General features: G+C 38.5%; 2 protein-coding genes, 1 long non-coding RNA gene and 3 pseudogenes across 3 annotated transcripts; all 6 read right to left on the bottom strand.

The window, feature by feature from the left end:
• Positions 1 to 273, bottom strand: part of LOC142612383 (G-type lectin S-receptor-like serine/threonine-protein kinase LECRK2) — a 2,715-nt pseudogene extending 2,442 nt beyond the window's left edge.
• A 4,602-nt stretch (positions 274 to 4,875) lies between these two features.
• On the bottom strand, positions 4,876 to 7,617 carry LOC142612805 (G-type lectin S-receptor-like serine/threonine-protein kinase LECRK1). Its single transcript, XM_075784963.1, has one exon. The coding sequence runs from the start codon at positions 7,430 to 7,432 to the stop codon at positions 5,105 to 5,107; it is 2,328 nt and encodes a 775-aa protein (XP_075641078.1). The 5' UTR covers positions 7,433 to 7,617; the 3' UTR covers positions 4,876 to 5,104.
• Positions 7,618 to 35,728: 28,111 nt separating this feature from the next.
• On the bottom strand, positions 35,729 to 50,352 carry LOC142611825 (G-type lectin S-receptor-like serine/threonine-protein kinase LECRK2; annotated as a pseudogene).
• Positions 50,353 to 51,921: 1,569 nt separating this feature from the next.
• LOC142612382 (G-type lectin S-receptor-like serine/threonine-protein kinase LECRK1) lies at positions 51,922 to 53,204 on the bottom strand (annotated as a pseudogene).
• Positions 53,205 to 56,320: 3,116 nt separating this feature from the next.
• Positions 56,321 to 60,933, bottom strand: LOC142613136 (uncharacterized). Its single transcript, XR_012840237.1, has 3 exons — positions 56,951 to 60,933; positions 56,765 to 56,851; positions 56,321 to 56,646 (listed from the first exon to the last, which is right to left on the bottom strand). It is a non-coding gene; the product is annotated as an uncharacterized LOC142613136 (long non-coding RNA).
• Positions 60,934 to 61,790: 857 nt separating this feature from the next.
• LOC142613135 (putative CoA ligase CCL9) lies at positions 61,791 to 64,605 on the bottom strand. Its single transcript, XM_075785349.1, has 4 exons — positions 64,179 to 64,605; positions 63,013 to 64,063; positions 62,366 to 62,469; positions 61,791 to 62,269 (listed from the first exon to the last, which is right to left on the bottom strand). The coding sequence occupies exons 1-4, from the start codon at positions 64,377 to 64,379 to the stop codon at positions 62,051 to 62,053; spliced, it is 1,575 nt and encodes a 524-aa protein (XP_075641464.1). The 5' UTR covers positions 64,380 to 64,605; the 3' UTR covers positions 61,791 to 62,050.
• Positions 64,606 to 72,089: the final 7,484 nt, after the last annotated feature.

Below are 72,089 nucleotides of genomic sequence, written 5' to 3'. Positions count from 1 at the left end.
TTTTCCCTGATAATAGTGAAATCTCTACAATTTCGTGGACGTAGGCAAATTGCCGAATCACGTAAATACTGTTTTGTGGATGTGATTACTTTTTCTTTGGCGTGTGTTTTTCTCTATATTTTGTTCTCACAGGTTGGGAATTTCGTGGTAATTTTCCTACAGAAGAATTGGTGGTAGGTGTTAAAAAAGAGCCTATCTTTTCAATTCTCCTTGTTGAGCTTCAGCAGTGAAAATTGCTGAGATAAGAAGAAAAAGCAAGATAAATGCCATCATTGGACAATAGCTAGCTCTATCTCTTTGGCTTCCTTTCAGTCCGGTTTCAAATGGAAAATCAATAATAGTAACATTTAGGAATTAATCTTTCAATCCACCTCCAAATATAGTAAATAAATGGCTATCTCAATCTACATACCTTGTCCTGCACAAAGTGCCGAGTTACGGTGTTGTAAAGGGAAAAAATTGGAACTCTTTAAAATGAAAGAGAATTATTCACTTGAGTGAATATTTTTCTGTGAATTAAAAGTCACCGCTTTTGTATATTCAGATAATCTGCATAGTAATTGTTATAGAACAGACAGTAATGGTCTTCCTAGAAGGACAAGAGCGCCTGAAATCACGGCGTAAAGCAAAGAGGTAGCAGTAGACATCATCGGGCTTATGCTCTGTTTGGATCTTAGGGAAAGGAGGAGGAGTAGTGTAAAGGGAAGAAGAGTAATTAAATTACCTTGTTTGGAAGTTTTTTAAGAAATAAGGGAGAGGAGTTTGGAGGGGTTTTAACTGCCTTTAACCCCTCATTTTTAATTCTCTTAAATTGGAGAGATTAGGAGGGAGAGTAGAGTACATAAATTATTGTCCAAATGAATTATCTAATTTAACCTTTCTATATTAACAAAACTAGCATGTAACTCCATGCAAATGCATGGATGCATTTAAAATTAATCAGAATTTTTATTATAAAAATATAAATTATTAGTCAAATTAAATTTTTTTAAAGCATGTAACACATGCATTCATGCATACATATAGATACATTTAAAATTAAACACAATTTTTATCATAAAATATTAATTAATTTCTTTTTAAGTAAACATAATTAGTCACATATTAAAATTCTTATCTAAATTTAATACTACTTACGATCATTTTTTTCTAATTTTTAATAAGATAGAACGTGTGGTGATTTTTATTATGTAGTGATTTTTATATAATTTCTTTTTTGAGAAACATGTGGTGATTTTTATTGAGAACATGTGATTGTTTTTTTTTTTTTTTTTAATTTTATAGTTCATTAATATTAGATTTTTAGTATTTTGGCACTCATTAACTCATTTGACATAAAGATTTAAAAACTTAAGTAGACACATGGCACAAGTTTAAGTGGATAATTATGGTGTAGCTCCCACATAAATTTAGACACAAAATTGGATTATAATTTCAAATTCTAATTCAATTTTCTCTAAGATTTACCTATTAATATATATATATATATATATGACTTATAAATTTGACTTTTTTTTAGTTATATGATGATGCTTTTTATAGTTTATTATATTAAACTCCTCGTTTTCTACACTAAATTAACTAATTTGGCACAAAAATTTAAAAATTTAGATTAGATGGGACACGTGGCACAAAATTAAACTCTAATTGAAATTCAATTTTTACATTAAATTAACTCACTTGACACAAAATTCTAAAATTTAGATTAGATGAGATACATGGCGCAAAATTATACTCTAATTGAATTCCGGTTTAAAATTAAATTATATTTTCTCTCAGTTTTACCTATTATATATATATAGATTACAAACCGATTATATAATTATTTAATCTAACAAATTAATCATAGACCAATGTTGCAAGTCCATTTTCAAATAGGGGTAAATTTGTCTATTTAAAAATATTTAATTATTTCCTATCATTTCCATCCTAATTTTTAAAACATCTAAACAAGAGGAAGGGTAATTACTCCCCTCCCCCTTACTTAATTTTAAAAACATCCAAATAAGGTAGAGAATAACCATTCCCCACTACTCTCCTTTCCTCTACTCTCCTCCCTCTCTAAACTTCCAAACAGGCCTAAGAGTTGGAATTGCATGAAATTTGGTAGGCTGGAAGCAGTCTTTTAATCAAGAGTACTCTTTTTTTTACAATGAGGTGTGCCTTAATTTTAGCAAATTCCTTTGTTTAGGTTTTGAAAATAGTGATTTTGTTGTTTTTAGTAATTTTTATTTCTTTAATAATTTTTTGTTGAAATGTCAGAATGAGGTTTCACTTGTTTTGGAATGACCTTTAAGGTCAATAGTTTATGATTTTACATTTAACTCAATTTTTTCATTTTTGATAAAATTTGGTATTTTGCCACATAATCTTGTAATTAGTGCAAATCAAGGTTTTGGAAGCTTTTCCAGTCGTTCTAGGGTTTTGCCTTTTCAATATTTATATGTTTTGTAGCATTTAGAGACAAGGTAGATTATTAGTAATAAAATACAAATTTTGTCTATTGTTTCCTCTAGTGGTTTTTAGACCTATTATCTTGTGAATTTAAGGGATCTCTTGTGGATTCAAGGTTTTCTACCAGATACTAAGGGTATGTTTGGTACATTGAATGTGGATTATGATAAGAATTGTAATATTTATTACTAGTAATAAAGTGTGTTGTAATGTAATAATTAAACCTATTCATTAGTTTGTTTGTGAGTTATAACCTTAGAATGAAACTTAACGTTTATTTTAGGAAATATTTTACTCATTCAATTATATATTCTTAAAAATTGTTATTTTTAAATTTAGGAGAGAGATGTGTGTTATTTTTTATAATTTTTTTATTGTTATAATTGTTAGATGTATATGAAAAGTTTGTTTATTTGAAAATATATTAAGTTTTGAAATTATTGCATTTACTAAGGAATAACTAATACAACCTTTTAAAGAGGAATAATTATTCGTCATTTTGAAAAATAGTTATTCATAAGGAATGATTATTCCTTGTAATAAAAATATAACCAAACTAAAGAATAACTGAATCGTAGAAATAACTATTACATTACGTTTATTACAGTCTACTAAACATGTCATAATAGTTTAGTTTCTATTCCATCCAAGATAATATGATGTGTGCTTTCTTCTGGGAAGCACGGGTGTGGCATTTGGGCCGCTGTACTCGCGTCCGACGCGGGGACGCGCAGGCGACGCCGCTGCCTGAGTGTCCGTGCCGCGTCGGGCATTAAAAAATTAATTTTTTTGGCGCGATTCGTGCCGATTCGAGCCGACGCGCTCAAAATTGGGCCGAATCGGTCCGTATCGGTCGAAAACCGATACCGGAGAAATCAGCCGATACCGGCGAAATTGGTCGATATCGGCCGAAATCTGCAGATACTGGCCGAAATCGGCCAATACCGGCCGAAATTCAAAAAAAAAAACAACAACAACAACAGGTGCGTATGCCCAAAAAAAAAAAAAAAAAGGTGCAAATGCACCGTTTGGAAAAAAACCATGACCCAGCCCTCTTCCTCTTCATTTTTCTTGCGCCTCTCTCCCACTCTCTGCCTTCACTCTTCAGCTAGGCTCTCTTCCATTCTCTGTATTCTAGTTATTATTTATTATTGCTCTTAAATTTGGTATCCATATGTTTAGCAATATATTAAAAATATAAATAAAAATATTTTTAATAATTTTTTAATTGCCGCACCCGTACCCTACTTTTTCAAAAATTACCAAATTTCACACCCGCTCGCTCTTATACCCGTACCCAAATTTCAAAACACACCCGTGCTTCATAGGCTTTTTGTGGAAGAATGACAAAAGTTATTCACTTCAGTCTCTTTCTTTCTTAGTAGACTAGAAAGTCTTCGCATGTTTATATTCAAAGTCTCTCGATTAGTCTGTCAACGAATAATCAATGTTCGATAGGACCACACGGGTCAACTCCAGCAACACGGTAGATTTATAATTTCAGAGTCAGTGCCAACTACCATGCTGGCCAACTCTAGCAACACAGCTGTCATGATGTTTAAGACCACCCACCAATAATTCAGATTCAACATGGTTGCCTTGGTCGTGTAGGAAACTGTAGAATTTTCTTATATTGTTGAAGACCAAATCAAGGCATATCTTGTCGGAGAAAATCATTGGATTGGAATAAACCAAGAAATTGTTTGATATCCCACCATATTAAATATAGTTGATAGTTAGATATATTATATATTGATAATGATTTATAAAAGCGATTAAGAGGAATTTGTAGAATTTAAGGAATCAACTCAAAATTCAAAATTTTAATTGATATGTGTATGTAACTCCCATTATAAAGTAGGTTATATAATAATATATCATCATTAAAGTGAATAAAAAACATATAAATAGCCTTTTAAGCTCTTGCTCGATGAATATAAGCCAAGTGAATGAACCAGGTGAACTCTCATGATCTATCTTATTTAGAAATGAAGATATATTATTGTCTATAGGATAATAATAAAATGTTGTCAAATTAATATTATTATATTCACTTTTATAGTAAGTCTTTTATAGCTGTAAATAATTCTTTTTGGTAATAAGTAGTTCTATTTGATATAGACCAAACACTCTCGCTTCCTATATTCAGAGTAGCCCATAACAAAAGCTAGAGACTGCAAATACTTTTAACTAACAAATTATAGTTTTGTGACTCCCATAAACAAAATTTGGGTTCAAATGCCCCATTTGGCCCTCCCCTACTTGTATCTTAAGGGAAGAAAAAAAAAAAACATTTGATTTTTATCTTTTTAGGAACATTTTTTTTTTCTCCTCTCTCAATGGAAGTATGCGGAGTCATTTTCTCGCTCAAGCCAAGGGCCATTGACATATACATATATTTGATAGCATTTGAAGTAGAGATAGTCCGATATCCAATAATACTGTGGGCGTGTAGCACAAAGAATCTTAACAATATTGTTGTGTCAATTATTCTTGCAAACCATCCCATATTTGGGTTTGAAGTACAACCACATTTTGCCATTGGCCTTAAAGACTAGCTGAGTACTAACACTTGTTTTTATGAACGACCATATCCAGCTCAAATCCCCTCTATAACATTTCCTAAGAATAAAAAAATTACAAACACATTTTATATGGTACTAAGAAAAGAAGTCGGACTTGGAGGGATTGGGATATCTACAGTCCCTTCCAGCATTAACAGAACCTTTTTCATCGAAGGACGAAGAGATGGCTCATCAAGAATGCACCAAAGTCCTACTTTAAAAATTCTCTCCAATTGCTTTTTGTCAACATCCTTATCACTCACTAGTTTATCTAGCTCACAAGCCTCAAAGCAAGAGTATGCCCATTCTTCTAGAATAGCTTCTTCTTCAGGATAACTCCAATCCACACTCTTTCTACAACATATAAGCTCCAATAGAACAATTCCAAAGCTGTATACATCTGCTTTGACTGTCACTGGTTGCTTTCGATGCCATTCTGGTGCAACATACCCCTTTGTTCCTCGGATACCTGTAAAGGTATTGGTTTGGTCTGGCTTTAGTAGCTTTGCCAATCCAAAATCAGAGATTTTTGGGCATCTATATTCATCCATGAGTATGTTTTGGGGCTTTATGTCACAATGAATGATTTGTGACTCGCACTCTTCATGGAGATAAAGAATTCCCTTTGCTATGTTGCGAGCAATTTCTATTCTTTCATCCCAACAAAGTTTTTCTTCAGGTTTGAAGAGTATATCAGCAAGTGAGCCATTGCTCATGTAATCATATACCAAAAGCCTATTCTCTCCATCATGACAATACCCGAGCAGACGGACAAGGTTCTTGTGGTGTGTTCTTCCAATAACTTTCATCTCGGTTTGAAACTCTTTCTCCCCCTCAGTCAACACTTTCTCTAGTCTTTTGACGGCAACAATCTTCTGACCATTCCACATTGTTCCCTTGTAAACAGTCCCGAATGATCCTCTACCCAGCTCTTCCTTGAAACCATTAGTCATTTTCTCAAGATCGGAGTAAGTAAATGATCTTAGAGAAACATCCATGCTTAAATCAACACTTCCACCATTAGAGAGCCTTCTATATGCTTGGACTCGATTTTTATAAACTGCAATTGCAGAAATCACTGACATAATGAGTCCAAAAGCACCAAATGAGATGCCCAGAATCATTAATACGTCCTTTCGAGAATATCTTTCACGTCCCAAGGGCTCAATTTTATTTGTGGTGGAAGTAGATATAGCTACCTTGATGAATGCAATGTTTGCATCACTTAGATCCCTTCTTCCAAATCTCAATGGAAGCCTTTGCTTATAACAATATTTATCTCTGTAAGAAGCGGCTTCACAATTACAATCCTTCAAACATGCTGCTGCACAATCGTCTTTGGTCAATAATATTAGGTAAGAATAATCACTAGATTCCCATACAGTATTAGGTAATGCTTGCATGATATATTTCGTACTTCCATCTTTGCTCTTGCAACTTTCTGCAGTGAAATTCCTTACACAACCTGAGCTCCAATTTCCCGGGTTAACACTTACAAAACCTGGAAGACATAAGCAATTAGCAACCTGATCATTCAGAGTGCAAAATCCATTGAGACCACACAGGCCCATAGGGGCACACTTATTATAAGAAGACGGCCATAGGACTGAGAAATTCCCCTTCTTATCCAAATTGTGTGAGAATAGCCTGAATATACCGTCGGCATCAATTCGCACAAAATACACTACATCTTTTGTTGGATATCCGCCTACAGTCAGATTTTTTATGTTTGTGCCAGTGGAATTGAGCAAGTAAAGATGACCGTCATCATCCAGACATAGTGAAACATTACTGCCTTTTCCATCTGTCCAAGAAGACCAATAGGCATATTGACTCGTATCTGTGGTTTGCACTGGGTACTGCACAAGGTTTCCATCCGTCTGCATTTTCAGACGAAATATTCCTGTCGATTGATCAGATTCTGAAGCACTCGAAAACAACTCCTTTCCATCTGTGAGACGCTGGCCCTGTAAGAGGGTATTTGTTGGGTAGTCGAAACTTTGCCATACAATCTTCTTATCGGAATTATAGAGAACAAAGTTTCCCGAATCAAGCATTGATGTTGATGCTGCACGTTCAGGAGGATTGGCAATGGCCGTCTCTTCGCCTTGTGCCGATTGCATGATGAGTCTACCATCACTAGTGAAATTCAATGTAACACTAGCGAGAGCTGGAGGTTCGTCTCGGTTGAATGTCCAGACTACTGTCTTCTCAGGAATCCCAGCAAAAAAAACTCCAACAGCATAGCCATTGCCTTGTTGGTAGAAGCCAAAGGCATAGACACCAGATTGTGACTGCCATGAAGACTTGGAGGTAGGTGTTAAAGAAGAGCCAAGGTTTACAATGGATTCCCCTTGTTGAGCTTCTGTAGTGATAATTGCTGAAAGAAAAATAATAAACAAGAGACTTGCCATTACTAGAAAATAGCTAGTTCTCTCTGTTATTCTTTCACTCTGTTTGCAAATGAAATGTGACTAACACAGCTCCATATATAGTCAATAAAATACAAGAGAATTGCTATTACCGAGCTGTGATGTTGTCTTGAGTATCACTATTCAATAATTTTTTTGGAAGGTGTTTGGAATGAAATAGTAAAAAAATAAACTTTGCATAGAATAAGAGTCATTCACTTTAGTATATTCAATAATTTTTTTGGAAGGAGTATATATCTTTCCTGAGGATGAAAAGTCACAACTTGTGTATATTCAAAGAACATTGCATAGAATAAGAGTCATTCACTTTAGTCTCTTTCTTAGCTGGAATGAGAAGTCTTTGTACGCGTTAATTATATTCAAAGTCTTTCAGCTGGTCATCCATTGAATTATTTATTAGTTATACAAGAGACTTGCTAGTACCGAGCTATGATGTCTTGAGTATCACTATTCAATAATTTTTTTTGGAAGGTGTTTGGAATGAAATAGTAAAAAAATAAACTTTGCATAGAATAAGAGTCATTCACTTTAGTGATGATGCCTAAAAGATCAACAGTAAGCTGCTAGTACTTTCCCGATTTGAAGCAACACCTGCGAAGGAAAAAGGTAGGTGATCGACAGAGAGCACCGGTGTGGTGCCGGCCAAAGACCCTCCGACGATCAAGTTAGAATCTTTTAAACAACCCTAGAGTGCCAGAGTTGAGGTAATTGTGCGTACCTTTGGGTCATGAGGGCCTTGGGGTATATATAGTGGTGTGTGGCCGAAATTTGCGCCCAGGTGAAGATGTACTTTCCTTTTTAAAAGAGTAATTCACGGATCTTTGTCTATTGTATTGAGCCCTTTCCTTATGGGAATCTCCTTAACTAAGTCGAACGCGTAGCGCAAGGACTTTCCTTATATTCACATAAGCGAGAGGTCCGGATAGGCTAAAAATGAAAGTTGGATTATTCCTTCGGCCTTCACCGCCAAGGTCGTCGGCCACGCGTAACTCCTATACCGTCGTCGGCTTACGTACGTCAACGTGGTCCGTCGGCCAAGGACATCACCGGCCGGAACCTCACGGTCGAAGGTCGTCACCCACGACTCGTCCACGTGATCCGTCACCCTAACGTTGTTGCGTAAGGGGCATGGCTATGAATGCTAAAGAGGTGTTAGTGACGGTAGTTGACGGACGGCGTATTGTCGTCGGCTTCTTTGACGCGCATTCAATATGTAAGTGAACTTCCGTCACCTTCTTCATGTATCGTCACCTTGTAATAACGTCACTATCAGCCTGCCCCCCCATTATCCCGTCGGCCATGGGCGACGGGTCATGGAGTTGGTGTCACCGGGGAAATGGTGTTTGCATGGTGGTTTGTGCCATGTTCATTAAATGGTGGGACACATGTCACAAGCGAGATTGGCTCCGCGTACGGACGAGTGTGTCGCTTCGTCTTTCGCGCCTCCTCTCCCCTATATATATCTCACTATTTACCTTTTTTCCACTTTTTTCGCCTTGTTCATCTTGAGAGAAAAAATTCGTCAATCGCCGGTTTACCATACCGTCGATCGTGCAACCGTCACCTTCTTGAGACCGTCCTCCTACACGTAAGTTTTCTTTACTTTACCTTTTTACCTTTTCTAGTGACGCCCTTTAGTGAAGTCGTACGCCTAGGATCTTAGAAAAACCCGTCGTTTGTAGGTCATTTGTAGGTAGTCGGATGTCTAGGAGACGCCGAGTGATCCATCGTCAATCCGCGACGGAGCGGGTTACGACGAAGTTTTTCCATCGGGTCGTGAGCCCGCGGAGGGCCTATCTTGGTCGTCGAAGAGACTCGTCAACTCCTTCGACGGTGAAGTAGAGAGTTCTAGAGGAAGTGAGGTGTACGGTGATGAAGAAGGGGTATCCGACGAAGCCCGGGGTTCGTGGAAGGGAAAGTTGCGGTGACGGGGGTCGAGTGACGGTGACGAGGAAGCCTCGAGTGAGCACCTCGGGATCCTGCGGTGATGACCGTCCCTTCATCTTACCCTCCGAGTGGTCCGTCAACAATTTTCTCCCGACGATGTCGGAGAATGTTTTCAAAACTTTGCGGTCCCGTTACCAAATACCCGACGACATTCCCATCCGTACGCACGAGGAGGGTGAGAGGTGTTACTCGGGACGAACCGCGGACGTCGGCATGTATGATGCCATGTTCGCGGCGGGGTGAGATTGCCGCTACGACGGCATTACACCGTCGGCCTCGGCTAACTTTCTAGGGATTACAATTTCGGCCAGATTGCCCCCGTGCTTGGCGAACCTTCATTGGTGCCGAGGTCTTGTGGGGTAGTCTAAAGTGGTGGGAACCGTCGGTGACCTTGGACGAGTTCTTTTGGTGTTATCGTCCTCGGCACATTTCCTCGTCCAAAGGAGTGTACCATTTTGCGGTGAGGGATAAGGAGTTGAAGTTAGTGTCGATATGCCCGACTCCAATAGGAAGTGGAAGGGCGAGGTACTTCTTTGTAGAAGGGACAAATTGGGTATGTCGTCAAGAGGAGTTGGGGATCAATGCCCAATGGTTTTGATAACACATGGGCTTACGTTAGAGATTCGGGTTAATCCGTCGACTCTTCTTGCCTCGTCTACTCTTTTGCTATCCTAACCCGTCACTTTTCATTGCGGCTAATAACCGTCCACGTATTACCGAGGAGCGAGGAGGATTTCATTCGTCGAGTGACGGCCATTCCATTGGACGAGAGGAAGTGTCGGATCTAATCACGTTAGATACTCTTCACTTGTATTGTGGAGGTCCTGAACCGACGGAGGAAGCTTGCAAATTGAACGCTTATTCACGTCGTCGTAAGTGCCTTTTACCTTCTTGCCTTTATCCTGACGTTGTCTCTTTCTAACCTTTATTCTTCGCAGAAATGGAGTCAGCTAAACAACGGATTCGAGCTGCTGCTGCGGCCAAGAAGAGACAGCAGGAGAAGGTTGGGGACGAGTCAACCCCACCGTCAGCCCACAGGCCCGTCGGGAAGGTCGCGGCCAAGAGGAAGCCTGACGGTAGAGAAGACCGTCAGGGGAAGAAAGCTGCCCCAACCCCTGGGGACAAGTCTTCACGAAGGCCGTCGCCTCCCAGGCCCGTTCATGGGGCAGGTAAGGGGCCTATGACCTCATCAGGCCCTGTCTCCCAGGGGTCTGCTCGTCGCCTTCTGACCCACAAAGATTACGCTGTAGAGATGACGGAGTCCATTTTGAAGGATGAGGAAATGGACCTTTGTGCCGAGCAGACCATTGACGAGATAAAGGCGTCAGGCCTTTTTGACCTTACCAGGGTGAGTCTCGCTTTCTATTTTGATGCCCGTCCAACTTTTTATGCCCTGACGTTGTCCTGCCCCCCTTTTTTTTTTTTTTTTTTTTTTTTTTTTTTTTTTTTTTCAGGCTATGGTTCGCATGAAGGCACTGTCAAGCAGGTGCTCTGCCAAGGAAGGGGTGATCACCCGTCTGAACGAGCGCGTCAAGTACCTAGCTGACGGTCAGGCGCAGTTCAAGGAGGCGAACAAAATCTTGGGCACGGAGCTGAGGGACTATAAGGAAAAGCTGACGGAGGAGACCCGCAGACGGGAGATGGAAACGGAGGCCAAGGTGACGGTGGAGAAGGAGTTGAGATCCATCCTAGTCCAGGTGGAGACGGCTAGGAACGACGCCGTGACGGAGTTCAAAGATTCGTCGGCCTTTATAGACGCTTGCGCTGCCTACTACGGTGATGGGTTTGAGGACTGCTTGAAGCAAGTAAAATCCGTCTATCCGGACTTGGATCTGTCAAGGATTTCAATGGATGAGTACAACCCGTCAACCCCTGAGGCGACGTCGTCCATGAAGATGCTGACGACAATAATCAGAGAGACAACAGCGTCGTCCTTGCCCAGCCAGCTGCGGATAACTCCGTCACCCTGACTCCAAATCCTCACAATGGCGACCCAAATGCCGTCAGCCCTTCTCTCTCTTGTGCCTAGCCTTTCAATGTTGAAGATGATGGACAACACTGACGCCCTCTCATGAGATAGAAGCCTTTTTTTTTTTTTTTTTTTTTATTATATTTTTTGAAGAACTGTAGACGAAATTGTAGTACTTGGCGCCCATTTTTCTGGGCTTTTGTAAAGACATTGCCTATTTTAATTTTAATGCCATTTTATGCTTCAAGCATGTGTGTTTTTTTTTCTTTATAAAGTCAAAATTGTCCGTGATGAACTCGTCAGCTTAAGGGTGACGGTATTTTTCTTCAATTCAATTTTTTGAATTGATGACGGCGTCAGCTTCTTTTTCCTAAAAACGGGGTCGTTTTTATCATTCCGTCACTTACATGGGGAGTTTCCTAACGGCGTCAGCTAACTTTGAACATAACACCGTTATTATGAACTTAACGCCGTCACTTTGAACATGATACCGTCACCTTGTTGCATCATGGCAAGGTGACGAGCTCAAGAGGGAACACATCAGCATTTTATTGCCCTCGTACATCTTATGCGCTTGGTGGTAAGGCCTTATAGCAATGAGGTCATCCACCTTGTTGTCTTTAGATTGGGATCGTCCACTTTGTGGATTTTAGGTGTAAGATTGTCCACTTTGTGGACTTATTATTTACGCCGTCCACTTTGTGGACTTAGATGTAGATCGTCCACCTTGTGGACTTAGAGGCAGACCGTCCACTTTGTGGACTTATAAGCAGGTCGTCCACTTTGTGGACTTAGATGTAGGTCGTCCGCTTTGTGGACTTATACGTAGGCCGTCCACTTTGTGGACTTAGATGTAGGTCGTCCACTTTGTGGACCTATACGTAGGCCGTCCACTTTGTGGACTTAGATGTAGGTCGTCCGCTTTGTGGACTTATACGTAGGCCGTCCACTTTGTGGACTTAGATGTAGGCCGTCCACTTTGTGGATTTAGATGTAGGCCGTCCACTTTGTGGACTTAGATGTAGGCCGTCCACTTTGTGGACTTAGATGTAGGCCGTCCACTTTGTGGACTTAGATGTAGAGGACCTGTTGTTTTCTTCAAGACAAAAAAAAAAAAATTCACTAGTCGTTTCTGAATGAACCTCCTCTTATTACGATGAATGCATAAGTAAAATTTTGTTCAAAAATAGGAAAGATAAGTTTTCAGCCCTTTGGGCTTAAAATATACTGTAGACAAGAATAAGCTAAGACAAATAATTAAGGATCGTAAACTGGTTAGGAGGAGTAACGTTCTGCTTGCTATCTTCTACTGGTAGTACTTTCTGAGGTGCTCGGCGTTCCATGGGTGTCGCAGTTTCTGCCCGTCAAGAGTCTCTAGGTGATAGGTGCCCTTTCTTCGCCATGATACGATCTTGTAGGGTCCTTCCCAGTTCGGGCCAAGCTTTCCTTGTGTGGGATCTCTGGCTGCGCCCATTACTTTCCTTAAAACAAGATCTCCGACTTTGAAGTCTCGGTGCTTGACTCGGGAGTTGTAGTGCTTGCTTACGAGGTCACTGGTATCGTGCGAGTCTCTGCTCGGCCACCGCCTTACTTCGTCAATTAGATCCACGTTGTAAACGAAGCTCTTGATCATTTCTTCCCCTCGTCGTGATTGGCCACCCTATAACTTGTGAGTCCTATCTCGGTGGAATGACCGCTTCATTTCCGTATGTCGAGTTGGAAAGGGGTTTCTCCTGTAGGGGTTCGCACGTCGTTCTGTATGCCCATAACACGCCGGGTAGCATCTCGGCCATACGCCCGCCTTTGCCCCACTCGAGCCGAGTCTTGATGATTCGAAGCAAGGATCGGTTGGTGACTTCTACTTGTCCGTTTGCTCGAGGACGGGTCGGGAGGAATAATGGTTCTTGATTCCTAACTCGAACGAGAAGGCTCGGAAGGAGTCGTTGTCAAATTGTTTACCGTTGTCCGAGATTAAGACTCTTGGAATCCCATACCACCAAACAATGTTTCTCCATACAAAACCCCTTATGTTCTTTTCGGTAATTGTGGCTAGGGCTTGACTTCAACCCATTTGGTGAAGTAATCGATGCGACGACGAGGAACTTCGGTACTTCTTTGCCATCGGGAATGGTCCCATGATGTCCAACCCCCATTGGGCGAATGGCCATGGGGCGCTATGGGGGTCAATTCTTCCGCCGGTTGCCGAATGATGTTGCTGAACCTTTGACACTTGTCGCAAGCTCTCACATAAACACCAGGCGTCATTTTGCATTGTTGGCCAATAGTACCCGGCCCGGATCAGCCCTTTTGTACCAACGACCGTGATCCGTAGAAGTGGTTGCCGCATATCCCCTCGTGTACTTCTCTCATCACATAGTTACGCTTCTTCGGGGCCTACGCACCTTAGATATGGTCGAGAAAAGCCCGCTTTTGTAGAGAACGTCCTTTATCAAGACAAACCGTGCGACCGGACCTTCAACTTCGGCGGCATCCTTTTCATCAGGTAACGTGCCATCTTTTAGGTAGGAGATCAAGGGCGTGGTCCAATTGTTTTCGGAACCAATTTCACACACGACGACGTCAATTAATGGTGAGGACGAATGAAAGAAAGTACCTTGTCGATGGGGGTCATGGTTTCCGCAGATGCGGCTTTGGAAAGCTCGGTCGGCATGTTCGTTTTCTCTCTTGGAATTTGGACTATTTTGGCTTGCGGTCCGTCCACCCTCTTTTTGCTTGCTCCCGCACCTCTTCATTCTTTCCCCTTGCACTCGTACTCGCCATTTACTCGTGGTGACGACTTGGGAGTCGCGATGAACAACCACATTCGTGGCCCTGCAACTTGAGCAAGGTCTAGACCCTGCTATCGGGCTTCATACTCGACTTCATTGTTAGTTGTAGGAAAGTCGAGGCGAATCATGCATTTTAGCTCGTCGCCTTCCCAGGAGAGTTAAGCACGACCCCTACCCCGCCACCTTCTTGTTGGATGATCCGTCGGTGAAAATGCCCCATTGGGGAGTCTTTTCCTCTTCGCCTTGCGTTGGTGAACTCGGCAATGAAGTCAGCCACCGCTTGTCCCTTGATGGCGACGCGGGGGGCGATATTGTATATCAAATTCACTTAGCTCTACGGACCACGGCGCCGTCCGGCAGCCGCGCGGGGCTGCCCATTGCCCGCCGCAAAGGCTTGTCGATTAGGACGACAATTGTATGGGCTTGAAAATATGGCTTGAGCTTACGGGCCGGCCGTAACCAAAGCGGCGAGTTTCTCCATGGGGGGATATCTCTCTTCTGCGCCGTGCAATGCCTTGCTCGCATAGTACACGGTCGGCCGGACCTTATCGTCTTCTCTAATTAGGGCCGCCCGACGGCCGCCGGGGAAACGGCCGGATAGAGGAACGAGTTCTTCTCTGGTTGCGAGGGGCTTAGCAATGGTGGGGAAGAGAGGTAGGCCTTTAAATCTTCGAATGCTTGTTGACACTCGGCGGTCCATTCAAAGGACTTTTTCAATGTTCGGAAAAAGGGTAGACATCCGTCCGCAGCTCTTCGACACGAAACCCGCGAGCGCGGCGACCCTACCATTGAGGCTTTGTACTTCCTTGATATTTTTAGGAGGGGCCATCCCCATTATGGCCTGAATCTTGTCCGGGTTGGCCTCGATCCCTCTTTGGGATACCATGTATCCCAAGAACTTTCCCCGCCGTCACTCCAAAGGCACACTTGCTTGGGTTGAGCTTCATGTTGTAGGAGCGAAGAGTATCGAATGTTTCCTTGAGATCCTCCCGATGAGCTTCTTCTTCTTGGCTTTTGACTAGCATGTCGTCGACATACACCGGACGTTCCTTCCAATCTGCCGCGCAAACATCTTGTTCATGAGCCTCTGATAGGTAGCGCCCGCGTTTTTCAGGCCGAAGGGCATGACCTTGTAGCAAAAAAGGCCTTGGCTTGTTACGAACGAAGTCTTCTCTTGATCAGCCTCATCCATTCGGATCTGGTTATACCCGGAGAACGCGTCCATGAAGCTTAGCAACTGATGCTTGGCCGTAGAATCCACCAGGACGTCGACCCGCGGGAGGGGGTAGCTATCTTTGGGGCATGCTTTGTTCAAGTCTGTGAAGTCAACGCACATCCTCCATTTCCCGTTGTTCTTTTTGACCATTACGACGTTCGCCAACCAATCGGGGTAATACACTTCCCTGATAAATCCGGCTTCTTGCAGTTTGCGGACTTCTTCCGCTATTGCTTGATCTCTTTCTTGGGCAAAGGTTCTTTTCTTCTGTCGGACGGGCGGAAAAGATGGCGATACGTTCAACCTGTGCACCATGACCGACGGGTCGATTCCCGGCATGTCTTCGTGGCTCCATGCAAACACATCTTTGTTTTCTTTCAAGAAAGTTGCGAGCTTCTGGCGTACCGCCGGGTCGGCCAGGGTTCCGACCTTTGTTGTTCGCTCCGGGTAGGCTTCGTCGAGATGTACGTCTTCGAGCCTCTCGACGGGCTCTGTCGCCACCCGACGTTCTTCTATGTTCATGGCTTGGATGTGATTGTCCATCTCCATCATGGCTACGTAACATTCCCGTGCGGATTCCTGATCTCCTCTCAATTCTCCAATTCCATGATCAGTAGGGAATTTTATCATCAAATGGTATGTCGAGGTTACGGCTTTCCATGAGTTAAGGTGGTTCAGACGTCCTATGATGGCATTGTAGGCTGACGAGCAATCGACTACCAGGAATGTTATGTTCCGGGTGACCTGCTGTGGGTAGTCTCCAACGGTTACCGCTAGAGTGACAGTGCCAAGTGGATGTACTCTCGCCCCTCCAAAGCCAATGAGTGGGGCATTAACCGGAATTAGTCGCTCCCTTTCAATTCGCATCTGTTGAAAAGCAGGATAGTAAAGGATGTCTGCTGAACTACCGTTGTCTACGAGAACTCGGTGTATGTTGTAGTCTCCTGCCCGTATGGTGACGACCAAAGCGTCGTCGTGGGGATGGTGAAGGCGCTGGGCGTCTACTTCCGAGAATTCAATGGGGGGATTTCCAATCCGTGACCTTCCAAGCGCGCAGACTTGCCGACCGGACGTTACGGATCGTTCGATGTATGCCTTTCGGGCTTTCTTGGAAGATCCGGCCCTCGCGGTGCCTCCTACAATCATCCTTATGTCTCTTATTGGTTGCACAGGGGCGATCATTATCTTGCCGAGGGGCTTGATTTTGTGGCGGGTTCGCCCTCTCTTTGGTGACGAACCTTTGTAACCTCCCTCGCCTAATGAGGGCTTCTATTTGCCGTTTCGGGTCGTAGCAATCGGCGGTGTCATGGCCGTGGTCTTGATGAAATCGGCGGTATTTATCCCTTGGTCTCCCTGTTGGGATCTCCCTCGAGTTTTCCAGGGGAAGGCCAAGTTTTCCTCGTCTTTAATGCATCAATACCGGTCGATGGGCGTATTCGGGGGGAGTGAAGTTCGTGTACCTTCCCGTAGGCGGCTTAGGTCGTCGATCATCTCGTCCTCTCGGTTCTCCCCTCTTTTGTCCATTATCGGGTTTCGTATCTTCCTGTCTCCCTTTTCTGGGTTTGTAGTCATCCACGGCCGCGCAAGGCATCCTCCGCGTTCATATACTTTGTCGCCCTGTAGTATACGTCGGACATAGTCTTTGGGTCGTTCTTGCATAGAGAGAACAAGAACTTACCCTCTTGTAACCCGTTCATGAACGCTGCCACAAGTGTCTTGTCGTCTGCCTCGTCTATCGAGAGGGATTCCTTGTTAAAGTGGGCTATATAAGACCTTAATGTCTCACCTTCTCGTTGTTTAATTCCCAATATACATGCAATAGACCTCTTGCGTCGGTGACTTCCAATGAAGTGCGATACAAACTGTGCACCTAATTCCTTAAAAGTGCCGATGGAATTAGGCGTCAACCTGCTGTACCAATCCCTCGCAGGCCCTTTCAAGGTGGTGAGGAAAGCCCTGCACATGATTTCGTCCGGTACACCCTGAAGATGCGTTAGTGTTCTGAAAGACTCCGGGTGGTCCACGGGTCCTTGGATCCGTCATAGTTTTCCACACGGGGCATTTTAAACTTTGAAGGGACGGGGTATGAGTTCACCAACGCCGTGAATGGTGAATCCGTTCTATGGACTAGGTCGTCCGTATTGCCGGATACCCGTCCGCCGGGCGTTCATCATTGCATCCATGCGCTCCCTCATCTGCTCATCTCGGTTGTGATATGAGGTGGCAGGGAGTCCGAGGCGGATGGCGGGTTTGTCTCCGGCCGCTCCGGCCTTGTCGGTGCGGTACTACCTTCAGCCTCGACGGCATTCCTCCCCTCCGGGCTCGCTACTTCCCCTGGTCCTCCCCGGCGCACTTTGGTGCGCCGTCATCCGCCGTAGTTGCTCTTCTAAGTCGTGGTTCTCGTTTAGTAAGGCGCTCGACAGCGGCAGCCAGCGTCCGAACTTGCCTTTCTAGCGCTGTGGCATGCGGTTCGTCGCCGTGGTTGTTGGATTGCCATCGATCGAGTGAGTACCATACAACTTTTTGTCTCGGGAATAGAGCAAGGCTAAATGCTTGACGATTCTTCCCACAGACGGCGCCAACTGATGATGCCTCCAAGATCAACAGTAAGCTGCTAGTACTTTCCCGATTTGAAGCAACACCTGCGAAGGAAAAAGGTAGGTGATCGACAGAGAGCACCGGTGTGGTGCCGGCCAAAGACCCTCCGACGATCAAGTTAGAATCTTTTAAACAACCCTAGAGTGCCAGAGTTGAGGTAATTGTGCGTACCTTTGGGGTCATGAGGCCTTGGGGTATATATAGTGGTGTGTGGCCGAAATTTGCGCCCGAGTGAAGATGTACTTTCCTTTTTAAAAGAGTAATTCACGGATCTTTGTCTATTGTATTGAGCCCTTTCCTTATGGGAATCTCCTTAACTAAGTCGAACGCGTAGCGCAAGGACTTTCCTTATATTCACGTAAGCGAGAGGTCCGGATAGGCTAAAAATGAAAGTTGGATTATTCCTTCGGCCTTCACCTGCCAAGGTCGTCGGCCCACGCGTAACTCCTATACCGTCGTCGGCTTACGTGCGTCAACGTGGTCCGTCGGCCAAGGACATCGGCCAACCTCACAAGGTCGTCGTCACCCCCCGACTCGTCCACGTGATCCGTCACCCTAACGTTGTTGCGTAAGGGGCATGGCTATGAATGCTAAAGAGGTGTTAGTGACAGTAGTTGACGGACAGCGTATTGTCGTCAGCTTCTTGACGCGCATTCAATATGTAAGTGAACTTCCGTCACCTTCTTCATGTATCGTCACCTTGTAATAACGTCACTATCATTTAGTATATTCAATAATTTTTTTGGAAGGAGTATATATCTTTCCTGAGGATGAAAAGTCACAACTTGTGTATATTCAAAGAACATTGCATAGAATAAGAGTCATTCACTTTAGTCTCTTTCTTAGCTGGAATGAGAAGTCTTTGTACGCGTTTAATTATATTCAAAGTCTTTCAGCTGGTCATCCATTGAATTATTTATTAGTTATAACCCAAGCAACACGGGGTGTTTAATTTCAAAGTCTCAATGCAGTGCTAAGTTTAAACCAATAACCTTGTAGTTCCATGACAATTTTTTTAATGATGAAAACTAGGATTCAAATTCCCCGTTACTATCGAATTAAAAAAAAAATCATAAATATTTTGGGGACTAAAACAGATGTTTGGCAACACAAAAACTTAACTCTGTGTTATGATTTGCATTGAAAATGTACCCTTTGATAGTAGCTCAAGGGAGCGAGCTTGAAATCTAAGAAGCTGAATGGAATCAATCCAGGTAGAGCAGATGAACCACTTTTGGCAAAGTTAGCTCCAATTGTGAAATTTGGCCCCCACAAATTCAAAATACGGAGTCAATTGGGTTACAATCAAATAAGAAAATAACTAATTTATGAATGCTTTCAGGGATGTACCTATTATACCTTTATAATTTTTTTTTTTTTTTTAATTTTTAGAATCAGTTTTTTTTTTTTTATAAATATTTTTAGAATCAGTTGGATTACAATCAATGACTCAAAAAAAGATAAATTCTAAGTGTAAGTTACTCTCTCTCTCTCCCTCAAACAAATGGTACTAATATAGACATTTGCTTGGTGTGGCAGGAAATATTTACTGGGGATTGAAATATAGCATGAAAGGATGAATTTAATTGATGATGAACGAGAATCCACCAGTTGTCATGTGGTACTCACCTTACTCGAAACAACACCTGCACAACAACAGACAAGACCAACAAAGGACATCGGTGTGGTGCCGGCCAAAAACCCTTCGAATGTCAAGTTAGAGTCTGTTTACAACCCTAGAATGCCAGAGTCGAGTTAATTATGTGTACCTTGCTTTGTGAGGGTTTTGGGGTATATATAGTAGCGTAGGGTCGAAATTCACGCCTTGGTCAAGAAGTTCTTTCCTTCTAGGAGAGTAACTCGTGGAATTTCGTATCTCTTAGAGTTCTTTTCCTTATAGGAATCTTTTGGACTAAGGCCAAACGTGTAGCACAAGAACTTTCCTCATATGCACATACATGGTGGACAAAACAAGCTATGGATGAAGGTTGGGTTACCCCTTCAGCTTTTGCTTCCTAAGGTCGTCAGCCTACGCGTGTCTCCGGTAAGGTCGTCAGCCTACGCATGTCTCCGGTAAGGTCGTCAGCTTAGGACCTTTAGCTTTGACTCTGTCATCTATTCTTCCTTCAGTTTAACGCCGTCAGACATGAGGTGTAGCTACGGATGTCAAAAGGAGACGTTTTATTGACCAGAGCTGACGGACTTGCTACTCCCGTCAACCTTTTTAAGGTATTTGGTAACTTGTAAAATCACCCTCATCAGCTGCCCCTACTCCATGACCCCGTCAGCTGTAGCTGACGGGTTATGGAGTTGACGTTATTGGGGGAACCATTCATGCGTGGTAATTCGTGCCATTTTCATTAAATGGTGGGACACATGGCTTGGACTGATTGGCCCCGTGTTTGGACGAACGTGTCGCTTCATCTTTCATGCCCCCTTTCGCCTATATATATTTCATGTTTCCACTTGTTTCCAACTTTTCACACCCTGTTGATTTCGAGAGAAAGAGAACGTCACTGCTGATCTTTTCACTCCGTCAACCAGATTGCCATCAGCTTCTTGAGACCGTCCTTTTACTCGTAAGTTCCCTTTACTTTACCTTTTTATTTTTCTAGTAATGCCCTTCAGTGAAGTCGTCTGCCTAGGATCTTAGAATAAAAACCCATCGTTTGTAGGTAGTCAGATGTCTAGGGAGACGACGAGTGATCAATCGTCGATCCACGATTGAGCGGGTTACGACAAAGTCTTCTAATCAGGCCGTGAGCCCGCGGAGGGCCTATCCTGGTCGTCAGAAATGGAAACATCAACTCCTTCTAACGGGGAAGTAGGGAGTTCTAGAGAAAGTGAGGTGAGCGAGGACGGTGGAGAAGAGAGGGTAGATGACGGAGACCAGAGGATCAATGAAAAAGGAAGTACCAGTGACGGGGGTGATAGTGACGACGACGAGGAAACCTTAGAGAGTACCTTGAGAGCCTCTGGTGATGATGAGGGTGATTTTACAAGTTACCAAATACCTTAAGAAGGTTGACGGGAGTAGAAAGCCTGTCAGCTCTGGTCAAAACGTCTCCTTTTGACATCCGTGGCTACACCTCATGTCTGATGGCATTAGGCTAAAGGAAGAATAGATGACAGAGTCAAAGCTGAAGGTCCTAAGCTGACGACCTTACCGGAGACATGCATAGGCTGAAGACCTTACCGGAGACATGCGTAGGCTGACGACCTTACCGAAGACACGCGTAGGCTGACGACCTTAGGAAGCAAAAGTTGAAGGGGTAACCCAACCTTTATCCATAGCTTGTTTTGTCCACCATGTATGTGCATATGAGGAAAGTTCTTGCGCTACACGTTTGGCCTTATTCCAGAAGATTCCTATAAGGAAAAGAACTCTAAGAGATACGAAATTCCACGAGTTACTCTCCTAGAAGGAAAGAACTTCTTGACCAAGGCGTGAATTTCGACCCTACGCTACTATATATACCCCAAAACCCTCACAAAGCAAGGTACGCATAATTAACTCAACTCTGGCATTCTAAAGTTGTAAATAGACTCTAACTTAACATTCGGAGGGTTTTTGGCCGGCACCACACCGGTGCCCTATGTTGGTCTTGTCTTTTGTTGTGCAGGTGTTGTTTCGAGTAAGGTGAGGACCACGTGACAACTGGTGGATTCTCATTCATCATCAGTTGGCGCCGTCTGTGGGAAAAAGAGAAGATCGTTTAGCCTTTGCTCTATTCTTGAGACAAAAGTTGCATGGTACTCACTCAATCAATGGCAATAACCAACAATCAAGGCGACGAACCGCACGCCACAGCCTTGGAAAGGTAAGTCCAAATGCTTGCGGCGGCGGTTGAGCGCCTCACCAAGCAGAATCATGATTTAGAAGAGCAACTGCGACAAAGGAATGCACACCAAAGTGCGTCGGAGGAGGACCAGGAAGGTGCTAGTTTGGAGGGGAGGAACGCGGAAAGGCCTGAGGGTAGCAACACCCCGACTAGACCGGAAGGGCAGGAGACCAACCGGCCATCCGTCTCGGACACCATGCCGACTCACATCGCAGCTAAGATGCAGGAGATGAGGGAACGTATGGACGTGATGATGAACGCCCTTAGAGGGCGAATCTCCAACGACCTAGATGACCTAGTCCATAGAACAGATTTGCCTTTCACCGCGCTCGTGAATTCATGCCCTTTTCCTCCATAGTTCCGCATGCCTCACGTGGAGAATTATGATGGATCCAAGGACCCATTGGATCACTTGGAATCTTTCAAGACCCTAATGCATCTTCAAGGTGTATCGGATGAAATCATGTGTAGGGCTTTTCTCACCACGTTGAAAGGGCCTACAAGGGATTGGTACAGTAGGCTGACACCTAATTCCATCAGCACTTTTAAGGAATTAGGTGCACAGTTTGTATCACACTTTATTGGGAGTCACTGGCATAAGAAGTCTACTGCGTGTCTGTTGAACATCAGGCAACGAGAAGACAAGACCTTGAGATCATACATAGCCCGCTTTAACAAGGAAGCCCTCTCGATAGACGAGGCAGATGATAAGATACTTGTGGCAGCGTTCACAAACGGGCTACGAAAGGGTAAGTTCCTGTTTTATCTGTACAAGAATGACCCAAAGACTATGTCCGACGTGTTTTACAGGGCAACGAAGTATATGAACGCAGAAGACGCCTTGATGGCTCGAGAGGACAAACCCAGAAAAAGGGAAAGACAGGAAGATACACAACCAGACAAAGGACGAAAAATGGGTAGAACCAGAGAGCGACGGGAAGATCGACGACCCAAACTGCCTACGGGAAGATTCACAAATTTCACTCCCCTAAACGCTCCTATCGACCAGGTGCTAATGCAGATCAAAGATGAAGAAACTTTGGCCTTTCCTGGCAAACTGAAGGGAGATCCCAACAGGAGACCAAGGGACAAATACTGCAGGTTTCATCAAGATCATGGCCATGACACCGCTGATTGCTACGACTTGAAACAACAAATAGAAGCTCTTATTAGACGAGGAAGGCTACAGAGATTCGTCAACAAGGAGAGGGCAGACCCACCATAAAATCAAGCCCCTCGACAAGACAATGATCGTCCCAGGCAACCTATAGGAGATATAAGGATGATTGTAGGGGGCACCATGACCGTTGGATCGTCCAAGAAAGCCCGAAAGACATACCTCAGAACGGTTCAGAACATCCAGATGACAAGCTCCGTGTCCAAAATGTCACGGATTGACGATCCCCCCATTGGATTCTCAGAAGAAGACGCCCGGCGTCTTCACCATCCCCATGACAACGCGCTGGTCGTCACCATACAGGCAGGAGACTATAACATACACCGAGTCCTCGTCGATAACGGTAGTTCAACAGACATCCTCTACTACCCCGCTTTCCAACAAATGGGAATTGAAAGGGAACGACTAGTTCCAACTAACGCCCCGCTTGTTGGCTTTGGAGGAGCAAGGGTATTTCCACTTGGTGTTGTCACTTTGGCAGTAACGTTGGAGACTATCCACATCGGATCACCAAGAATGTAGCATTCCTTGTAGTCGATTGCTCATCAGCCTATAATGCCATCATAGGACGTCCAACCCTCAACCCATGGAAAGCCGTAACATCAACATACCATTTGATGATAAAATTCCCAACTGATTATGGAATTGGAGAATTAAGAGGAGATCAAGTATCTGCACGCGAATGTTACGTAGCCATAATAGAGATGGACAACCACATTCAGGCCATGAACATAGAGGAACGTCGGGTGGCAATAGAGCCCGTCGAGAGGCTTGAAGACGTACCTTTTGACGAATCTCACCAGGAGCGGACGACCAAAATCGGCACCCTGGCAGACCCGACGATACGTCAAGAACTCGCGACCTTTTTGAAAGAAAACCGGGACGTGTTCGCATGGAGCCACGAAGACATGCCGGGAATCGACCCGTCAGTCATGGTACACAAGTTGAACATGTCGCCATCTTTCCCGCCCGTTCGACAAAAGAAAAGAACCTTTGCCCAAGAAAGAGATCAGGCAGTAGCAGAAGAAGTCCGCAAACTACAAGAGGCGGGATTTATCAGGGAAGTGTACTACCCTGATTGGTTGGCAAACGTTGTAATGGTCAAAAAGAACAACGGAAAATGGAGGATGTGTGTCGACTTCACGGACTTAAATAAAACATGCCCCAAAGATAGCTACCCCCTCCCGCGGGTTGACATCCTGGTGGACTCTACGGCCCAACATCAGCTGCTGAGCTTCATGGATGCATTTTTCGGATATAACCAAATCCGAATGGACGAAACTGATCAAGAAAAGACTTCGTTCGTAACAAGCCAAGGCCTTTTTTGCTACAAAGTCATGCCCTTTGGCTTGAAAAACGCTGGTGCAACCTATTAGAGGCTCATGAACAAAATGTTTGCACGACAGATTGGAAGAAACGTCCAGGTATATGTCGATGACATGCTGGTCAAAAGTCAAAGGGAAGAAGACCATTTGGAGGATCTCAAGGAAACCTTTGATACTCTTTGCTCCTACAACATGAAGCTCAATCCAAGCAAGTGTGCCTTTGGAGTAACGGCGGGAAAGTTCTTGGGGTACATGGTATCCCAAAGAGGCATCGAGGCCAACCCGGACAAGATTCAAGCCATAATGGGAATGGTACCTCCTAAAAATATGAAGGAAGTACAAAGCCTTAATGGTAGGGTCGCCGCACTTAATAGATTCGTATCGAGGGCAACAGATAGATGTCGACCATTCTTCCGTACACTGAAAAAATCCTTTGAATGGATGGCCGAATCTTAACAAGCATTCGAGGACTTGAAGGTATACCTCTCTTCGCCGCCGTTACTAAGTCCATCGCAACCAGGAGAAGAGCTATTCCTTTATTTGGCTGTCTCCCCGGCTGCCGTCAGTGCAGCCTTAGTTAGAGAAGACGACGAGGTCCAAAGGCTCGTATACTATGCGAGCAAGGCACTGCATGGTGCAGAAGAGAGATATCCCCCATGGAAAAACTCGCCTTCACTCTGGTCACAGCGGCCCAAAAACTCAAGCCATACTTCCAAGCCCATACGATAGTCGTCCTAACTGACAAACCTTTACGGCGAGCAATGGGCAGCCCTGGAGCCACCGGACGAATGGCATTGTGGTCAATAGAGTTGAGCGAATATGACATACAATATCGCCCCCGCACCGCCATCAAGGGACAAGCGGTTTTTGACTTCATTGTAGAACTTACCAGCGCGGAACGCGAGGAGGCAGAAAATCCATAATGGAATGTTTTTACATATGGGTCGTCCAACAAGAAGGCTGGTGGAGCAGGGATCGTGCTTAAATCTCCAGAAGGCAACGAGATTGAATGTATGATTCGTCTCGATTTTCCTACAACTAATAATGAAGCTGAGTACGAAGCCCTGATAGCAGGTTTAAACCTTGCCAAAGCTGTAGAGGCCGCGAATGTAGCTATTCACTGCGACTCCCAGGTCATTACAAGCCAAGTGAATGGTGAGTACGAGTGCAAGGGCGAAAAAATGAAGAAGTACTGGGAGCAAGCGAAGAGGAGGATGGATGGACTACAAGCCAAGATAGTCTAAATTCCAAGAGGAGAAAACGAGCAGGCTGACCATCTTGCCAAAACCGCGTCTGCGGAGTCTATGGTAAATATCGACAAGGTGCTCTCTTTTATACAGCCTTCACCGCTAATAGACGTTCTCAATATACTGGAAATTGGTTCCGAAAACAATTGGACCACCCCCCTGATCTCCTACCTAAAAGATGGTACGCTACCTAACGGGAAGGATGCCGCAAGGAAGCTGAAGGTCCAGTCAGCGCGATTCGTTCTGATAAAGGACGTCCTGTATAAGAGGGGCTTCTCTCGACCGTACTTAAGATGTTTAGGCCCCAAAGAAGCAGACTACGTTATGAGAGAAGTACACGAGGGGATATGCAGCAACCATTCAGGGTCACGGTCATTAGTACATAAGTTGATTCAAGCCGGATACTATTGGCCGACAATGCAAAATGACGCTCAAGTTTATGTAAAAACATGCGACAAATGTCAAAGGTTCAGCAATATCATTAGACAACTGGCGGAAGAATTGACCCCCATAACCACCCCATGGCCATTCGCCCAGTGGGGATTGGATATCATGGGACCATTCCCAATAGCAGTAAAGCAGCTGAAGTTTCTCGTCGTCGGCATCGGCATCGATTACTTCACAAAATGGGTCGAAGCTGAAGCCCTAGCCACGATCACTGAAAAGAATGTACGAAATTTCGTGTGGAAAAACATTGTTTGCAAGCACGGAATTCCAAGAGTCTTGATCTCGGACAACGGTAAACAATTTGACAACAACTCCTTCCGGACCTTCTGCTCAGAGCTAGGAATCAAGAACCACTATTCCTCCCCAGCCCATCCTCAAGCAAACGGGCAGGTTGAAGTCACGAACCGATCCTTGCTTCGAATCATCAAGACTCGACTCGAAGGGGCAAAGGGCATATGGCCTGAGGAGCTGCCCAGCGTACTATGGGCGTACATAACGATAGTAAGGACTCCCACGAGGGAAACTCCGTTCCAGCTAACATACGGGAGTGAAGCGGTCATCCTGGCCGAGATAGGACTCACGAGTTACAGGGTGGACAATCATGACGAGGGAAGAAATGACCAAGAGCTATGTTTACGGTTGGATCTAGTTGACGAGGTAAGGGCGATGGCTGAGCAGAGACTCGCACGATACTAGGACCTCATGGCCAAGCACTACAACTCTCGAGTCAAGCGCCGAGATTTCAAAGTCGGAGACCTCGTTTTAAGGAAAGTGATGGGCGCTGCCAGAGATCCCGCACAAGAAAAGCTTGGCCCAAACTGGGAAGGACCCTACAAGATTACATCATGGCTAAGAAAGGGCACCTATCACTTAAAAACGCTTGACGGACAGAGGCTACGACACCCATGGAACGCCGAGCATCTCAGAAAGTACTACTAGTAAAGGATAGCAAGCAGAGCACTACTCCTCATTGCCAGTTTACTTTTTTTTTAATTAATTATCTGTCCTAGTTTATTCCTGTCTACTATATGTTTTAAACTCAAAGAGCTGAAAGTTTATTCTTTTTCGAACAAAGTTCTACTCATGCATTCATCATAATAAGAGGAGTTTTATTCAGAAATGACTAGTAAACTCATTATGTCTTCAAGGAAATAGTAAGTCCACAAAGTGGATGACCTTATGGCCAAGTCCACAAAGTGGACGACCCTATGGCCAAGTCCACAAAGTGGACGACCCTATTGCCAAGTCCACAAAATGGACGACCTCCTGGCTAAGTCCACAAAGTGGACGGCCTCACGCCTAAGTCCACAAAGTGGACGGCCTCACGCCTAAGTCCACAAAATGGACGACCTCCTGGCTAAGTCCACAAAGTGGACGACCTCATGCCTAAGTCCACAAAATGGACGACCTTATGTCTACGACCACAAAAGTGGACGACCTCACGGCTAAGTCCACAAAGTGGACGGCCCCATGGCTAAGTCCACAAGGTGGACGACCTTACGCCTAAGTCCGCAAGGTGGACGACCCTATTCCTAAGTCCACAAAGTGGACGACCTTATTGCTAAGTCCACCAAGTGGACGACCTTATTACTAAGTACACAAAGTGCACAGGGGCAACAAAGAACTGATTTGTCCTCTTTATTGAACGTTATACTGAACCCATCACCTACCTGTGTCAGCCGATGAAGCTGACGCCGCCATATATACAGTAACGGGTATATGACAAACATCTTAAAATAAGTTATTAATCGGCTAAAAGAAAAGCTGACGACATTGTTCGTAAAAGAGACGAATATATGGCAAATAGATAAGTCGAATTGAATCAGCTAAGAAAGCTGACGCCATTAAAAATTGACAGGCATACAACAAAGTTTTGATCCAACAACGTCGCCTATAAGGCTGACGGAATCATAAAAACAATTCGAAGTCTCAGCCGAAAAGGAGCTGACGCCGTTACTATCTCAAACAACAGAGAAACAACGCCGTCACCCCTATGCTGACGGGCTCGTCACGAGCAAGTGGTTTTAACTTGGAATATAACAAGAAAGAAACATACTTCGAATATAAAACAACACATTAAGATTAATACAAACAATGTCTTTACAAAAGCCCAGAAAAAATGGGCGTCAAGCATTAAAAGTCGTCTACACCTTTAAAAAAAAAAAAAAAAAAGAATAAGAAAAAGTGCTAAGGTTCATGAAGTTGGATCTTGAGGCCTTCCGTCATCTTCGGCGAGAAAGGGCTGGGCGCAAGGAAGAGAAGGGCTGACGACGCTTGGATCGTTGCCATGAGAACTTGCTAGAGTCAAAGTGACGGGCTGGTCCACGGCCGGCTGGGCAAGAACGACGCTGTTATCTCTCTGGTTAGCATCGTCACATTCCTCATTGACGGTGTCGCCTGCAGGGATTGACAGGATAGACTCATCCATGGAAATCTTGGATAAATCCAAGTCAGGATAAACGGATTTTACTTGTTTCAAGTAGTCCTCAAACCCGTCACCGTAGTAGGCGGCACAAGCATCTATGAAGGATGACGAGTCCTTAAACTCCGTCACTGCGTCGCTTCTAGCCATTTCCACCTGGACTAGGATGGACTTCAGCTCCTTTTCCACCGTCAGCTTGCCTTCTTCTTCCAGCTTCTGTCGACGGCTTTCCTCCGCCAATTTCTCCTTTAAATCCTTCAGCTCCGAACCTAAGATACGGTTTGCATCCTTGTATTGCACTTGACTATCAACCAGATACTTGATGGGCAATCACCCCCTCCTTGGCAGAGCACCTATCTGACAAAGCCTTCATGCGAACCATAGCCTACATAGAAAAAGATAAAACAACGTCAGAATGTTAAGATTGGTCGAGCACCAAAGTAAAGAGAGAGGCATACCCTAGTAAGATCGAAAAGGCCTGACGCCCCTATCTTGTCAGTGGCCTGCTTAGCACAAGGATCCATCTCTTCATCCTTTAAGATGGATTTCGTCACCTCCACAGCATAGTCTTTGTGGGTTAACAGGCGGTGTACGGATCCCTGGGTGATGGGGCCTGACGAGGTCATCGGCCCTTTACCTGCCCCATGGACAGACCTGGGAGGTGACGGCCTCTTTCAAGACTTGTCCCCAGGAGTCATGGCAGCCTTCTTCCCGGGACGGTCATCCTTGTCGTCGGGTTTCCTCTTGGCTGCTGTCCTCCCGGCAGGCTTCGGGACAGACGGCGGGGTCAACTCACCCCTAGCCTTCTCTTGTTCCTTCTTCTTAGCAGCAGCGGCAGCTCGTACTCTTTGCCTAGCTGACTCCATTTCTGCAAAAGATAAAAAAAGTTTAAAAAAAAAAAAAGAAACAGCGTCAAGATGCAGACAAAAGAAATTGATAAGATACTCACGCCGACGAGAATAAGCGTTTAGTTTGTAAGCTTCCTCCGTCGGCTCGGGACCGCCGCAATACAAGTGCAAAGTATCTAGCGTGATTAAGTCCCGACACTTTCGCTCATCCAAGGGGATGGCCGTCACTCGACAAATAAAATCCTCTTGTTCCGCTGTAATGCGCGGACGATTATTAGCTGCAATAAAAAAGGACGGGTTAGATGACCGAATAGGCAGACGAAGCAAGAAAGCCGACGGGACTAACCTGAATTTCTAACATATGCCCAGGTGTTGTCAAAACCATTAGGCATTGACTCCCATTCCTCCTGACGGCATACCCAGTTCGTCCCCTCTACAAAGAAATATCTGCCCTTCCCTTTCCTATTGGAATCGGGCATGTCTGACACCAATTTTAACTCTTTTTCCCTCACTGCAAAATGATACACCCCCTTTGACGAGGAGATATGCTGAGGGCGATAGCACCAAAAGAACTCGTCCAGGGTTAACTAACGGTTCCCACCACTCAAACGACCCCATAGGATCTTGGCACCAATAAAGGTTTGCCAGGCATTAGGGGCAATCTGACTGACGGATATCCCCAGAAAATTTGCCAGCTGACGATGCAACGCCGTCAGTGGTAGCCTTAATCTGGCAGTGAACATGGCATCATACAGGCTGACGTCCGCGGTTCGTCCCGAATAACACCTCTCACCTTCCTCGGGAAGGCGGATGGGGATGTCGTCTGGTATTTGGTAACGGGACCGCAAACTTTTGAAAACGTTTTCCGACATCGTCGGAAGGAACTTGTTGACGGACCATTCTGAGGGTAGGATGAAGGGACGATCATCACCAGAGGCTCCTGAGGTACATTCTAAGGTTTCCTCGTCGCCGTCACTCTCACCCCCGTCACTGGTACTTCCTTTTTCATTGATCCTCTGGTCTCCGTCATCTACCCTCTCTTCTCCACCGTCCTCGCTCACCTCACTTTCTCTAGAACTCCCTACTTCCCCGTCAGAATGAGTTGATGTTTCCCTTTCTGATGACCAGGATAGGCCCTCCGCGGGCTCACGGCCTAATTGGAAGACTTCGTCGTAACCCGCTCCGTTGCGGATCGACGATTGATCACTCGTCGTCTCCCTAGACATCTGACTACCTACAAACGATGGGTTTTTATTCTAAGATCCTAGGCAGACGACTTCACTAAAGGGCATTACTAGAAAAATAAAAAGGTAAAGTAAAGGGAACTTACGAGTAAAAGGACAGTCTTAAGAAGCTGACGGCCATCTGGTTGACGGAGTGAAAAGATCAGCAGTGACGTTCTCTTTCTCTTGAAATCAACAGGGTGTGAAAAGTTGGAAACAAGTGGACAAATGAAATATATATAGGCGAAAGGGGGCATGAAAGACGAAGTGACACGCTCGTCCAGACACGGGGCCAATCAGTCCAAGCCATGTGTCCCACCATTTAATGAAAATGGCACGAATTACCACGCATGAATGGTTCCCCCAATAACGTCAACTCCATAACCCGTCAGCTACAGCTGACGGGGTCATGGAGTAGGGGCAGCTGATGAGGGTGATTTTACAAGTTACCAAATACCTTAAAAAGGTTGACGGGAGTAGCAAGCCCGTCAGCTCTGGTCAATAAAACGTCTCCTTTTGACATCCGTGGCTACACCTCATGTCTGACGGCGTTAGGCTGAAGGAAGAATAGATGACAGAGTCAAAGCTGAAGGTCCTAAGCTGACGACCTTACTGGAGACATGCGTAGGCTGACGACCTTACCGGAGACATACGTAGGCTAACGACCTTACCAGAGACACGCGTAGGCTGACGACGTTAGGAAGCAAAAGCTGAAGGGGTAACCCAACCTTCATCCGTAGCTTGTTTTGTCCACCATGTATGTGCATATGAGGAAAGTTCTTGCGCTACACGTTTGGCCTTAGTCCAGAAGATTCCTATAAGGAAAAGAACTCTAAGAGATACGAAATTCCACGAGTTACTCTCCTAGAAGGAAAGAACTTCTTGACCAAGGCGTGAATTTCGACCCTACGCTACTATATATACCCCAAAACCCTCACAAAGCAAGGTACGCATAATTAACTCGACTCTGGCATTCTAGGGTTGTAAACAGACTCTAACTTGACCTTCGGAAGGTTTTTGGCCAACACCACACTGGTGCCCTTTGTTGGTCTTGTCTGTTGTTGTGCAGGTGTTGTTTCGAGTAAGGTGAGGACCACGTGACAACTGGTGAATTCTCATTCATCATCACTAATTATTATTAAAACACTAATATCATCTATGGATTAAAATTTTCCCTAAATAAGTGGATCTTAATACATGACATTTTTATGAGAGACAGTGCAGAGACATGTTTAAAATCATGATCATATATTCTAATACCGTCAAACCGTGATAAATTGAAGAGGGAAATGATTAAACCTCACTTTCTTTTGTTCCATTTCTCTCTCAACTTGATTTGATTAGGTTCACTAGTAACTCTTCATTAGAAAAATGTACCATACATGAGAGCACTATTTACTAAAGAATTTGGGTTCTAGTTATGGAAAATCATAAAGAATAAGTAATTTATAGGGAATAGTTGTCCTAGATGTGCTGAATCTGATTATTAGTGATTGTGAATTGGCACATTTGCCAAGTATGACAATGCAATCTTGATCACTAAGCCTGAATGAATTAAACTAATAGAAAATTTAGACTCCTGTTGATAGAATTAATAAGTTTTAAACTCAAATTGTTAATTAAATCTATTATGAATAATCATTGTTCAAACAAACAAACATCAATATCATGCACAGCGGAATAGTAAATTAAACAAGATATGATGACTCAGGAAAACCAATGAAACAAACTAATTATACAGTAAAAAACTTGGGAGGAAACATTCCCAAAAAGAAATCCACTATAATGAAGAGAAGTTTCAGATCTAGTACAAAAACTTTTGTCGCCAGACTCTACAATCCCAGTAGATGAACTTACAGCAGAAACCTTCTACTACTTCAGAATCTCTGAACTCTTCAATATATGAACTCTCCACCCACAATCACAATTGGAACCTCCATCTGGCTTCAAGAACCCCTTGAAGATTTTCCTCACAGTAGCAAGTCTGTGGTGGTTGCTATGACTTCAGCTTCTTCACCAATGGAATCTTCAGTTCTACTTTGAAACTCTTTGGTTTGGTAAAATAGAGAAAACTTGGTTATAAAACCCTAGCCGCATAAACGGAGTGTTTCTCTTAACACCCCATAATTTTGATACCAATAATTATTATACGTAAATTATAAAGGATGCCTACAATTAAATGGATTAAATTGATTTGGGCCTAAGATATTAAAAATGAGATATATACTATGGAATATGAAGCCCAAGTGAGGTGGCATAAGTAAATATATGGGCCTTGATAAGCTTTAAAAAATATATAATAAAACCCTAGCCTTCTTCCTCGTTAATCACACGTGTATTTTACTAATGAGACTTCCTTTTGCTTCAGTCGACTATTGAACTTTGCCTTTCTTCACTGTGGTGTTGAGTTGGAGTCTACAGGTATGATTTTCTCATGCCCTAGATTTAAGAAGTTTGAATAGTCAATAGCTAACAATTGTCATGAACCTAGACTATCATTATACTAATAGAAAAGGGCTCCTATAATTGTATTATATTAGATAAGGAATGGTCAATATGTCAGGAAAGGGCCACAAACTTTGAAATTGAATCAAATAGAGTAATAGGCTTGGACTTTGTCACCATGTTAAAGGAAAATAAAGTTGCTTTGTGGTTTATATATCATTGTTTATAGTCTCACTCTATTCACCACCATTGTCATTGTCCAAATAAGTGTCCAGCAATGTCCTTATGCTTTACGGCATCAAGAGGATTACGGGTCATTGGGTGAATGAACTATGATATATATAATATACGGCTTCTATTATTAGATGGATCAGACATACGTCTTTCGGCCTAAATGGAAGTCTTATTTTACTTGAATCTATCCCATACATGTGACCCTGCCATTAGGTTCGGCCTATGTTGAAGTTTATTGATATATATTAATTTCCTACTTATTAAAAGAAAAAATGGAGAATGATCAAATATGAATATTAGATTGATCAATCAAGGTTATATTATGTGTATTTTAAGAATTGTCGTAGTCTGTATAATGGCTAGACATGTAATAAAATCCTAGAGTTGCATAGAGTAGTAGTACAAACAGACCAATTAATAGATAGTGAGAATATGTGAAATAGAACAAGTTGATCAAAGACTGAAAGTGACTTGGATAGTTAAGTGAATAACTGAAATTTTTTGGATATATCAATATTGTCTAGGACAAAACTGTTTAAGCGTAAAAACATATTTTTAAGTAGGAAATTGTGTATTGATGGACCTATCTTTGGTGTTGCTAGGTTCTAATTCTACTGATTTTTTGTGATTCAAGGGAGGTTAATTTCCTTTATTTTTGCAACTAAGACGCAAGTGGTGTTTACTAATTTTGAAGGTTTTCCCAAACAGTGTTGATTATTAAACTATTTTATATCAAAGAAATATGTTGTTATTCAAAAATATATATATATATATATTTATAAATTGATATTTTATAATTTCTTGATGTGCACATTAATTATTTGTTTTATGAAAAATTTGTGGGACAACCTAAATTTATTTAAATTTGCATGTGTGAATATATCCTTATATTTTTGAGAATTATGAATGGATTATTTTTGTGAGCATCTTGAATGGATTATTTTTGTGAGCATCTTGAATATGTTTTGAAAACCTATGGTAAGTCGTGATTAAAAGCTCAGTATTGTATTTGTTCTTAGTAAGGGACAATCATACTGCAGCTAATCCTTAGCAAGGGATGGTCCTAGAAAAGGGGACAGTGCACATTTGATAGCTCCTTAGCAAGGGAGTATACTATTGAGGATCCAAAAAGGAAGCTCCTTAGCAAGAGAGTGCACCATTAGGTTCCAAAGGAGCCATCCTAAAGAAAGGGGATGAAAAGGAGGTTTCAGTCCCAAAAAAGGGGACAGCACAACCTTGTCAACGGGGCGTAAACGTTGACCACGAGTAAAGCTTAGGAAATTGTGTATGTGATGATATTGATATATATATATACACACACACACACATATATATTATGATGGCTCACAATATAAATATATTTTTTTTATATGAAATATTTGATGATAAAATGTTGATGAGTTATAAGTTATGAATTTGTTGTAAGAATTAATTATTTGAAAGGTTAGTTCCCACTCCACAATGTTAGTGAATTCCACTTATTGAGTTATCTCACCCCCCCCTCCCCTTTATTTTCCCTTACAGATACATTAGAGGGATTATTGGAGTAGAGATTCTTGGAAGGCAATAGTTATAAATTATTTTGTGGAACTGAGGATATTTTTATTATTTTATGGCATTTAACATTGTACGGGAGAATTATTTTGAGGATGTTTTGTCTTTGGTGGATTAGAGCTCTGACATTGTGATGAGATTTTAGGTTGTTGATTACTTTTATTTATTATTTTTTATGGATTATTCAGATTGAATATACTTTTATTGCTTATGATTTTGGGGAATCACATTCTCTCTCTAAAAATCCTTTTAATAGATGGCTTATGATGTCCTTTAAATACCGGTTCAAACGGATCTCAATTCGAGCTTCAAACAAATAAGTTATGGGCTTTTTTGTGTTGTTGATTTTTGCTGATTCGCGAAGCTCGATCTATCAAGCTTCTATCAAGAACAAAATCTCGATCTATAAAGCTGCTATCGAGCTTCTATCGAGAGGTATCGAGCTGCTATCGAGGTACATGTTGAAAATGTGTTTTTCTTCTTAAGCAAACTTTGTGTCTTCAACTTGGTCTTCAATTATAACTTTAAGACACATCAAAACTCAATAAAAGACATATAATTTGGCATGGTTTGACATTACCAAAACACATGAACCTAACATAAACGAAGAATGGCTACTTTGGGAGGTGGCTTAGTTGTAAAAAGTTCTTGTAATCTATCACACCTATGAAGTACAGGACTTGTGGATTCGAATAATGGCAAGTCCCATTAGTGCTTAGATGGTTCCACGACATAATGCAATGCGGGAGGATTAAGTGGTGAGGGGGCAGTGACCGCACCTACTTCATCCAAATGATTTTGGCTGGTAGAATGCTTGTAAGGGTCAGTTAACTTCTGTAAGACTCAAATTTTAAAAAATAACTAGATCATTGATTCTAATATTAGATAGAGCAAAGGGTCCAATTCAGATCCAGTTTTAAATTTTAAAAAGGGTATAAGTAGCATAACACATTTTACATTGTACAAGGGACTTAGGGGGGGAAAAAACACACATTTTACACTATACTAAGAGAAGAAGTTGAACTTGGAGGGATTGGGATATCTAAATTCCCTTCCAACATTAGCAAAACCTTCTTGATTGTAGGACGAAGTGATGGATCATCAAGAATGCACCAAAGTCCCACTTTAACCATTCTGTCCAATTGTCTTTTGTCAACCTCCTTACCACTCACTAGTTTGCCTAGCTCATGAGCCTCAAAGCAATGATATGCCCATTCTTCAAGAATAGCTTCTTCTTCGAGAAGATTCCAGTCCACATTCTTTCTACAACATATAAGCTCCAACAACACAATTCCGAAACTATATACATCTACTTTGATTGTAATTGGTTGTTTTCGATGCCACTCTGGTGCAACATACCCCAGGTAGAGCAGATGAACCACTTGTGGCAAAGTTAGCTCCAATTGTGAAATTTGGCCACTCAAATTCAAAATACGGAGTCAAATAAGCAGTATGCAAGCTCTTGCCTATGAAACAAGAAAATAAACAACCCAAATGTTAACCAAATAACTAATTTATGAATACTTTCAGGGATGTACGTATTATACCTTTACAATATTTTTATTTTGTTTTTTTGTTTTTAGAATCAACTAGTCACAAACCCAAGTAATGTGTGGGAATAGATAATTACTTCGTAATTTCGATATAGATATAATTTGTTCTCCTAAATTTGTTGAAAATAATTTGCTCTAACAAAAAATTAAGAGAAATGGTATGTCGACAATAATTTCACAATACTTTCACAATAAATCATATGTAGTAAGTTGTTATTGGTTGGCAAAAAAACAATTTTAGTGTAGGTTCAAATTAGAACCTATAACAACTTACCAACTATGACTTGTGAAAACGTTGTAGACATAGCATTTCTAAAAAATTAAATAATTTCTAAAATTATTTTTCATCTCAATATCTCTAAAAATAAAAATATATCATTCTATTATTTTTGGGTATGTTTGATTGATATTTATCCATTTTTTAGGTGGTTCATATTCCTTTAAATTATTTTAAAGTGCGTTATATTTTCCTAATTTGAGTTTTTAGTTTTAGATTTTGGATTATGCTATTTTTTTTCAACAACCTGATTTTCTTTTTAGAATTTTCTCCTCTTAAATATCTAGAACACAACTAAACTTTTTAACTAAGTATTAGCTCAAATAAAAATTAAATCAAAACAATAAGAAGGAGAGAGAGGACTTGTGATAGAAAACTCAATTCAATTCAATTGGTCTTCTTCATATTTTATCCAAATTCAATTTCTTCATATAGCCAAGCATACATCTTTGTGGAATTTCTCACATCCAATTGGTCTTCGTGGATTTTGAGACTTTGTCCAAACTTGGATAATCTTTTGCCCTAGTCTCTTTTTTGGTTGTCTATTGCTACCTTATATAGTTTTACACATGTCCTTTATTTAATTTTCTTGCTATTGACATCAAATTCTACAATTTTGGCAAAAAGTCTTACAGCAAAGGCATCCCATAATAATATCTAAATTTGTTATAATACAAAAAAATAGTAACATATCTTGTACTAAGTTATGCATTTACATTCATGTCACAACTAATATGTACATACAATAGAATTACTTATCCATAATGGAGAATGTATCACACAAATTCACATAAGAGGTATAACATCAATGGGAAAAAAAAATTTATCCATGATTAACGACCACATAAACTATAGTAGTAAGACCCCATTACAATTCTTTTAATGTATTCTTCACCATGGCTTTGAGATTTTTTTTGGTTAGTTTATGGGAACCAATGTTGTTGGCACTTGAGATCTCCGATGACACATCGCTAACAAAATTAATTCAAAAAACTTGAAGAATATGGGGGAGAAAAAAAAAAAACCATTCACTTTAGAGGGACTTTCCAAGTTTGCAAGAGTGAGGTAGAGCAATTACAAATATATAAATAGACAAAAAATCATTATTATTATTATTTTTTTTTGGAATTCTAATAGAGTGGCAATTGAAAATTTTTTATAAGTGCTTGATTGGGGAGAGGGAGAGTAATAAAGTTGAAGGAAGTCTGAATTATTATCAAATTAGGTTTGATGGAATAATAAATGGAAAGTTGAAAAGTTCGGAAACGCTAATTAAGAGATGGAGTTTTTTTTTTTTTTTTTTTTTTTTTTTTTTTTTTTTTTTTTTTTTGTGATTGGGAATATGTTAATTTGCAAAAGGAAGGAAAAGAAAAAGAAAAAAGGAAAGTTAGTGGGACCGATGACATGGCCGCTAATGTGGCTCAGTAGAAGCGAAGTAACAATAAATACTACACTTCAGCTTTTAGATATATATAGATATAGATTGGATTACAATCAATGACTCAAAAAAGATAAATTCTAAGTATAAGTCTCTCTCTCTCTCTCAAACAAATGGTACTAATATAGACATTTGCTTGGTGTGGCAGGAAGTATTTATCAGGGGATTGAAATATAGCATGAAAGGATGAATCTAATCATTATTAAAACACTACTATCATCTATGGATCAAAATTTTTCCTAAATAAGTGGAGCTTAATACATGACAGTTTTATGAGAGACAGTGCAGAGACATGTTTAAAATCATGATCATATATTCTAATACCGTCAAACCGTGATAAATTGAAGAGGAATATGATTAATGCTCACTTTCTTTTGTTCCATTTCTCTTTTGGCTTGATTTGATTAGGTTCACTAGTAACTTTTCTTCAGAAAAATGTACCATACACGGGAGCACTATTTACTAAAGAATTTGGGTTCTAGTTAAGGAAATTAATAAAGCATAAGTAATTAATAAGTAATTGTGAATTGGCACATTTTCCAGGTAGGACAATGCAATCTTGATCAATAAGCCTGAATGAATTAAACGAAGAATGGCTACTTTGGGAGGTGGCTTAGTTGTAAGAAGTTCTTCTAATCCATCACACCTATTAAGTTCAGGACTCGCAGGTTCAAATAATGGTCCCATTAGTACTTAGATGGTTCCACATCATAATGCAATGCGGGAGGATTAAGTGGTGAGAGGGCAGCGCAACTGCACCTACTGCATCCAAATGATTTTGGCCGGTAGAATGCTTATAAGGGTCAGTTAACTTCTGTAAGACTCAAATTTTAAAAAATAACTAGATCATTGATTCTAATAATAGATAGAGCAAAGGGTCCAATTCAGATCCAGTTTTGGATTTTAAAAAGGGTGCAAGTAGCATAACACATTTTGCACTATTCTAAGGGAAGAAGTTGAACTTGGAGGGATTGGGATATCTAAATTCCCTTCTAGCATTAGCATAACCTTCTTGATTGTAGGATGAAGTGATGGATCATCAAGAATGCACCAAAGTCCCCCTTTAATCATTCTCTCCAATGGTCTTTTGTCAACCGCCTTACCACTCACTAGTTTGCCTAGCTCATGAGCCTCAAAGCAATGATATGCTCATTCTTCAAGAATAGCTTCTTCTCAAGGACGATTCTAGTCTACATTCTTTCTACAACATATAAGCTCCAACAACACAATTCTGAAACTATATACATCTACTTTGACTATAATTGGTTGTTTTCGATGCCACTCTGGTGGAACATACCCCTTTGTCCCTTGGATACCTGTAATGTGACGTTTGGTATGAGGTAATGTTTTAGGATTCTCAAGAATGTTTAAAGATTCTCATGTTTGGTTGCAAATCACGCTAAGGAATCAGATGTCAGGGGAATCTAGATTTCCCCCTTAAACCCCTCTCAGTACGAATGTGGATTCCCTTTAAAACAGGTGGGAATCCAGATTCTCAAGCTTAAAAGAAATTATATTTTTTATAAATTGACAATTTTAACCTTTTTTCCTTATCATTTAAGCAATTAAGATAAAATATAAAACAAATTATTATGGATTAAGCTTTTTTTAAAATTATTATTAAGAATAAAAGTATTTGAGAATTTAAATAGTTATTTTTGTATTTTACCTGTCATTTTGAAATGTTAGACTATAATTGGTTTATATTTGGTTTTTCATTATTTATTTAGAGGAAGATTTTTTTTTTTTTTTTTAAAGGACTTGGTAGTTCACATTCAAATCTAAGGATAGAATGAGAAAAATAAATAATTCATTTAAGATTCTTGGAAATAAACCAAACATTATTATCTCACATTTCTAGGAACCATAAGAGATTCTCAATGAAACCAAACAGAGGAATAACTACATTTCTAGGAATCACATTCCTAGGAATCTAGATGCCAAGAGTAATGAGGATTCCCCTCATACCAAACGCCACAAAAAAGTGTTGGTTTGGTCTGGCTTTAGTAGCTTTGCCAATCCAAAGTTAGAGATTTTTGCACACCCATATGCATCTATGAGTATATTTTGCGACTTTATGTCACAGTGAATGATTTGTGACTCACACTCTTCATGAAGATAAAAAATTCATTTTTCTATGTTGTGCGCAATTTCAATTATTTCATCCCAACAAGGTTGTTTTTCAGGTTTGAAGAGTATATCTACAAGTGACCCATTGCTCATGTACTCATATACCAATAGCCTATTCTCTCCAACATGACAATACCCAGTAGATGGACAAGGTAGAGGGCTTTCATATTATATATATAGTTTTTTTTTTTTTTTTTTTTTGTGCTAAGCATATTTTACAAATACTCAATCCACCTCTATATATTACATATAGTCCATAAATCGAACAATATGGCTCAAGTGGTTGTCTCTTATAGTTGATTCAGTCTACATTAAGACCAAATATCTGCATACCTAGAGCATATCTACAAATACTAAATCCACCTCCCATATATATTACATATTTACATATAGTCCATAAATCAAAAAATGGATCAAGTGGTTGTCTCTTATAGTTTACTTAGTCTATAGTAAGACCAAATATTGTATACCTAGAGCGAATATTTTTTTAATGCTTCAAGCAGTACCAATTTTTGGTGTTGAATAGGGTAAACAATTGTGTATATGCAAGAATATATATAACATGTTGCCATTCCACGCGATTATAAAATTATTTTCGAATCAGGTATAATATATAAAAAGCAATTTTTGCTTCAATTATTTTTTTAAAGACTTCTACAATTATTATTATTATTATTATTATTATTATTATTATTTGAATCTTGTTATCTCTACAAATATATCATTCTATTATTTTTGGTGTATTTGATTAATATTTTTTGAGGTGATCCATATTCTTTTAACTTCTGTTATAATGCGTTATATTTGCCTAATATAGAATTAAACTTTATAAGTTTCAATTCGAATATCGTATCTCTTAAAGAATGAAAGATATTATTATAATAATCAAAACTCATTACAAAATTACAATTTTATCTGAACTAAAGGAATAAAAAATAAACTTTATAATAAGTTATTACTCAAACAATTGTTAAGAATATTTAAATTCATAGCTATGTAGATTGTATTTTGATATAAACTCAAATTTCTATTTCCAAAAACACAAAGTGTTAATCCAAACCAAAATCCGAGAGAGAGAGAGAGAGAGAGAACTCACATTCTTTGTATGGAAAATGCAGATTGAATGGGAGAAATTATACCAAATTTATACAATATAAGATGAAGAGAAGAATAATTAAAATATATATCATTGTAATCACAAGGAAAGAAAAAACGAATCATCAATCTTTTCATTCTTGTTCACGAGAAAATTTTAGGCTTACCTCTTTGCATTTTAAAATATTGTATATCTGTCCACTGATCTTTTGTATCACTTGAGTTTTCTTGATACAAGTTGCAACTTGAAATCTTCAAGAATCTGTGTAAGCAAAATAATTTTCAAAATCCAATCTATGAAGTCTTCTTTATACAATACACCATCAAAGCATGAAGTACCATTGAAATTAAGAATGTGTTGATTGATAGCTCGGCCATGAGAATAATTTTTCCACACAATTACTTCCATCGTCTTTGCGTGTCACGAATCTCCTGGCATTCACAACTCACAAGTCAGTCTCTTATTGTCAATACTTGAATCTCCAGCCTGAGGGCCTGGGGATCACCGGGAATAGGATGCATGGTTACTGCCTTTTTCTATGTTAGCTTACTAACAAGATATGACACCAACTGATGCAGAATGGAAAGCGTGAAAGGAATAGATATCCTTATAGTTTGATGAAGCCGTTAAATCTATAAGGAAAAAACTTTGGATTCCACTAGAGGAGAAAAACAAAACAAAAATCTATGAAATTTTATTAATGAAATTTTAAATTCTTAACTGATAATTTGTATATAAACTTAAAAGATCAATTTAAAAGCTCCATAAAACTTATTTGACAATGAATTTTTTTCTAAAAGAAATCCTAATTGATTCTCTAACATTAAAGAACCCGTACTTGGCTTGGAGACACTTAAAATCAAGAAAATAAAATTCAAATCTTAAAATAATTAAAATTACATAATAGAATGAAAAATTAACAAACAATAAAATATAACCCCCCGATATTTTGTCCTACATCATTGCCTTAAAATAGTTAGCCAAAAAAAACCAATTCTCAAAACCAATATACTCACAATCACCCGTGTGAATGAGATTGACTGAAAACAATGCAAATAATAATGCAGATAGAAAGTGAGAGAGTACAATTGGAAAGTAAATGTTTTGAGAGAGGTAGCATGTGGCCTCGAACCTTCCTTTGTGAAAGACTAATAGATTTATTTGGCTAATGAGTGACCATGATGTCTTGAACTTTTTAGGCATTTGTGTGAAGGAAGACAACAAAATTCATTCAACTTATTCTCAAACTAATACAGTTGGTCATTATGATTGTATTAATTTGGGCCCCTGAATAACTCCTAGATTTCGTAAGTGCTTCAGAGGATTTAGTGATACATATCTCATAAAAACAACCCTTTCACACTTAAGAATTGGTGACTGTAGCAAGGAAGAAACTTAACAATATTGTTGCACCAAGTAATCGTCCATACCATTGCTATTTGGGATTTGAAAAGGGTAACACATTGACCATGGCCTATAGGCCAACTGAATAATTACACTACGTAATGGAGGGAGATATCCCACTCAGATTCCTTGTAAAACTCACTTAGTAAAAAGAAAAATACAAACACATTTTACCCGGAACTAAGAGACAAAGGTGAACTTGGAGGGATAGGGATTTCTAAATTTCCTTCCAGCATTAATAGAACTTTCTTTATTGATGGACGGAGTGATGGGTCATCAAGAATGCACCAGAGTCCCACTTTAACCATTCTCTGCAATTGTCTTTTGTCAATCTCCTTATCACTCACTAGTTTTCCTAGCTCATGAGCCTCAAAGCAATGGTATGCCCATACTTCAAGAATAGCTTCTTCTTCAGGAAGATTCCAGTCCACATTCCTTCTACAACATAAAAGCTCCAACAACACAATTCTGAAACTGTATACATCTACTTTAATTGATACTAGTTGGTTTTGATGCCACTCTGGTGCAACATATCCCTTTGTCCCTTAGATGCTTGTAAAGGTGTTGGTTTGGTCTACCTTTAGCAACTTTGCCAATCCAAAGTCAGAGATTTTCGCACAACCATATTAATCTATGAGTATATTCTGCAGCTTTATGTCACAATGAATGATTTGTGACTCACAATCTTCATGAAGATAAATAATTCCTTTGGCTATGTTGCAAGCAATTTCAATTCTTTCATCCCTGCAAATTTGTCTTTCTGGTTTGAAGAGTATATCTGCAAGTGATCCATTGCTCATGTACTCATATACCAAAAGCTTACTTTCTCCATCTTGGCAATACCCAAGTAGATGGACAAGGTTCTTGTGGTGTATTCTACCAATAACATTGATCTCAGTTTGAAACTCTTTTTCCCCTTCAGCCAACACATTCTCTAGTCTTTTGACAGCAACAAGCTTTTGACCATTCAATTTTGTTCCCTTGTACACGGTCCCAAATGATCCTCTACCGAGCTGTTTCTTGAAACCATTAGTCATTTTCTCAATATCTAAATAAGTAAATGATCTTAGACAGAAATCCACGCTCAAACCAACATTTCCACTATCAGGGAGCGTTTTATATCCCCAAACACAATTTCTATATATCACAATCCCAAAAATCACTAACAACATAATGAGTTCGAAAGCAGCCAGTGAGATGCTTATAATCATTATGTCATTTGGATGCTTTTTTTGGCTACCCATGGGCATATTATTATTTATGGTGGATGTAGACATACCTACTTTGATGAATCCTTTGTTTGAATCACTTGGTACTATTCTTCCAAATATCAAGGGAAGTTTTAGCTTTTGGCACGTACTATCATTGTACATAGCGGCTTCACAGTTACAGTCCTCCCAACACGCTGCTTGGCATTCCTCTTCAGTTAATGATGACAGAATGGAAAAAGAACTACTAAATTCCCATTTAATATTGGATATTGGTTCCATGGTATATTTGATACTTCCATCTCGACTTTTGCAACTTTCTGGTGTGAAATTCCTTTCACAACCTGAAGGCCCTGAACTCCATTTCCCCTGGTTAACACTTGCAAATCCTGGCATGCATGAGCAATTGGCCTCGTCTCCACCAATATTAGTACAATACCATTGAGGCCACACAGGCCCTTAGGGTCACACTTGCCATTTGAAGATGACCATATGCGTGACCAATTCCCATTCTTATTCAAATTGTGTGAGTACAGCCTGAAGATCCCATCGGCATCAATTCTCATAAAATAGACTGTATCATTTGTCGGATATCCACCTTGAGTCAGATTTATAAGGTATGTGACATTGGACTTGCACAAGTAGAGATGACCATCATCATCAAGACATAGTGATACGTCACTTCCTTGATTCATTGTACCTGATGCCCAATAAGAATATTCAGCTATGTTTGGCGTTCCCACTGGGTACTGCACGAGGTGTCCATCTGTTTGCATCGCCAGGCAAAATATTCCTGTCGATTGGTCAGATTCTGAAACACTTGAAACCAACTCCTTCCCAGCAGTGAGGCGTTGATTCTGTACAAGAGTATTGGTTGGATAATCAAAACTTTGCCATGATATCTTATTATTAGAATTATAAAGAACAAAGTTTCCCAAATCAAGCATTGATGCTGATTATCACGAAATCAAAGGAGTGAAAATTGTGTATTCTCGTTAATTGGCAAGAATGATTACAAGGATTACATTTATACAAGTGTGAACACAAATATAACTACCTAATAGAATTAACAACCTATCACACGTGCTAGCTACAGGACTAACAGACACTCTCACGTGTCGTCACTTAAGTAAACACCTAATTACACTAAGCTACATGCCATATAGACACTACATTATACTGTTGTTTTGTCTATGCTCTGATATTGCTTTATCTACTCAGTGATCACTGCTATGACTTCTAATCTTGCTAGCTTCTTCTCTACTCTTGCTACTAATCTTGCTAGCTTCATCTGAACTCTGATACTCCCCCTCAAGAGCAGCTGGTGTATGGATATTAAGCATCCCCATCTTGCAAGTAAGATTTGAAAATTGATTGTAACTTAAAGCTTTAATAAGCAAATCAGTCAATTGACAATTTGTTCTAACATGATTCAATTTAATCACCTTCTCCAAGACCTTGTCCCTAACCACATGGCAGTCTATCTCTTTGTACTTTGTCCTCTCATGGAAGACTGGATTGGATCCAATGTGCAGTGTAGCTTGACTATCACAGAATAACAAGACATCTCTATCATGATTCACTCCAATATCCTTGAGAAAATACAAGATCCACACTATCTCACATGTTGCTACTGCCATGGATTTGTACTCAGCTTCTGCTGAAGATCTTGAGACTGTGGACTGCTTCTTAGACTTCCAAGACACCAAAGAATCACCAATAAAGATGTTATAGCCTGTCACAAATCTCCTAGTATAAGGGCATACAGCCCAATCTGCATTTGCAAACCCTTTTAAGTGCAAATCTGTACTAGAAGAAAACATAAGCCCTTTGCCTGGTTCACCCTTCAGATATTGCAACACCTTATGTGTTGCATCCAGGTGTAGTCTTTTGGGTTTGGCCATGAACTAACTGAGTCTATGGACAACAAATGTTATATCAAGTCTTGTGATTTTTAAGTACAAGAGCCTGCCCACAAGCCTTCTGTAAGGACTAGGATCCTTGAGCTCCTTTCCCTCAAATTTGCTTAACTTCTAATTGTGCTCCATAGGTGTTTTAGCACACTTACATCCAAGTAGTCCAACATCATTCAGTAATTCAAGTGTGTATTTCCTTTGACAAAGGGCAATTCCTTTGTTTGATCTAGCAACCTCCAAGCCAAGGAAATATTTCAAATCACCCAAGTCTTTAAGCTTGAATTTATCATCTAACATGACCTTAAACCTGTCTATTTTAGACTTGTCATTGCAAGCTATCAAAACATCATCCACATAAACCAAAAGAACCATGAAAATGTCACCATGCTTTCTAGTAAACAATGAGTTATCAGCTTTGGACTGAATGAAACCAAGCTGAATCAAAGTGCTTGAAAACTTGGCCAACCATTGCCTAGAAGCTTGCTTAAGGTCATAAAGAGACTTGTTGAGCTTACAAACAACCTCTCCTTGGCTATGAAACCCCTGTGGAACAGCCATATACACCTCTTCATCCAAATCACCATGGAGAAAGACATTATTTACATCTAATTGACTAAGAAACCAACCCTTGATGGCAGCCACAGCAAGAAGAACCTTGACATAAACCATTTTAGCTATTGGAGAGAAGGTCTCAGAGTAATCAACACCCTCCTTTTGAGTATAGCCCTTAGCCAAGCCTTAGCCACTAACCTGGCTTTATATTTCTCAATGGAACCACCAGCTCTATATTTTATTTTGTAAACCCACTTGCGGCCAAATGGCTTCTTACCACCAAGCAAAGATGTCAAAGTCTAGGTATTATTAGCTTCAAGAGCTGCTATTTCAATAGCCATGGCAGTTGTCATTAGGGATCAGACACAGCTTGGTAGTAAAATTGAGGTTCAACAAGAGAAGAAATAGCACAGCAGAAAGTCTTATATGAGGAAGAAAGGTGGTGATAAGAAACATGAGAAGAATGTGGATGAGAAGTACCTGAATGACATGAAGGCACAGGCTAGACAGAAGCAACTTGATTGCAATGGAACTCCTACAAATAAGATGGTCTTTTAATAGACCTAGAAGACCTTCTAAGGGGAATAGGGTCTGCAATAGGATTAGAAGGTGCTTCTGGTACTTCATCAAGAAAATCTTCATCAAGAGTATATGTACTTGAATGATGGAATCAGAAGAAAGAATAGGAGTAGTAGGTTTGGACAAAATAGGATCATCATGCAATGAAGGAACAGAAGGAACACAAGGCAAAGGTAAAGGAATGGAAGAAAGAGAACCATTGGAAGAAGAGGCATAAGGAAAAACAAATTCTTGAAACACTACATCCCTTGAGACAAAAACAGAATGGGTGTCAAGATCAAAAATCTTATAACCTTTGACATTACAAGGATAACCAAGGAAAACACATCTCCTTTCCCTTGGTGAGAATTTGGTCCTAGTTTGAGCAATAGTAGAAGCAAAACATAGCCAGCCAAAAACTTTGAGATGATTGTAATCTGGTGCCTTATGAAACAAAAGTTCAAAAGGTGTTTTATCATGTAATAAAGGAGAGGAAAGTCTATTAATGAGATAGGCAGCAGTCAAAACACAATCACCCCAGAATTGAAGAGGAACTTGAGATTGAATCTGTAATGCCCTTGCAATTGAAAGAATGTGCTAGTGTTTTCTCTCCACAACAGAATTTTGTTGTGGAGTATAAACACAGCTATGTTGATGTATAATACCATGGGAATTAAGGAAATCAAACATGTCAAACTCTTTGGCATTATAAGTTCTAATAGACTTGATGTTTTGACCAAACTGAGTGGCAACCATAGTATAAAAAGATTGAAACAAGAACCTAACATCAGATTTAGATTTCATTAAGAATAACCAAGTTGCTCGGGTTACATCATCCACAATTGTTAGGAAATATTTGAAACCATCTAAAGTAGGAATGGAATAAGGACCCCAAACATCCATATGAACCAAATCAAAAGCACAAGCATTGACTTTATTATTAAAAGGAAAAGGCAATCTCTTAAGTTTGGCCATAGGACAAACTTGACAATTCTTATTACAAGGAGACTGTAAAGAAGGAATAGTATAACCTAAAACTCTAAGCTTGAGATTTGAAGGATGACCTAATCTTGCATGCCAAAGATGGGAAGAAGAAGGACTTGCAGTTGCAGAAGTGGTTGCAAAGAAAGGATGAAATGCAACATGGAATTTGTGACTAGTCAAGTAATCATCAAGTGAAGAAGAAGGAATGTGCTAGAGAGTATCACACTGCAACAAGTACAAGCCATCAACAGCCTTGCCCACCCCAATCATTTTCCAAGATAAAAAGGTCTTGGATAAAACAATAAGTGGAGAGGAAAACAAGACAATAAGGTTGAGAAAGTGTAAGAGTACTAACAAATAGCAAGTTAAAGCTAAAGGATGGAACACAAAAAACATTAGTGAGAGTAAATGAAGAAGAAAGAACAACAGTGCCAATGTGAGTAACTTAGGCTGATTCCCCATTAAGCAAGTGAACCAAGGACTGTGTAGTAGCAGTAATTGAAGTCAACAGATCAACTGAACAAACAAAGTGGTCAGTAGCTCTAGCATCCAACACCCAAGTCCATTTATCATAAGCCCTTTTATTGACCACTTATGCAGAGAAAACACTATAAGATAAGTCAATACTTGACATTGGGACACTAGCAGAAGCAAAAGATGATGCTACATTGGCCATTGAAGCCTCTTTGGCTAGAGCTGAAGCTACAAGGGATGAAGTTGAAGCCCCAAATAAAGCAAGGAGTTGCTGACATTGCTCAGGAGTAAAAGCAGAATTCTGGTGATGCATTGGAGAAGCAATTGAAGAAGCAATAGGCAAGACATCTAAAGAGACTTGATGAGCCATAGAGGGTTTGTTCTTGAACTTAAACTCTGGTGGAAATCCATGCTTTTTATAGCATTTATCCACTGTATGAACAGTCTTGCCACAATAGGTAAAAGTTGGTATCTCTTTCCCTTTGCCACCAGAATTACCAAGATTTGTACCAAGATGTTCATTGGACAATTTAGTAGCTAGAACAGTGGAATCAACCTTAGCAACAGAGGCATTAGGCACTAATCTTTGTGTCTCTTCTTGAATTAACAAGGAATACACCTTACTAAGAGATGGAATAGGATCCATAAGCGAGACTTGAGATCTAACTTGGGAGAAAGAATCATTCAATCCCATTAAAAATTTCATCACAGACTCTCTCACTTGCAAATCAGTAAGCCTCTTATTAATATTGCAAACACATTTACCACAAGTACATGAAGGAAATGGACTAAGGTTTTGCAATTGATCCAACACCTTCAACTAAGTAAAGAAATCAATGATAGACATCTCACCTTGGTGAAGCTCTGCAATATCTCCATGTTGTCACACCTTATCCAAGCTTGCACATTCGAAGGAGTAGACACCAATGGTGATGAGAGAGTCAAAGTCCCATTAGTGAACCCTAGTTTGTTCTTGTTGAGTAAAGTTTTTCTCATTGCACGAGCCCAAGCTGCATAATTTTCCCCACCTATCAAAAGCTGTGTGACAAGAACCAGACTTGGATTTTCTACGTGATGCAAGAATAGAGGGTCATCCATTGGAGAATCTTGTGAAGAAGAAGATGGATTCACAGATGTAGAGGCATCTGTAGAACCATATGCATTCGTAGCAGAAGCCATAATTGGCAAATGAAGAAGAAATTTCTCAAGAACACAATTTTCTCAAGAACAAAGAGAGATTTTCTTGGGAAAATTGAGAAAAGAAAATTGAAACTAAAAGAAATGCAAAACGCTACAGGAATTTGGGAATTTGCTCTGATACCATATCACGAAATCAAAGGAGTGAAAATTGTGTATTCTCATTAATTAGCAAGAATGATTACAAGGATTACATTTATACAAGTGTGTACAAGTGTGAACACAAATATAACTACCTAACAGAACTAACAACCTATCACACGTGCTAGCTATAGGACTAACAAACACTCTCATGTGTTGTCACTTAAGTAAACACCTAATTACACTAAGCTACATGCCGTATAGACACTACATTACACTATCGTTTTGTCTATGCTCTGATATTGCTTTATCTGCTTTGTGATCACTGCTATGACTTCTGATCTTGCTAGCTTCTTCTCTGCTCTTGCTACTAATCTTGCTAGCTTCATTTGAACTTTGATACTGATATTGCACCATCAGAAGGATTAGCAATGTTGGTCTCTTTGCCTTGTGCTGATTGCAGGATGAGTCTACCATTGGTAGTGAAATTCAATGTAGCATCAACGAGAATTGGAGGATGGTCTTGGTTGGCTGTCCAGACTACTGTCTTTTCGAGAATTCTAGCAAGAAAAACTCCTACAGCATAGCCATTGGCTTGTTGGTAGAAGCCAAAGGCATATAGACCAGAGCGTGACAGCCATGAAGAATTGGTGATAGGTGTTAAAAAAGAGCCTTGGCTTACAATTGATTCCCCTTGTTGAGCTTCTGTTTTGAAAATTGCTAAAAGAAAAAGAAGTAAGATAGTTGCCATCAGTGAACAATATCTTCTCTCTCTGTTTTCCCTTCACTCAAATGGAGTTAAGAATTCAATCCACCTCCATATATTATAAATAGTCAGTTTCCTTCCACATATTATATATAGTCAATAAAACGAACAATGTCCCAAGTATTTGTCTCTAATAGCTGACTAAGATCTACATGAAGACCAAATATATGCATACATGGTACCTCGTACGAATATTCTTGAATGCTGCAAAATTAAGGTACCCAGTATATACTCATTCTATGCTGATGTGGCTACGACAACCGACTTGGAGTTTTTTTAAAAGAAATGGAAAGAGCAAGATAGTTGCCATCTGGGACAGAATCTTCCCCATCTGTTTTCCTTTCACACTAGTTTGAATTGGAAAATGAATAATACAGTCGTTTAGGAATTAAGTATTCAATCCACCTCCATATATTACAGATAGTCCATAAATCGAACAATGGCTCAAGTGGTTGTCTCTTATAGTTGATTCAGTCTACATTAATATCAAATATCTAGGCATACCTAGTACATATCTACAAAGTACAAATAGTAATCCACCTCCCATATATATTACATATTTACATATAGTCCATAAATCAAACAATGGCTCAAGTGGTTGTCTCTTGAAGTTTACTTAGTCTACCGTAAGACCAAATATTTGTATACCTAGCTAGTACGAATATTTTTTTTTAATGCTGCACACAATACCAATTTTTGGTGTTGGATAGTGTAAACAATTGTGAATTGTGTATATGCAAGAATATATATATATACACACACACACGCGAAAGAATCATTCATTTTAGAATAACTAGTCACAATCCCACTAGTTACGTGGGATTATATAACTATTTTCCAATGAGGTGTAAATATAAAATAAATTTTTTATTTAAGTATTTATTTATAATCTTTTTATCTTTATAAATATATCAAATTATTATTTGTGGTGCATTTGATTAATATTTTTTGAGGTGATTCATATTCTTTTAACTTTTGTTATTGTGTATTATATTTGCCTAATATAGAACTAAACTTTATAAGTTTCAAACTTTTTCTTCAAATTTCTTATCTCTTGAAGAATAAAAGAGATTATCATAATAATAAAAAATCATTAAAAAATTACAATGTTATCTTAATCAAAATTAAAATTAAACCAAAGGAATAAAAAATAAACTTTATAATAATTTATTCCACAATCAATTGGTAGGAACATTCAAATTCATAGCCATGTAAATTGTGTTTTGAAATAAATTTAAATTCCTTTTTCCAAAAACACTAAGTATTAACCCAAATTGAAATCCAACCAAAGATATGAGAAGGAGAGAGAAGACATTGTGATAGGAATTTAAAAAAAAAAAAAAAACACTAACACACAAAAAAACCATGAACATAAATGAGAGAGAGAGAGAGAGAGAGAGAGAGAGATTACTCACATTTTTTTGTATGGAAAACTATAGATTAAATGGGAGAAATGATACCAAATTTATACAAAATAAGATGGAGAGAAGACCCTGGCTAACGGTGAGAAATCATACCTTGAACAATCTAATTGCCTCTTCACTTGTATGTGCTTTAAACTCTAAGGAAAAACCTCTTAGCATCCTTGATAAAACCCTTTCTATGAAAACTCTGGCTATCTCTTCCTCTACCCTGTAGTTCGTATTAGAGATGTGGGCTTAATGGGGTAGCGGGCTGCTGTTACTAATAAAAAGATTACCTATGGCCCATCAATTATATTTAAAACAAAATTTAATAATAACCTCAAATAAAAGTATGTGGGATATTACTCCTACCTTGAAAAATGTTGTGTTTGAATCATTTAGTACCATTCTTCCATATTTCAAAGGAAGCTTCAGCTTTTGACACGTACTATTTTTGTACATAGGGGCCTCACAGTTACATTCCTCCAAACAAGTTGCTCGGCATTCCTATTTAGTTGATAATGGCAGAACGGAAAAATTATTATTATCCCATACAGTATTGGATCTTGCTTCCATGGTATAGTTCATATATCTGTCTTTGCTTTTGCAACTTTCTGCAGTGAAATTCCTTTCGCAACCTGAACTCCAATTCCCCCAGTTAACACTTGTAAATCCTGGAATGCATGAGCAATTATTAGAAGATGACCATGTGACTGACTAACTCCCAAAATTGTGTGAGTATAGCCTGAAGATCCCATCGGCATCAATTTGCATAAGATACGCATAAGATACAATTTATCTTTTGTTGGATATCCACCTTAAGTCAAATTTTTTATGTTTGTGCCAGCGGAATTGAGCAAGTAAAGATAACCATCATCATCAAGACATAGTGAAACGTTATCGCCTTTTCTATCTATCCAAGAAGTCCAATAACAATATTCATGCCGTGTTTGAGTTTTGCACTGGGTACCGCACGAGGTTTCCATATGTCTGCATTTTCAATTGAAATATTCCTATCGATTGATCAGATTCTGAAACACTAGAAACCAGCACTTTTCTCGCTGCGTGGCGTTGACCCTGTAAAAGAGTATTGGTTAGAAAATCAAAAGTTTGCCATGTTATCTTATTATTAGAATTATAGAGAACAAAGTTTCCTAAATCAAGCATCAATGCTGATGTTGCACCATCAGAAGGATTGGCATTGTTGGTCTCTTTGCCTTATGCTGTTTGCAGGATGGGATTCCCATCTGTAGTGAAATTCAATGTAGTATCAGGGAGAACTCCTATAGCATAGCCATTAGCTTGTTGGTAGAAGCCAAAGGCATATAGATCAGAGGGTGACAGCCATGGAGACATAGTGGTAGGTGTTAAAAAGAGCCCTGGTTTACAATGGATACCCCTTGCTGAATAGCTAGCTCTCTCTCTGTTTTCCATTCACTTAGTTTTCAAATAGAAAATGAATAATAACATTTTGGAACCAAGAATTCAATCCACCTCCATGAAATATATATTTTCAATAAAACAGACAATGACTCAAGTCTTTGTCTCTACATGAAAATCAAATATTTGCAAACCTTGTACGAATATGTATGATTGCTTCAAATTTCAAAAACCAAGTTTGGTGTGGTTTAAGAGAGAATTTTTGAAGTTGTTTGAAACGAAATAGTTTAAAAAGAATACCAGGGACTTGAGGAAATAGCTTTTAAGTGTAATGAAAAGTGGTCACTTGTCGGTTTATGTATATTCTTCAAAGAATCTGCATAGGAAAGCAATCATTCACTTAAGTTTCTTGCTTAGTGAACGGAAGTCTCTGCCTGTGTGCACATTCAAAGTCTCTCAAGTCTACACTAGTCTCTGCCAATGAATCATTAGTCTTATGGTCCTTGCTTCTGATCAGAGATATGTGAATGCAATAGGCCCAAGCTCAATCATTCTAGTCTAGGGTTTAGTCCTAGACTAGACGGATTGAGCTTGGGCCTATTGCATTGGGATCCGAATCATCTCCATTTCCCTTTGAAATGGAGAGTGTCCATTTCACGGACAGGATCTTTTTGAAAACAATCAAGGGTCAAAAACGTGCTACATCAATTAAAATGTAAAACTCTAGGATCCGGATTCAAACTACAGTTAACTCAACAGTTTCTCTCTCACCAAACCCATCTGAATATTTCAAACTCTCTTTCTCTCTGTCTTCTCCAAGGTTCGACTTTCTCTCTCGCCCCGCCGTCACGGTGCCACCACTACCACTTGTGCCAAGGCTACGATTTGATCAATCTTTTATGCTCCAAGCTTTTACCCAAACACTATAAGCAGAATATTTTCTCCAACTTCGTTCGCTAGAAAAATATCAACTAATCTATCTATGTTTGCATGCCTTTTGCTGCTTTGTTTTGCTTTGTGATAGTGCTTTCTTGGGGTTTTTGATTTTCTTTTGAATTGGGATTAGTTTATATGCTTAAAATTTTTATAGGGGTTTCTCTTAATATGTATATATATATATATATATATATATATATATATATATATATATATATATATATATATATAATCTCTGTGTGTGTGTTTTATGTTGTGGTTATTAGAATGTTTGGTTCCATTTTTTTGGTTTATGGGTATTTTTTTTTTTTTTTTGTCTCACTGTTATGTAAATGTTTGTGCTTTTGCATGGATTTTGATTTTATTTTTAATTTTTCACTTTATTATGAAAGGTTTTAGGGAATGTATTGTGAATGTCTCTTTGTTTTCCCTATCATGCCACTGATTGCATAATTGGGTGTGTGTAAATTGTCCTTTGTAGGAATGGAATACACATAATTGTATTTTGATGATGAACTATAAAAGAAAACATTCAGCCTATGGCTAGATTTTTGTTTATTGGCTGCTAGCTGCTGATATACACTAGCTTTTAGGGTGAGGCAAATGAATTTTCGATTTTCAAAAATCTAAACTGTTGAGAACCCTTTTGTGGTTGGTATTTGAACTTTAAAGCTCTTATAGGAAGATAATTGAATTTTCAAACTATTTTTTGTGCCTCTCTTTTTGTAGATTGGTTCTTGTATTGGCCTTTTGGTTATCCATTTGGAAAGTCTGCATAATTTTTTGGACAGAACTGTTATTGGTTTCTTTATAATTTTGAAGGATTGAGATTTGCTAATATTGCTTGTAGGTTTCATTGATCCTAATCATCAGTAATTTGGAAGGGCCTTTGGAGCTATGATACATCCCAAAGCTTTGATCTTGTAGGTTTCATTGATCCTAATCATCAGTAATTTGGAAGGGCCTTTGGAGCTATGATACATCCCAAAGCTTTGATACCAAAAGAACTTACATAACAAAGAAGCATCATACATTCATACCAAGAGATGGGGCAAGTTGTTTAACACGAGGCAAGTCAAAGTGATCAAGCTAAGATTGAAAATTGTAGACTTTGGATAGAATGTATAATCAAGAAGCAAGAGGTGGAATGTATAGTCAAGCAATAAGCACACCAATTGTAGAAGTTTCATGTTATTATAATCATATAATCAAAGTGTTTATTTCAACGGAATTCTTGTTATGTGATCAAAGTGTACATTTTAATAAAATTTGTTCATTTTTTTAATTAAATTCTCTTATTGTCTACTCTGTTGGATTGAATTTTGATTGTAATGCCAAGTAGCTCATAGGGGTGCAACCCAAGTAAAAGAAAGTGATTAACTGGCTCCCTTACCAATTTGCAATGCAAGTACACAGAATTCACATGAATGTGCATTTAACCAAAAACCAAGTGATTTGCATATTGGCCTTAAACTGCTTTGCACATGTTAAATCCATAGAAGCAACATCGTTTGGAATTCAAATTTGATTCACAAATTCAAAATTTAAATAGTGCAATGGCAACTAGATTGCTTTATTGCAAAATACATTATATTCACTGATGGCATTGGGTACTTGCCTTAGAAACATACGCTAAATTTTAAACTCAAAATTTCTTAGTGAGAGTGGAAACAGAAGAAAAATTGACACACCAATTAAAATGCAAACAGCTCCAAGCTTGGCTTATTTATATAATTTTGTTTCCCCAAACAGCAACACTTATATATAAAAACAACAACTCTTACCTAGACAAAAACTAAACACTATCTACAGCAAAGAGGGAAACTGGTCCACTCCTAATAGCGTAACAATTATGTAGAAAACAAGAACTTCTATAGAAACACAAACAATACATCCAAAACCTTTAAAACAAAACAGGACAATCTGCTACAGAATGTGCAATACTGGAACTATTCTGCAGAAACAGTAATTCTGCAGAAAAACATAACAATTTCTGCAGCAACAAATAATTATGCAGAAATTAACACCATGTAGAGATACATCAGACATGCAGATCACTGTTACTTGCTTGATTGAGCAGTTACCAAATGTTGATACTCCTGCAGAAAACCAAGTGCTCCATCAAGAATGGACTTGGAGTGAATCTAGATATGTTCAATTTACGAAAATTATGATCCTCAATTTGTCATGAAGAAAAATTTATGCAGATTATGATCCATTGAAAAGAAACTTCAAATTTATGGATCATTATAACTTCAATCTTAAAGTAAGAAAATTACAAAACAAGAGCACTTAATCTCAACATGTGTCATGGATTATAAAACAACATCCTAAACTAGAAAAATGGCTTGACTTTATGAACCATCTCATTCCATCCACTTGTAACACTTTCTTGAGTCAAGGGACCTTCACTTGCAACACTTCCTTAAGTCAAGAGACCTCATGCACCATCAATTTTGTCATTGGAGCCTACAACACTTGATATACTCTCTAAATGTGATGCTAATGCAACACCTGCTGATGAACCTCCCTGATGTGATGCAAAACTTGTAGAAGCCAACTACAAAAAAACCAATTACACATTACACATATCACAAGCTTAGCACTAAAATTATCAAATCATGCATCTAAAATATTATTAATATCAAAGTAAAATATATAATTGTAAATATCTTTACCATTAAAAGTTGTGTAACACTAGTAATATTTCCAGAAGAGATATCCTCAGTTTTCTTTTGTGCCATGAGGTCACGTGCATATATTTCCTATAAAAATTGTACTTGTTCAACAACAATAATAGTATACTATATTAATGTGTAAAAATAAAATAGAACGGTGAAAATATGGATAATTTAGAAGATTACCTCTTGCACTTTTTTATTCTTTGTTTGCTTCTTTGATGTGCCTGCCTTTGGTTTCAGCATGTTTTCTATCTATAATTTCGTCCTACGCTTTTTATTATGATAAATATCCTTTTTCTTTATCCCTTTTGGTACAATAGTAATCAAAGCACATAATTGATCATCTTTGTCTACAAAATTAATGGAAGGCTTAATGATGTCTTCTTCTACATTAGCTTTGCAATTCCTAAGGTCACAAAGTTTTTTTTTCAAGTATGCAATTGCTAAGCTTAGAATATTATGGACTTCTTTAGTTTCACATGCCTCATTCACCAATTGAATATATTTTGGACATAAATCTCAATATCGATCTACAGATTCCAATCGAGTATCCGGCTTAATGTTATGTTTTGTGCAATTTTTTCTGCTTCCAGATTTTGCATCTCTTCTCCACCTCTTCATAATATATCCATTAGGAATCAACTTGATATCTAATACATCAAGAACTTTCAAACCATGCCTACATAAAATACCAAGTAACTCAAACTTTCTGCAACTACAAGATAGAGTCTCATCTAATGGATTCCACATGACTTCATATTTTCCATATTGATTGAAAACTCCAACCACATAACTATGTGTTTGACTCACATTGCATTCTAGGATGGAAAGTATCATTACCTCTTCAACTTCTGTCTAAAATAAATCAAACAACGTAGGCGTACACTATTGCTACTTGGTTAAGCATAGGAGAGCTTTTGAGCTTCAATTTTGGAAATTTATGTCTTGAGTTGTATTCTGCTTCTAACTCCTTATCTCGTTTTTTATTGACAACTCTTTCAAAATGAGTGAAAAACTCTACTATATTGAGATCAGTACGCAAGCAATTATTCAAGTCAGCATTGAGACTCTCACTAAGCTGGGTTGTCTTCATTCTTGCAGTAAAAGTTCTCTTAGCATATGCTTGGGCCCATTTTTCCTTCAATTTAAATAGATCAATTAGCCATTTATTTTCACGAACATCATACTTATCCAGCATTTCATTCCAAGCTGTAAGAAACTCATCTTCACCATCATACTCATAGATACATGCTAAGAAATCATCATTAAATTAAGACTCATTTTTGAGTAAATGACTCAAGTGTCTCTCAGCATTCTACCACATATGCCAACTACACAATGCATGATATGTCTTAGACATAACTAATTTTATTGCAGCTGACATTGCTGCATCTTGATCTGTAAAAATAGTGATTGGCTTTTTTTCAGACATTGCTTTTAAGAATGTCTCAAATAACCATACAAAAGATTCAATCGTTTCATCATATGGAAGTGCACCTCCAAATACAACAGTTTCTCTATGGTGATTGAAATCCAAAAATACTTCAAGTGGCCTTGCATCTCTATTTGTACTATACGTTGTATCAAACGTTATTACATCACCGAAGTGGCTATAGTCAATGATCATCTTGCATCGGCCCAAAATATATTAGTAATCAACTCTTCACAGTCCAATTGAGTAGAGAAATAATATGAAGGATTTTCCTTAAGTTGACAACTGAAATATCTTCCCAAGCTAGCAGCTTCCCCATGCTCCATGTCTCTCTGTCGCTTAGTGCGTAAATAGTTATTATGATCTTGCTTGGTAAAACCAAGATTATCATATCCACCGACTTGCTTACTAAAAAGCTCATAAGATTGCTTAATCTTATTCCCGATTCATGTGCCAAATCAATTTCAATAGCATGAGTTGCAGCCACTTTCCGTTGTGATGGCATCATGTGTACAGTTGATGGGAGGTGGAGATAGTGATTATGCTCAGCAATAAATTCATTCACCACATATTTTTTACTATCTCGATTAAGTACAATAACCAAACGTGCTTCACAACCACATCTTGTTTCTGCTTGTGGATTCTTTATATTATGATCTCTCTATTCTTTGCCTCGAACTCCCTCCTTCATGCACAGAAATCTCCTTGAAGTAACCACTCCAGTCTTTTTACATTTATTTACATACTCTTTTCTAATACTAAAACCAGCCTTTCTGCCATATTTATTATAAAAATTATATGCAATCTCATTTGCTTTAAACTTCATCCCTTTAAATGGGGTAGATTCCATAGGCACATTAGAAGGAACATGTATTCCTATCATTATCCTTAGAAAAAATTGACCATAAATTTATTATAACTTTCACCTATCATTTGTTTTCAAAACAGAGATGATGTAAAAAAAAAAAAAAAAAAAAAGAGATAAGAGTAAAAATGAAAGAGTAGCGAGAGTAAAAATGAAAGAGTCATTGGAAGCAAGGAAAAATTATGCTGCTGAGCAGTAGAGTTACGGCATCTACTAATCCAACTAAAATTGCAAGAAACAAAAGACATAGCCAAGTCTTGAATGTCAGCAATCAAATGGGAAATAAACCAGGCAGAACAAGGACCATTGGTGTGGATAGACCAGGCAATCAAATATGCCATATACTAATAAAGATTCAATCTTTATCTCAAAAAAATAAAAAAGATACTCCAAGAATCATCCAGCCATTATAAAGATTCAATCTTTATCTCAAAAAATTAAAAATAAAAGTTCAGATAGACTCTAACTTGCATCCAGCCATTAAAACAACAATTATAAACTCACCAAGACAACAATATAAATGCAGAAAAATGAGATGGACTCCAAGAATCATCCAGCTATTATAAAGATTCAATCTTTATCTCAAAAAATTAAAAATATAAATTCAGATAGACTCTAACTTGCATCCAGCCTCCAAAACAATAATATAAACTCACCAAGACAACAATATAAATGCAGAAAAATTATCAAACATCAAATAAGATAACCATAAACAAGTTTTATGGATATACCTCTGTTTTGGCAAGATAGAAACAGAGATGTGCTCTGAACTTGTTGTCTGAACCTTTAAATGTGTTCTTTGAAGCTTTGAACGTGTTCTTTGGTTTTCACTTTTCCCTCCTAAAAGAGCTGTAACTCTCTCTCTCTCTCCCTTTACATTTTATGCTTTTTTTTTTTTTTTTGGTTTTCTAGTAGAATTTGTCCGATTGAGTTAAAGAGCCCTCTAGTTTAAGTGTTTGACCACAATTAAGATTGATATTGGGTTAAGTTATGAGCTCACATTTTTAACCCATGATATTTTTCAAAATGATCTTGTCCATGAAATGGACACTCTCCATTTCAAAGGGAAATGGAGAGGATCCGGATTCATTGCATTGGGCTAACATATCTCTAATGCTGGCAATTTGTCAGCTGAGTTTGACTCACTAATCCAAGTTGGCTTGACCCAATGCATGTTCGGGACATTCATTTTGCTGTGTTGAGAATGTAATATTAAAAAAATTCACAAAGAATTAGACAGGGAGTTCAAAATAATCATTGAAACCTGAAAGTGAAAGGCAACTCGGTTAAATAATCACAAATTTTGTCAAGTAAACCTCTAGATTGTCTCGAAGATTAATTCTTGGTCCCATGACTCCGGCCTAGAAAAGTTGAAATGAAATCTAACGAAGATGTGTAAATATTAATGGTTGTTGAGTATTTATGGTAATGATTTTAAAAGATACCTGCAGAAAGTCCAACTCTGATCCAGTCTATCTGATTGATTGGTTTTATAGTAACTTCATAATCTCCTTCAAAGGTACCAGCAGAAAAAGTCCCATTTTTAGGCTAGATTGGTAGCCTTGTGTGCCAACGCTAAACTAAGATGTAACACCTAAATCAAATTTTGCACCATAATTGTTTAGTGTCAGTTCTTAAAACCTATAAAAACAAAGACACCCTTTAAGAAAACAAAAACAAAACACCCAATCAAATACAAATAGTCGTAGTCTTAGAGAGTTTGCCCGTGTTTTAATAAGCCTGAATAGCACCGATGCTGGGCCTGGCATCAAAGCTAATGATGTAAATGTAATCCTACTATATATTTTATAGTTGACAGAGTTAGTGCACCCCATTAATTCGATAACTCTCAGACTCAGACTCTCAGTCTTAGTCAAGTCTCCACTATTTCGAATTCGAGCAACCGTCGACTTTCAATATTCAATTCCAATTCCAGTTTTTACAAACTCTGTTTTAGATTCCATATTGCCATGCCGTTACGGCTTGGTTGTCCTCCTGTCTCCCTTATTCCCTGGATCTGGACTATGCAAACGTGTACTTTAATTATAACAAGTCAATATTTTTTTACAACAATATACCAACAAATCCTATTAGCAATACTCTTTTCTTTATGAGAAACGACTTAGCATTACACAGTTACTATATTTTATTTATTTTGCCGTGACAATGACACTAACACTAACATGAATGATTTTTGCCTTTAAAAAAACATTACTATTATTTGGAATTATTTCTAAATTAAAGATTTTTAATTGGAAGAATGTATTCATTTACCTTGCATCCTCCTAAATACTTGAACCATGGCCCGACCATCGCACTAAGAATATGCAGTGATGGGAAATCTAACTTAAAGTTAAACTCCACCTGCGGGCTCAGGTGCAAATGAACTAACGTATCCAATTAAAAGTAAGCTCTAAAGTTACACAAAATGTCAGCTCAGCTGTTTCATGTTTGGTATTCAACTTAAAAACTGAAAAACATAAAACATTGATTTTACAGCTCTGCACTTTTTGTGCCAGGAAGGATCCCATGTTTGAAAATTGAAATATACAAACACACTCCTGCGGTCAATTAAAGAGTGGTATTACCATGCTTCGAATATACACACTAATGAGGTCAATCAAAAAGTGACCGACTGAATTGTAAATTAGGTACACGTACTGTGATATTTGTATATTTAGCCATTTATTATAATCAAAAAATCATACAGGACACAGCTCAAAGACTGAACTGTAAAAATTGCTCATAATTTTATTCAACCATGTAAAATAACAGCTGTCAAAAGAATTTAGGAACAAATTCGTTCATCATGTTTACAAAAGAAAAAGTAATACAGCAACCATTTGAAGAGGAGCTCAAATTAAATCAACCAACCATACCGCATATTCCTATCATTGAGAATGTTGTTATACTTGAATATCAAGCACTGGAAAGTAGTTCGTTTGAACTATAATAGCCATGCCACAAATGCTGTTTGAGAAACTCATCAAGCTCCAAACTTGGGAACTTTGGCAGTGGAGATTTGAGCAAGGAAATGCTCTGCTACCAACCTCCGTTGAATCTTGCCAGTAGCAGTCTTTGGAAGAGAATCAGTGATGAAAACCTTCTTGGGGACCTTGAAAGCTGCAAGATTTTTCTTACAAAACTGCAACACTTCTGCCTCATCTATATTCGACTCTTCTCTAGGAATTATTGCACAGTTTATCTGAAAAAAGATTGAACACCAAAACAATTAGAACTTTAACACCAAAAAATGTATATCTCAAATGGTTTGGGTTGAAGGGAATAACAATTTTCTTACCTCTTCACCATATTTATCATCAGGGACTCCAAAGGCAACAGCCTGAGCAACATCCGGATGAGATAAAAGCACTGCATCAACTTCAATTGGCGATATCTTCTCCCCTAAACAACAAAAAGAAAGAAGAAAAACAACCCATAAGTAAAGCTAACATGGTTTTATATATCAATGTACAAAAAACTATGTAGCATTATTACTACTCCCACTGTACCAAAAAAAAAACACAATGCATATTCAATACCTAACCTAAACTATGTAGCATTATTCCCATTTGACCCCACATTTCGAATCCATGCCTAACCTAACAACTCAAGTTTGGGTCTTTACTCTTTAGTCATGTATGCGTTTCATGCATGTAATCTATCATTTGTTACCTAGCTACTGCCTAGGAGAATAAATGAATAATCAAATTTAATGGTAAGTATGACATAGTTAATTCAACTAAAGACTCTTTAGTCATGGAAGCGTTTCATGCATGCCATATATCATTTATAGTTCAATTAGTAAAGTTTAGAAAACTTTTTCTAGTCTCTTTTTTACCACACAAAAAATAATAATAATAATAATAATAAGCTGTCAAATCTTAATTTACTAACATAAATTATGAACACGTGAGAAATATGTTACATTAAAGTAAAAGAAAATACCTCCACGGTTAATGAGCTCCTTGATCCGACCCACAAGGTGCAAATACCCATCGGAGTCGAAAAACCCGAGATCACCAGTATGAAACCACCCGAATTGAAAAGCAACCTTATTAGCCTCTGGATTGTGCTTGTAACCCTTTGTCACATTGGGTCCCCTAATACAAACCTCACCAGTAACACCTTCTTTTTGTGGGACCCCATTTTCATCCAAAACCGACATCTCCTGACCCACGGGTCGACCCACAGACCCGGCCTTGTGCCCACCATCTTCGGGCAACGGGTTCGAAGCCATCAAATGAGAAGCTTCAGTCATTGCATAAGCTTCTAGAACCGGCGCGCCGAACGATTCCTCGAGCCGAGCCAACACTATTGGAGCCAGTGAAGCGCTGCAGCTACGAATGAATCGGAGCTTCGGGTACGACGGTTCGGGTTTGCTGAGGTGGCGGTCCAAGAGGATTTGGTGGATGGTGGGGACAGCGGTGTACCACGTGGCGTTGTAAGCGCGCATGTCGGACCAGAAAGTTGAACCGGAGAATCGGCCGGCGGATGGAAGAGTGGCGGCGGCGCCGGAAACGAGTGAACTCAGTAACCCGGCGATTAACCCGTGGACGTGGAATAGAGGTAGGACCAACACGGTCGAGTCGGACTCACTGAGTCTGTACACCGATTTGATGTTCCGGACCGAAGAAGCTAGGTTGAGCTGAGTCAAAGGCACGCCCTTGGGTCGGCTCGTGGTGCCTGAGGTGTGCAAGAAGAGTGCCACGTCGGATGGATCGTTCACGAGTTCCTTAACAGACTCGGAGTTGGAATCGGTGGAAACAGAGTTTCCGATACTGATACTCGACGCGCCGTCCGAGAGCGCGGCGGTCACGTGAGGGAGTTTGAGCTTGGAAGCGGCGGATTGAGCCGGTTGATGTCCTTCTTTCGGTGTAATCAAAAGCTTCGACTCGGAGTCGGAAAGGTAAAACTCGAACTCCTCCGCCGTGTAAGCCTGGTTCAACGGCGCCGCTATGGCTCGGCATCGAATCACAGCCAAGAACATCACCACAAACTGCACACAAACCCAAAAACAGAAGTTAAAATTTTTTTTAATTGTTGTTTATTGTGTTTGGTTAGCGAGAAAATGAAGGAAAATAAGTAAGAAAGAAAAAATCGAGCGTGTATACCTCGATAGTGTTGGGAAAAGAGAGAGCGACGACATCGCCGGGGTGGATTCCGGAGGCGAGTAAGAGAGAGGCGGCGTGATCGACGAGGTGTTGTAATTGGGAGTGAGTCAAATCGAGTTTTCCAGAGACGGAAAGGGCTCGGCGAGTTGGGAATTCCAACGCGGCTTTGTTCAATAATCCTGTGAGAGTTAGATTTTCCATTTCTTTCTGTGTGCGTGTATGTGTGTTTATTTTGATGTGAGTGTGAAATTGAGATTGTGAGATTGTGAGAAATAAATAAAGGAATTGGTGACTCCTGATAGGAACGAAGGGCCGGGTTTTGGGTTATATAAACAGGAGACTGGAGAGGGAGGTAAGAGTGTAGGCGGGCTTTAGGAGAAGGGAAGGTTGGAGCTGGGAAAGGAGGTATTGGGACAAGTGGCACATTTGAATGTCGTTTTGGAGGTTTCTGAGTCGGTCAGTTTTGATCAGAGACAAAGAGTCGGTCAGTTCGAGTGTGCTGCGTCAGGAATCTGCTTTGTCTCTTCTTTGGCTGACGCGTGCACAACCGCTTATAGTTTCCACCAATATTACACACATTTTTATCTCATTTTTGGGTCGGGAAAGAAAAAATGATAAATCCACGTAGTATTAGCATTAAAGTTTTTAAAGAAAAATTTATTTGATATGTACGGTGATTGTGTTCTTTTTAAAATTTGTTATAAAAATATTATTTATATAATAATTTTTATAAAAAAGATATTAAAAAGTGTTAGTTAAATTATAAGACTATAATGTTTTATTTTAATTTTTTATGAAAAATAATACATGCTTGCATGATACTCAACATTAATAAATACAAAAAAGATTTGACAAATAATTTGTGGTTAGAAAAAAGAGGTGCGAACTAATTAAGTTATAAAATCCTTGACACAAAATTTAATATAAGCTTATAAATTAATATATAAAATTTATTTTTTTAAAATAATTATAATAGAATTAGAACATGTACATATTTCATTCTATAACAATATTATTTATCATCATTTTGTGTTGTTATAAATGGAATTTAAATTCATATCCATTACTTAAGAACTAGCCTCATCACACTCATGAAGATGAGACTTTCTATTTTTTAAAAAAATTTATGTTTTTTATTATATATATAATTTTTATTTTGAAAACCATCAGGAGAGTGGTCATATTTTGTAGGCAACATTTTAGAGGGAGTTAAAAATGTATCTACTTATAAAAAAAAATGTTTTTATCTATTTAGTTTAGTTTTTTTTTTTTTTTAGTTTTTTTTTTGGATAAACATGGGGTGTTTTTTTTAAGGAAAAAAAATCAGTGGGTTGTTTAACTTATTTTTCTATTTAAAAAAAAAACAATAAACCAATAATTACTTTGAAGAAGTGGGTTAGTGAAAGAGTGTTCCTATTTTGTAGGCAATGTTTTAGTGCAAGTTAGACATATATTTTTACCAGACTATCTTTTAGTTTTATCTCTACTTAAACCTAAGGGTGTAGGGGTATTTTGGAACAAAAAAATCTAGTCCAAACATGAGAAACCCCTTAAATAGTAGTATAGATAAGATATTTTACCAATTGAACAAATTCTAGTATTAATTAACAAGCAATTGTTAGTGTGGAATGCTATAATCAATTGTATAGTGGGAGTACCCATTTTGTTAAGTTACCAAATGTTTGGAAAAAATTTTAGCTCCAATTATTGATTTAAAACTATCCTCCTTCAATTCACTATTTGGTGATTGAAAAGACCATTTCATGTGTATTTTAGGCTGCGTTTGTTTTGGTTTCAAACTATTTCAGGAAATCATTTTACACCTCACCATGTGTTTGGTTGCGCATGGAAAATAGAATTTTCTGAAAAAGCATTTCATTTGGCCGTAAAATAAAGGCTTTGACCCGAAAAATGAATGCAGGTTCTGTTTTACCTTCAAATCATTTCGAGGCTCACACCAAATCAAAAAAAAAAAAAAAATCTGGGCTCACAGACGCACAAAGAGAGAGAGAGAGAGAGAGAGAGAGAGAGAGAAGAGAGATTGCACCCCAGCACTGACTCCACCGAGATCGCACCCCAGCACCAGCGAAGCCATCTAGATCGCGCGATCTAGTTCGCGCCACCTTCGCCATCGATCGCGCGATCAAAGCCTCCGCCGCGCCGACCGCACAATCGAAGCCTCCACCGAGCGATCGAAGCCTCCGCCTTCGATAATCGCGATCTCGCCTCTCTCTCTTCCTTCTTCTCTCCTAGATTTGATGATTTTTTTTTTTGGTTTTGTTTCTTTTGTGTTTCTTTGCTAAGAAATGATGTTATATATTTGTTTGGAAGCTGAGAAAATGTGAGAAAATGTGAGTAACAAGTAGAAAATGTATTTTCTATGGTATTTTCAAGAACACAACCAAACATTAAAAAATATTTTCCAAAGTATTTTTTAAAATACCACCAAACACCTAAAAATATTTTCTTTTCCGAAAAATATTTTCACCTGAAAATATTTTACACTTGGAAAATATTTTACATCTAATCAAACACAGCCTTAGTGACATAACATTTTTAAAAAGTCATGTAATTTGTTTGAATAATATATATGAATAATCTAATAAACCGGCACATAAATAGCTAAAGAAGATAACTCCAAATTGGTTTAGAGCTAAACTGTGGGTCCATTTGATAAAAAATTTCTAGTAATGTTGTTTAAGTGTTGTGAAAATATGTGTAGGTGAAAGTGTTGTGAAAATACATGTTGTGTTGTTTAAACAATAACAACGATACCAAATGGGCCCTTTATTATTTAGTTTTAAGTCATTTTGAATTTTCTTCTAAAAAATTTATATTGAACTTGCTATATTTTTCTTAGGTTTTTTTTAATAATTCTTAGAAAAGTTTGTTATAAAAATATTGTGAACGTAGCACATTTCATTCAAATTTATTACAAGTTTTATTTGTTTGTCTTTTATCATGTGGCGCCGCTCTTTTTCCCTGTTATTGTGGTTGCGGGATCTTCTCTTGTGATTTGTCTAGCTCAACAATGACTCCCATTTAACTAAAAAAAAGAGACTAAAGTGGAGCAAGAATCCTTGATAAGTGCAAAGACTACAACCAATTGCCAAACCAATTATAGACAAAACAACTAAACAAGCAATTACAACTTCAAGCATCTTCCATTCTCTTCCAAAAAAAAAAAAAAATGTGATAGTGTCTGTCATTTCATCTTCACCTATCCTATTGACACATTACATATTTCCTTCTATATCCCAACAAAAAGATACCATGTATTGTTTATTTGACAATGTTGTACCACAACTTATGTAGTTTGGAATATTATCACTATATAAAGGAAAAACCTCAACCATTTCTTGTTTGTGCTTCTCTATAAAGGAACAATTAATAGATGGAACTTTCCCATAGGATTAAAATAATAAAAGGGGGTCACTTAATTAAATTTAATGACCCTGCTATTGTATGTTAGTATTATATATAGAATGTATCCCAAACTGATTCAGATGACTCACCGCACAAGTTAGAATATATAGAATATAATATATGGTTACACTTTCTTGCATATATAAGCCTTGCTTCCTGGAAACATGTTAATAGATAGCATATAATATATAGCTGGATCCCTTTGTAATCTCCTTGGTTAATAGTAATAATCCACTAACTCTTCCACTTCTGTGTCATTTAATTTGCTAGCTTCATTTTCTTTAAGCCCAAGTTTGTTCAAAAGTGAGTTGTCCTAATTTATTAGATTATCATTTTTTTTTAATCCTTTATTGTATATGTTAACCAATACCAGAATAGGACTTTACGTATGGTAGTCCCATGATATGATAATGAGTCCTATATATGATGGGGACCTAACCACATCATGTATATTTTTAATGCCACAAATGTCCATCATCAAGTGACCTCTTGTGTCTCAACTCAAGCCTTTCGTTCTTTATTTCAAAATTTTCTAGGCCACCAAAAATGGCCATTTGTTTCTCCTCTCACTCTTCTGTGTGTTCAGCCAGAGTTTACGTTCAACACAAGGATGCCACCAGTTGAACTTACGAGAAGATTCTCCATTCAACAAAGATTCTCCATCTTATAAGAGGGATACATACACCTGGTATATGATATATTTTCTTCTCTCCGTGTTCGAGATAATCATAAATATTGTCATGCAACTGTCCTTTAAATTTTCTTCAAAGGATCCAACATTTTATATATATATATATATATATATATATATATATATATATATATATATATATATATATATATATATATTTATATTTATATATGCTGACAATGATAATTGGATATCTTCTTGGGTATTAGTACATTTTATAAATTATTGAGTTTGAGTCAATAAACAATAAAGCCAATAACTTATCAAAAATAAAAATAAAAAAGACTTTGAAACCCCGTTAGTTACCTGACCTGTATAAATTTTGAATGAAATCAATCGTTAAAGGGAATATGATAACCAGGAGAATGAGAGGTGGGCTTTCATAATTCATTGCCGGCCATACTTTGTTATTTTAGCATCGCCACTGCTCTCATTGGAAAAGTGATGCTCAAGTCTGTGCACCTTATAATTGATTGATTTAAAGTTCTTTTCTGGTACGAATGATTATCTAACATTCATCTTAATCAGTTGAAAATTACGTCACGTCTTTTGGGTTATGCATAGTAAAGCTTTAAATGTGTCTTTATTTATTTAAATATCACTTAAATAATATTTAGCTTATTAATAATAATTTTAATTAATGTTCTATTCTATGATTTTTTATTTAAGATTCATTATTCTTGCTTTTTATTATAACTAATTCATGTGTTTAGAGTTATTTTATTTTATTTTATGAAAGATAATACAAGTCTTTGTGATACTTTTTATTTTTTTTGAGAAAAAAATACAAAAAATCATAAAGGAAATTAGATACTCAGTATTAATAAATACAAAAAAATTGACAAGCTTTTTTTAGAAAGGAAATTAGAAAGTTTGGGAAAATGTGTGTGCAATAAACACCACCCATTGAGAAAATCAAATTATAATAAGATAAAATGAATAAGAGTAGACAGAACGAGTCTTCCCATAATATAAAAAAGAGAAGTGGTGTCTATAATATTTTTATAATATTCTCACAACAAATCATAGGTGATAAGTTACTACTGATTTTAATTTTAACCCATTACTCAATTATTTTTTTCCTACCAATTAGGACTAATAACAACACATTATAAAAATATTGTGGAAAAGTACATAACATTCCTCTGTAGGAAAATATCTATATAACCAGCATTTGTGTTTCGAAAAGGTCCCCACAATAACCATGTTAGATGTAAGAGCCAAGAGGTTCAATTTAATTGATTGTAGTCCGATGAAAATCAGTCCTATATATGATGATTGATGGGGGACCTCATCATCATGTACACGTTCTATTGCAACGACTGTCCTTCATCAGGTGACCTCATATGTCTCATCTCAAGCCTTTCTTTTTAACTGTCACTGACCTAGCTAAGGTACTCTTTATTTCTAGGCCATCAAAAATGGTCATTTATGTATCCTCTCACTTAATTTCTTCTTTGTGTTCAACGTGGGTTTACGCGACCAAAAATGGCCATTTATGCCTTTCAAGCGTGCTTGGGAATGGGATGACCCTTCTATTATTATTATAATTATTATGTATGTTCCTTTTGAAATTTCTTTAGAGGATCCAACATTATAGCATGTTGACAACGATGATTTTTTTATCACATTTTACAAGGTATTGAGTTTGAGTCTATAAACAATAAACCCAATAACTTATCAAAAATAAAAGGACTATGAAACCCCGTTAAATTTTGAAAGTTTGTTAAAAGGAATAAGAGGTGGGCTTTTCATAATTCATTGCCGACCATACTTTGCAATTTTAGCATCGCTACTCGCTAGGGCTCTCATTGGAAAAAGTGATGCTCAAGTGTGTGAACCTTGATTGATCTAAAGTTCTTTTCTGGTATGAATGATTGGTATAAAATTCATCGTAATCAATTGAAAATTACGTCACATCATTTTTTTTAGGAACAAAAAAGGTGGTTCAAATATGTTATTACACTTGACTACATCCTATAGATACATCGCCTGTGAGTACCACCAGCACATAATGATGCCCGCAACTTGGACCGTCGCATCATTTGGGTGAGGTCAATATATGATAGTAAAACTTCAAAAGGGATTTTGTCTATTCAAAAGGGATTTTGTCTATTCAAAAGGGATTTTGTCTATTTAGTTTATTAACTATCATTTTATTTAATGTTTTGTACTATTATTTTGTATTTAAAATTCATTTATTACGACTAATTCACTTAAATGGTACTAGAGATACAATAATTTCACTACATATATCTTACAAATTATCGTCTTTAATCAGAAAAATTGATTTAAACATTTATTTATTATGTTTTAAGTGGTTCAAGTTATATTCTTATCACATCAATTTGTAAGAATTTTTTTTATTTTAACATTTTCCTTTTATTTAATAGTGATTTGGTTGGAATTTTTTGTATTTTGTATTTTTATTTTTAAAAATGCTAAAGCAATGACAACTTTTACTACCCAAAAAAAAAAAAAAACTTACAAATTTATGTGGAAAATAATGTGATTGATGATCTTTCAACAAGATACTAAATGAGTATTTGAATTGTTTCTTATGATTGATAACACAACAATTTGTAAGATTTATGTAATAAAATTTATAGTGTTTCTAGTATCAATCAAATTTTTTTTTTAGTTCTTCTTTATAATGGAGAATCAAATAGGAGGTTGTAGCCTTGTAGGCCATGGCCTAAGTGACTTAAGCCTAGAGTTGGCATTGCTTGGTCTGTTGTTCATAATCTTAAAAGTCAAAACGATCCCACAATTCCCAGTTCCCATTCGTATCATAAAATAGTAAAAACTAATAAAAGTAGGTTTTTGTTAATTCTTAAGCATTTGTTAAGAAAGTATTAATTGGGTTCTACTTATCGTGGGAAGTGGTAAAATGAGCAAAAATTGAACTTTTTGATGGAAAGTAACTCAATTGTCTAAAACGTAAATGTACTATATTAGATTCTATAATGGTATTTGCTAACTAAACTCCTAAAATATAAATTTCAGACTAAAAATGACTCAACCTTTATAATAATAAAAAGATAAAATAAAAAGCCCGATCAACTGCATTATAATTGGACCCTAAACTTATTTTAAAAAATAATAGAACTTTAAAAGCAAAAAAAAAAAAAAAAACCTTGTATGTAAAACGGAAATTTGGAAATAATTTTACTGAATGGTAAAAAAAAAAAATTGGCCGAATTTTACTGTACTCGATGAAGTTGAATCGTTGTCGGCGTTGATAAGGTTCGCCGAAACTTTGTAAATAGAAATTCAGAACTACTAACGCAAGCGCTGACGTGCAATCATAAAGAATAATAGTAAAAAGATATCACCCGTCTCATCAGCGTCTGTGAGACTGTGATGGCAGTGCCACACTACACGGTTGGTGATCGTGAGCCAAACTCAATTTGGCCTCTAGAGTCTAGAACTGCTTGACACATTATTTATTAGTTGCGCCCAGTTAAAGTTTATCCCAGTTGTGAATAAAGGCTAAAATGAATAACCCATTGTCCACTGATAATACTGTCTAATCAATGCCAATAATGTTCCTTTGGTTTGGCCCATTTTGTCAAAGGAAAGGAGTACTGCTGCTAGAGCTACTACCCACACGCAACAGTTACAGTCTACGTCTTTTTTAGAATTCTCGTCCACAAATTTTAGGCCTATTTGTAAGCTAACTTAAATTTATCTTTTTACCTTTTAAACAATATTACACATATTTTTACATATTTTTTCATTCATATATATTGTAAAAAACTATAAAAAACTACAAAAAGATTTTAGGTATTATT

This window comes from Castanea sativa, chromosome 10 (genome assembly GCF_040712315.1).
Source record: "Castanea sativa cultivar Marrone di Chiusa Pesio chromosome 10, ASM4071231v1".
Classification (NCBI taxonomy): domain Eukaryota; kingdom Viridiplantae; phylum Streptophyta; class Magnoliopsida; order Fagales; family Fagaceae; genus Castanea; species Castanea sativa.
Note: the sequence above shows the minus strand (reverse complement) of the source record. Positions and strands in the feature narration are given on the sequence as shown.

Bases quoted from the DNA above. Each gene is read 5' to 3' on its own strand.
- LOC142613135 (XM_075785349.1), bottom strand. From the start codon at position 64,379: ATGGAAAATCTAACTCTCACAGGATTATTGAACAAAGCCGCGTTGGAA. The intron at 62,470-63,012 runs GTATTTTCTTTT...TTTGTTGTTTAG, and splicing joins GGAGCTCATTAACCGTGGAG to GGGAGAAGATATCGCCAATT. The intron at 62,270-62,365 runs GTAAGAAAATTG...ATCTTTTTTCAG, and splicing joins ATGATAAATATGGTGAAGAG to ATAAACTGTGCAATAATTCC.
- LOC142612805 (XM_075784963.1), bottom strand. From the start codon at position 7,432: ATGGCAAGTCTCTTGTTTATTATTTTTCTTTCAGCAATTATCACTACA.